At 52.2% G+C, this 67,870-nt stretch overlaps 2 protein-coding genes and 6 long non-coding RNA genes across 8 annotated transcripts; 6 read left to right on the plus strand and 2 right to left on the minus strand.

Moving 5' to 3' along the window:
• Positions 1–7,606: 7,606 nt before the first annotated feature.
• LCMT2 (leucine carboxyl methyltransferase 2) lies at positions 7,607–26,883 on the plus strand. The gene is made up of 14 exons (XM_064647250.1): positions 7,607–7,709; positions 8,053–8,177; positions 9,436–9,517; positions 9,844–10,024; positions 11,204–11,360; positions 11,769–11,958; positions 12,366–12,473; positions 14,528–14,618; positions 16,756–17,013; positions 19,049–19,279; positions 20,863–20,960; positions 22,538–22,725; positions 22,927–23,062; positions 25,048–26,883. The coding sequence occupies exons 1-14, from the start codon at positions 7,671–7,673 to the stop codon at positions 25,222–25,224; spliced, it is 2,061 nt and encodes a 686-aa protein (XP_064503320.1). The 5' UTR covers positions 7,607–7,670; the 3' UTR covers positions 25,225–26,883.
• On the minus strand, positions 21,232–22,543 carry LOC135410506 (uncharacterized). Its single transcript, XR_010428707.1, has 2 exons — positions 22,084–22,543; positions 21,232–21,785 (listed from the first exon to the last, which is right to left on the minus strand). It is a non-coding gene; the product is annotated as an uncharacterized LOC135410506 (long non-coding RNA).
• LOC135410505 (uncharacterized) lies at positions 26,841–27,326 on the minus strand. The gene is made up of 2 exons (XR_010428706.1): positions 27,232–27,326; positions 26,841–27,120 (listed from the first exon to the last, which is right to left on the minus strand). It is a non-coding gene; the product is annotated as an uncharacterized LOC135410505 (long non-coding RNA).
• Positions 27,327–27,446: 120 nt separating this feature from the next.
• Positions 27,447–28,818, plus strand: LOC135410500 (uncharacterized). Its single transcript, XM_064647261.1, has 2 exons — positions 27,447–27,725; positions 27,857–28,818. The coding sequence occupies exons 1-2, from the start codon at positions 27,447–27,449 to the stop codon at positions 28,562–28,564; spliced, it is 987 nt and encodes a 328-aa protein (XP_064503331.1). The 3' UTR covers positions 28,565–28,818.
• A 13,951-nt stretch (positions 28,819–42,769) lies between these two features.
• On the plus strand, positions 42,770–44,224 carry LOC135410507 (uncharacterized). The gene is made up of 3 exons (XR_010428708.1): positions 42,770–43,175; positions 43,276–43,373; positions 43,829–44,224. It is a non-coding gene; the product is annotated as an uncharacterized LOC135410507 (long non-coding RNA).
• Positions 44,225–44,344: 120 nt separating this feature from the next.
• LOC135410509 (uncharacterized) lies at positions 44,345–46,202 on the plus strand. The gene is made up of 4 exons (XR_010428711.1): positions 44,345–44,427; positions 44,898–45,306; positions 45,407–45,504; positions 45,960–46,202. It is a non-coding gene; the product is annotated as an uncharacterized LOC135410509 (long non-coding RNA).
• Positions 46,203–46,218: 16 nt separating this feature from the next.
• Positions 46,219–52,003, plus strand: LOC135410508 (uncharacterized). The gene is made up of 7 exons (XR_010428710.1): positions 46,219–46,359; positions 46,460–46,557; positions 47,028–47,436; positions 47,537–47,634; positions 48,090–48,490; positions 48,591–48,685; positions 51,056–52,003. It is a non-coding gene; the product is annotated as an uncharacterized LOC135410508 (long non-coding RNA).
• Positions 52,004–55,667: 3,664 nt separating this feature from the next.
• LOC135410510 (uncharacterized) lies at positions 55,668–57,599 on the plus strand. Its single transcript, XR_010428712.1, has 3 exons — positions 55,668–55,892; positions 56,420–56,544; positions 56,849–57,599. It is a non-coding gene; the product is annotated as an uncharacterized LOC135410510 (long non-coding RNA).
• Positions 57,600–67,870: the final 10,271 nt, after the last annotated feature.

Here is a 67,870-nt window from a genome sequence, read left to right on the forward strand (position 1 = left end):
CTACCCCAGAGGAAAGGAGCATGATGACAAAGGAAAGCATAAAAATGAAGGCAAGAATATCTTTCACATGTTTGCAACATTCCCTGCTAAGTTATGAGCAGCAGTATCCCAAGCTCTACATTAGTCCTTAGAAAAGGTTGGAGGGACAAGCCCAGAGTGCCATTCCACATTATCCAGTGTCACCTCAAGCAGAGTCCAGAGAGGGGTCAAAGGTGAAAAAAGCCTGTTGTGCTTCCCTTCCATTTCTAATTGATCTTTGTTTTGCTCTGTTGCTTTGAGTCCTCTCCTCCTGGGATGAGCTTCAGTGTGGATCTTACTAAGAATTGGTCTCATCCTCCAACAAGGACTCTTTCCTACGGAGTAAGTGCATGCTCCATTCCTGTGACAGACTGGACCAGGACTGCACTGTTCATGACGCCTGCAGTTGCCAGCAGAGCTGTCTGCTCTGCACTGGTGGCAGATAATTAAAACCTTCCTCCATGCTGCTTTCTCTGCTCAGAATAGAAAGTGCCTCTCTCTCCATTATGAAACTCATTCCCAGCCCAGAACAAAGGCTGGAAGCTTCTGGCAAGTACAGATCTCACCACAAGAAAGCAGGGGCCAGCACAATTTATATTATTTCCTCCGTTGCCATCTATGTGTGGGGGCCCAAAGTGATGACATTGTGGCTCACATGCTACAAGGCCAAATCCATGGACCAGAGACTCCCTGGAGACTGACTAGATGTCTGTGTCAGGTTAGGAGTTCCTGGAAGCAGAAATAATAGCAGGATGAAGCTGAGAGAATTGGACGGTGCAGCACTGGGAGTCGGATCACTGGAGAGAGACTTGCTCTTTGCTGGTCCTGTTCATCCAAGTCTCCTGGGAACAAATCAGTGAACGGGATTCTGGTTTTAAGATCATGTGGACAGGCAATTCTAATTTGGGGAAAGCAGCACCATGTCTGCTGGCAAACATGATAGTACAATACTGGTGATCCTTGAAACATCAGGGAATTGATAAGAAATAGTCCCCTGACAGCAGAACAGAGGCACCATGGAGCTGAGATCCTGACAAAATTTACTCACAGTCCAAATACAGATTTGACTTCATTTTCTGAAAATCCTGTTGTAATAGTAGTCAATTTTACAACCTTTTTACAACTAAAGAGACTCAATCTCTGAATATAGGGGACACCTGAAACCAGAACTCCTTTTGTCTTGTAACCAGGATGGGTTTGAAATGCTGATCCTGGAACACTGACATTGTGCCAGTAGAATACACAGAAGTGATGCCAGTCCTTCTTGCAGTTGGACCAGAGGCTCCTTGGTCACTTTCAGCTGTTGTATTCTATTCTACTCCATTCTATTCTATTCTACTCTATCCTATTCTATTCTATTCTATTCTACTCCATTCTATTCTATTCTATTCTACTCCATTCTATTCTATTCTACTCCATTCTATTCTATTCTACTCTATCCTATTCTATTCTATTCTACTCCATTCTATTCTATTCTATTCTACTCCATTCTATTCTATTCTATTCTACTCCATTCTATTCTATTCTACTCCATTCTATTCTATTCTACTCCATTCTATTCTATTCTATTCTATTCTATTCTATTCTATTCTATTCTATTCTATTCTATTCTATTCTATTCTATTCTATTCTATTCTATTCTATTCTACTCTATTCTATTCTATTCTACTCTATTCTATTCTATTCTAATACTCTTCAAACACTTTTTGGTCTACCTGTTTCATCAAACTGAGAACTCCTACTCTGCTGGTCACCTAATACAATCAATAATTCCTTTAATTTCTGCTTTCCAGGACACAGGCACCAATCTGTACCTGTGAACTGCTCTGTGGGACTCTCCTAGAAACAACCTTGCTGCTGACAATCATCCGTTGGAAAATCAGCAATAGAGTTTAAGTCAAAAGTTGATGAATTACTGTTCCGTATTTATTCAGCTCTTCATGTACCACTGACAAATGCCTCACAGACATCCCTTATCTATCTCTGATGTGCCAAAAAATCCTTTTTTAATTCATGCTTTTCCCCTTGAAAAGCATGGTCTTATTCCCGTGAAATTTGGTCTTATCCCCATTTTACAGACATGGAATTGAGACAGAGAGTTAAGGAGGAAACAATGTAAGAGCCAGATTTTTGAAGGCTTTCCAGTCATCAAAGAAACTGTGAAGCAGCCAGTATGTAACTTGTGCTTTCGGAGTGAAGAACAAGGGTCTTTATCTCTCAAGTACAAACAGAACTCTGAGAGGCTTGAGTCTGCTGATCAAAGCAGCTGCAGGAACAGCACCCCAGACACCAGGCCCCTGAACACAGGCCCAAAGGTTACTTTTGGAACTTTAACTTCCCTCAATGGAAGTTAAAGACTTCTCTCTTACTCATAACTGTTTTTAAAAAATCCGCAGTGGACAGAAACTTGAACTGGAGTTCGACCTGTTCAGAGAGCAAAAGCAAAGTGAGACAGAGTTTCCAGGTCTTTGAACAGCATGAACATATGTGTAACACAGCAGAACGTGCCCTGTCACTTCACCAGGAGCACATTCCGTGTTTATTCACAAATGCACAGAATCACTGAATGTAAATGCAACAGATACATTTGGGAATGTGTCCTTGAAGTGGGGAAAGCAGCAGTTAGCACGGGAGCTCTGTGGAGGGTGAGGAGATGGAGAGTGCTCCCACTGAGCAGAAGGAAGGCAGATGGAGGTTACTATCCCTTGATGGACAGCTTATGAGTGTTCTCCTGCAAGGATGAGACTTCAAGACATTTTTTCAAAAGCCTCTAGTAATTTTTCTGAAAGAGATGATTGTAGCAGTGGCAAAGGTCAAGCCTAAGGTCAAGCTCTTGTCCTTCAACATGGAATGGATAACAGAATATAATGAGTTTCTGAACTATTCACACGTGGGTTTTAAAAGACTATAATATTGCACAGGAATAAAACAGGGAAGCAAACCTCCTAGGATATCAGTGTATCTCCACTGGTGGTATTCCACACAGATATAGAATTACATTTCTCAGAAATGTATATTGGTTGTTTAGATAATGGCACTCATTGCTCCCTCTGACAACACGTGGTCAACCTTTCCTTTTTTCTGTCCAGGGCTAATACTGCAGTGTCGAACAATCTCACATGATATGTCCTTTTCATCCTACACTGGTACTTCCCCCAGATCCTCTAGTCTAAGTTTTCTGCAAAACAAAAACAAAAGAAAAACAAAACTCCACCTTCAGCAGTCTTGGTCCTCACATCTCCTCAGCTGGTTCTTTTCACCTTCCTTGTGGTTCACAAGTCTAAGTCCATTATAACACCAGTGCAAAGTTATCCCTCCAGGCTGGTATTTTAGCCATACCCATATCTCGCTTCCCCCTTCTGTACTGCAGTCTTGACAAGGCAATAAAACAAACCACTTTTGAAAGTCCTTACAACTGTTTCCTGCACTTCCTAACTTCTATCACAAGACCTGGTATGATTGTTTCTTCTCTCCACTTCCCACATCACTGCAGTTAGTATCTAAGGATATCTACTAAACATCCTATCACTCCTTCTGAAGAACAAAAGATTCCACTGAGCATCAAAGAATGAGAAAATCACAGTGTCTTCCTTGACAGTGATGGGGTTTTTTGGAGATGTTTACATTCTTAACAATGACTCGGCAGCTGGTTCTTGTGATTATATTCAGTACTCAAGGCCAGGTTGGACAAGGCTTTAAGCAACCTGATCTAGTGAAAAATGTCCCTGTCCATGGCAGAGGGGTGAACTAGATGATCTTGAAAGGTCTTCTCCAAACCAAACCATTCTGTGATTCTGGGATTGTATTTTGTTTTGTTAATCATGGCCTCTTTGATGAAACAGATGTATTTTATGCAGTATTTATGTTGCACACTCAAGACTTCTGTGTGCATAACGCACAAGTTGTGTTGTTTATCTCTGCATTTTCCTTCACCGCCCTTAGCCTTGCCCTGTCACTGAGGCCTCTCTGTGGTATTACATTACAATAAATTGATCAAGATCTGAGACTCAAACCATATGTTCTCCTGGATGCAATTCTTACCACATCATCCTAGACTGGCAGATGAATCCAGCCCTCCACTCTTGCAGGGACTGGGAGCAATGGGACCATATCAGTAGTGCTAGAACCAAGTCTTTTAGGTAGAAATGTTATTAAGGCACAGCCTCCTGCTTAGCAAAACACAGATCTGTAACCTTCTCATCCTTTCTAGAACTGTTTCCCAGGTGCAAGCTGATACAGAGACCATGCTGATAACCAGCTGGTAACCTTCAGCTTGAATCCAAGCGGTAAAAAAAGCAGAACAGGGAAGGGAAAATGCTTGTAGGGAATCAGAAGCACAGATCATGCGTTGCTGAGTCAGCCAGTAGAAAGACCCAAAATTCTTTGGTTCACCTGGAATTGAAGAGTCGATCCTGTGGATACAGAGTATCCATCTCTGGGAACAACACCTCCCATTTGCTCTCCCCTCTCCTTCGTGGTGCTGGTGCATCCCCTCCCAGGCTGGGCAGCCTGGCTGTGCCTCTCTCTGGATCACTCCCTGTTCCCCATTTGGGGTTCTCTGACGTCAGCTCTGAGGTCAGGCAGGCAGGGCCCCCTCCCAAACACAACAGACTATAGATAGCTGCAGCAGCAAATGCTTTTTATTAAGTATCCCCCCTCCTCAGCCCAGCGCGGGTGGGAGCAGCAAGAGGCCCCCGTGCTGCTCTGCTACATGTTTTCTGTTATTTGGGGTGAGCTGTGCATTCCTCACAAGCTTTGAATGTCATGCAGAGCCCCGGGGGAATCCTTAGAGGAGTGGGAGGAGAGACCAGGCAGGGAAAGCTGCCTGAGCACATGGGGAAGAGGCACCCCCTGACCATGTCAGGCTGTAGAGATGCCCAAAGCAGAGGGACATACCAGGTCTGTGCCAGCACCCCCTCCCACACAGCAACCAGCCCCTCAGATATGGAGTTAAAAGCCTTCTACTTCCCACCAGCCAAACTTCCTCAGCTAGCCCTAGTCTGGCAAAGCAGACCATGAGGTGATAAATCTGTCTGTGTGTGCCCAAAAAGTAAAGAAACAACTTTGGATTAAGACTAACTGTGAATCAAGAGTAGCTGGATATAAATCAGCCATTAAGACATGCAACAAGAAATCTGGAGATTTCTAGCTGTTACAGCAATCAGGCTCCAAAACACCCTTCCAAATTAAAAAGAACATAGAAACAAAAATCCCATCTGCTTCCAAATGAATGCCTGATAAAATTGTGATTACAGGATTTTATATCTGTGACAGCTAAGGATCACACACACACAGACCCAAGAATGGCTGCACACTGCCTTCTCATCCTGTACCATGGAAATCTGACCTGGACTCCCTTCCTGGAGCACACATATGGTGTTTTCTACTAAGGACAGGGAAATAAACTCCAAGCCCGCCCCCTCCCCCCAAACTATTTGTGTCTGTGTTTGTGTGTTAAACCCCAGATGCCCAGTTCATGTTTCAGTGTCAGCTCACAGAGTTTGCACAGAAGATTGTTATGGATATAGTATGGATACAGAAACGGAGGACTGGAAAGCAGTTCCTGGGATGGCTGGAGGCAGTGAGCTCAGTGGCCACGCCCCAATTCGCTGCCATGCATTTTGGTCATAAATACATCTCAGGGAAAAACTTCCATGTGGTTAATGGAATGCCAGCACTGGGCTGAGGACTGAACTTTATGGTCCCAGTTATAAAAATACACACTGACCATTCTCTTTAAAAGTGACATTTTGAGATTGTAACTTATTTAAAGCACAGTACACTAATTTGTGGAGTGCAAGATGTGTAGAGATGCTGAATAGGAGAGCGCGTGCAGCACTCGTGGCATCTCACACAGCTCTGGCTACCACAGCTCCTCTGTAACTCCCCGTACAAATCCTAAAGAGAAATAACACGAAATATTCACCACGGCTGCCACAGACAGTCCCCCGGCCCTGCCCATTTGTCCTCGGCACACGCAGCCTGGGGACCCCAGTCCGGGGTCCCAACAGAGCCGTGTCCCAAATGGCAGTGCCACCAGTGCCACCTCTGCTCTCCATGCAGCCCCGGGGACAGAGCTCGGGCCAAACTATTGAGGGGCCTGCTGCATGGAGCCGTTCCCGGAGCCTGCACCTCTGTACACAGCCCTGCCCATATCCCTGCTCCGATCCCTGCCCGGATCCCTGTCCCGATCCCTGCCCACAGCCCTGCCCACATCCCTCCTCCGATCCCTGCCCATATCCCTGCCCCGATCCCTGCCCGTATCCCTGTCCCGATCCCCGCCCAAAGCCCTGCTCATATCCCTGACCCGATCCCTGCCCACAGCCCTGCTCGTGTCCCTGCCCCGATCCCTGCCCACAGCCCTGCCCATATCCCTTCCCTGATCCCTGCCCATATCCCTGCCCCGATCCCTGCCCATATCCATGCCCATATCCCTGCCCAGATCCCTGCCCATATCCATGCCCGTATCCCCCGATCCCTGCCCACATCCCTGCCCCTGTCCCTGCCCCGATCCCTGCCCATATCCCTGCCCACATGCCTGTCCCAATCCCTGCCCACAGCCCTGCCCGTGTCCCTGCCCCGATCCCTGCCCATATCCCTGTCCCGATCCCTGCCCACACGCCTGCCCCGATCCCTGCCCATATCCCTGTCCCGATCCCTCCCCACAGCCCTGCTCGTGTCCCTGCCCCGATCCCTGCCCATATCCCTGTCCCGATCCCTGCCCACACGCCTGCCCCGATCCCTGCCCATATCCCTGTCCCGATCCCTCCCCACAGCCCTGCTCGTGTCCCTGCCCCGATCCCTGCCCCGATCCCTGCCCATATCCCTGCCCATATCCCTGTCCCGATCCCTGCTCCGATCCCTGCCCATATCCATGCCCATATCCCTGTCCCGATCCCTGCCCATATCCCCCGATCCCTGCCCATATCCCTGTCCCGATCCCTGCTCCGATCCCTGCCCCGATCCCTGCCCATATCCCTGTCCCGATCCCTGCCCCGATCCCTGTCCCGATCCCTGCCCACAGCCCCGCTCGTGTCCCTGCCCTGATCCCTGCCCTGATCCCTGCCCATATCCCTGCCCCGATCCCTGCCCCGATCCCTGCCCATATCCCTGTCCCGATCCCTGCCCACATGCCTGCCCCGATCCCTGCCCATATCCCTTCCCCGATCCCTGCCCATATCCCTGTCCCGATCCCTGCCCACAGCCCCGCTCGTGTCCCTGCCCTGATCCCTGCCCATATCCCTGCCCCGATCCCTGCCCCGATCCCTGTCCCGATCCCTGCCCATATCCCTGTCCCGATCCCTGCCCACAGCCCCGCTCGTGTCCCTGCCCTGATCCCTGCCCATATCCCTGCCCCGATCCCTGCCCATATCCCTGCCCGTATCCCTGTCCCGATCCCTGCCCATATCCCTGTCCCGATCCCTGCCCACAGCCCCGCTCGTGTCCCTGCCCTGATCCCTGCCCATATCCCTGCCCGTATCCCTGTCCCGATCCCTGCCCATATCCCTGCCCATATCCCTGTCCCGATCCCTGCCCACCGCCCCGCTCGTGTCCCTGCCCCGATCCCCGCCCGTTTCCCGGGCGCGGCCTGCGTGACGTCACTGCCTGCGCCAGACGCTGCGCTGCCGCTTCCGATCGGCGGCGCGAGCGGGATGAGCCGTGTGGGGACTGGGGTCGTGAGTGACCGCGGGGTGAGTGAGTGACCCCGGTGCGAGTGTGAGTGACCCCGGGGTGAGTGTGAGTGAGCCCGGTGTGAGTGTGAGTGATCCCGGGGTGAGTGTGAGTGATCCCGGTGTGAGTGATCCCGGTGTGAGTGACCCCGGTGTGAGTGTGAGGGAGTGAGTGACCCCGGTGTCAGTGACCCTCGTGTGAGTGACCTCGGGTGTATGACCCCGGGTATGAGTGACCCTCGGGGGCCCGGGGGCTGGCTCAGAGCGGGGTTTGGGGTGGCGGGCGCTGTCGTGCCCTCCGCTCCGCTCGGAGCCCCCTGGGCGCTGCCCGGCCCCCCATCCCGATGTGCCATTGTCCCGGCAGGTCCAGGGCACCGGCGGCAGCAGTGCCATCAGCAAGTGCTCAGCGGCAGCACGGGGCTACATCCAGGACCGGTTCCTGCGGCTCTTGGCAGGGCGGCAGCGCCGGCGGGCACCGCTTATCCACCGGTGAGGAGGGGACACTGTGCGGGGCTTTTGGCTGCTCTGTCCCCAGTGAAATGTGCCACCAGACTGGTTCCTAACTCCAGTATTTAATGCTGCTGAAAGCTACTTAAGGTTTGAAAACATTCTACTAATGTAAGCACATCAGTAATTTTCCCATTAACTCTCCTGACCGTTACAATCTCAGTAAGGTATTTGGTGGTTCTGGGAAGCAGGATTATCTTTTGAATAAGCAGTGTCTGTCCAGGAGCTCTTCTCCAGAGCTTTGCAAGACACAAGCACGTTTTAATGTGTGTGTGCAAAGGGTTCTAGGCTGATGTGGTCGTGGAGTTTATTCGAAGCAAATAGTTTAAAGCAATTCAAATGACTGTGAATTGCCGAAGGAGTTTCGTTCAGAGCAAAAAAACAAAGAGTGGTGTTCAAGCAGAAGCTTGCAGGCCTATAAAGACAGGTGTGGCTCATCAAGTCAGGAAGCTGAGCCTGTGTTGATTTGTCACACAACATTGGCAAGCCGAGCTGAATTCGTAGAAGGGGTTGTGTGTTGCAGTTATCAACACTGTCATCATGAATATTGGAACATCTTAGACTGTCTGGTGAAATATTTGTCCCTGCCAGGCATGGAGATGAAAGCATGCTTGTTAAAGGGATAATAGGAGCTCAGATATAGCCGGGTGGATATACAATGAAACCAACTGAAAGAGAATGCCAAGGAACAAGAGGCATCAGTCCCTGCCAGACTAGGAAATGGTAAATGCTTCCCAGGAGTTCGACTAACTGAGTTCCATTTATTCAAAAACCAGAGAACAGAAGTCCTCTCCTGAGTTTGTTTCTCTTCCTTTTTCTGTTCCCCTCTCATTGCATTTGTACACACTCATTCATTTTGTTGTTATAGCATGTGATTTGGGACAGGAGCTCAGGTATTGGCCATCTGCATTGCAGGGGAGCATCCTCACTTTCTGGATTCTTACATTTTCACTCAGTGAATATTTACTTATGCAAAACAAAACAGGTCCAGCTGGGATAGCTGCACGTTTTCTGTGGGTTTTCCATAATCTTGATGGTTAATACTCTCACTGAGTGCAGGAGATCTGTATTTATTAGGAAGCTCTAGAGATGACAAAGTCATCTCCCAGTGCAGGTCTGTAAATGAGGGGTTATTGGGTAGAAGCTGAGAGGAAAAATCATCTTTATTTTTCTGCAATGGAAGCTGCCAGTGTTGGAGAACTCAGGTCTCTGGACAGCGATTCTGAATTTCTTTCGGCAGGGGTTATTACGTCCGTGCCCGTGCTGTAGATCACTGTGTCCAGGACTTCCTGCTGAAGACACAAAGCCACCCTAGGACACAGGTGCGTTTTCTCTGTACTGGCAAGTTCCACTAAATGTGTGAAAAGTCCTTCTGGCATCTGGGCACTCCAGTAACTCGTTGGTGCATCTGTTGGGATCCTTTCCCAGGAGGGCACAAGCGAATCTTGACTGGCACTACTGTGGATCTCCATGTGTCACTTTGGCAGAAATACCTGGAAGAGGGCAATATCCGCACAAAATTCTTCTGCCTCTTGCAGGATTTTGCCTGATTTTGTCACTCTGCAGATAATATTGAATATTTTTCACACCTAGATGCCCAGGATGCTGTTAGAGTTGAGCATAACTTTTTCTGACACTTTCTCTGCAGGTCCTGTCTCTGGGTGCTGGCTTTGACTCCTTATACTTCCGTTTGAAGGACGTGGGTCTTCTGCATCACACTGTGGTGTATGAGGTGGATTTTCCAAACGTGATGTGCCAAAAAGCTACTCTGATCAAAAGAATGGAAGAGTTGTCAGCACTGGTGGGAGACACTGCAGGGGAAGGATTAGGTATGGTATTTATGGAAGGTTTTTTAGGTACTAAGTGTTTAGAAGAGACAAACATACCTTCAGCTTTCAAAAAATGAGATGATAGTAGGGGAACTATGAAGCTGGAAATGAAACGCATGTTCCTTTTATGAAAAACATTGAAACAATTAATTTTTAAGCATTTGGAGATAACAAGAAGTTGCCAGGGTGGATTTGTCAGGAGCTGATTGTATCAAACCAAGATCCATTTCTTTCTGTTGCAATTTCTGAAGTCCTGTGTCCAGGTTTGAGCTCATTGGTACAAACTTCAGCATGTCCAGTGGGAGGTGATGAGGGTGATGAAATGATGGAGCAGGTGATGTTGGAGGGGAGCTGAGACAATTGGATTTGTTTAGCCTTAAGGGGAGGAGGTTGCAAGGCAGGTGAATACTACTGCAGTCTTCAGCTACCTGTTGGGAGAGGGTAGAAAAGTTGGAGCCAGACTTTTCTTGGAGGCACAAAGCAAACAGTCAAGGGGCAATGGTTGAAGTTGCTTTGTTAATGACTGGGTTTTGGTTGAAAAGGTCAACAAACCATAGCTTATCATATTCTGGGGAGTACAGAGATATGATAATACTTGCAGATCATAAACTGGAACTTGTGAGGATGATGATCTGTGAGTCGGGGCCTGGTGTTTGCAGAGCTGGCATGTGTGAGTTCAGGACTCAGTGCCACTGTACAGAAGTGAAATCTATTTAGCAAACCAAGCCTAAGAAACTTGAGAAGAGTTTTCTGGTTGTGAGGCAAACCATTTGAATTCTATCAAAACCATGGTGCTTTCTTAGCCTAAACTGAAAGGTGTATAAATGAGAGTCCTTAAGGTTTGATTCTGAATTACAGTGGTTCTACAAAAAAGCTCTTAAAGTAAATATGATGAAGTTTTGTTGTTATAGTAAATGTAATAATTCTATGAGAAATCTGTAGGTGAAGTTTGCATTAGGAATAACAAGAGTTTTAGCTCTGCATTTAATGGATCATTTGGCACTATCCCTTCATGGTTCAGGTAGTAATGGGGATTTTCCTGTACATGTCCCAGGGAAATAGAGTTGATAGACACAGTCTTATGAGTGATTGCCTGTGGGTTTTATTCTCCTGTTTATCCCTTTTGCTTTCATTATTGCAGCAGCACTGTAGTGAGATTGCATCGTTTTTGTCTCCCAGGAGCCATTACCTTTTCTGGAGAGGATTATAAATTACTGGGAGTGGATTTGTCAGAGCTGTCTGAGCTGGGGAGAGCCCTGGAGGAAGCAGGACTGGACAATGAAATCCCCACCCTCTTCATTGCAGAGGTGGTGCTCACCTACATGGAGAACAGCAGGTCAGTTGGGTTCTCCTCCCATATCCATCACCTTGGGCTGGGAGACCTGCTCTCTTAGAACTAAAGCCCTGGGAATTCTGTGGAGTCCCAAATAGCTCCTTATATCATCACTGTGATGGTGTAATTGATGTCCCTGTGATATCCTGAAAGGGAGGGAAGAAAAAAGAAAAATCTCAAATGAGTGATTTTGTTCTCTCAGAGAAGTTTTTTGTTCTTCTCATCCCCTCATTGTCTGTGCAGATGGGGAGGAGATGCTCCTGAGTCCCCAGTACAGCACTCTCATTTGTGTATTGCCATTTATCAGGATGCCTCAGTAGCAGCTTTGTGGTGTGAAGGAAGATGTACTGCACCTGTGTGGTGCAGGGGACCCCTCAGTTATTTAATGTCTTACACACAGCCTCCCCACAGGTCAGATGCCTTGATTCAGTGGGCAGCAGAGCGTTTCCCTCAGGCCTGCTTCCTGCTGTACGAGCAGGTGCACCCCGGGGACCCCTTTGGCCGTGTCATGCAGCAGCATTTCAGCCAGCTGGGCTGTGCACTCCGCTCCCTGGCACAGTACCCCGACTGCGAGGCACAGCAGAGGCGCTTTCTGGGGAGGGTAAGCACCTGCTTCTCTAGGGCATGCACAGAGCATGACTGACCTGAGAAAGACTGGAACTCTGAGTGCTTGGGCAGTGACAGGTTGAAGAAACAGGGCTGAGGCTGAGGCACTGCCTTTCTAGTAGCATGACTAGTCATTTGAAAATGCTTCCAGCCAGCTTGCAGCTTACTTTCTGATACAGGATTAAGGCATGATGAGTTCCTCTGAGACTTTTATTGTAATAAATTAAGTTCTTAAGAGCTTTAGAGATAAGAAATCTATTTTCACCAGATTTTGGGCTGCTGTTACTTCAGCTAGACAGTCTTAACAGCTCATGCAAGTGTTTAATTTGGGGTCTTTATTTTCTTATGGGAAGTGAGTTTCTGTCCTTCCAGAGGTGATTACTTTGAAGGATTTCTCTTTAGGGCTGGACTGAGTGCAGTGTCATGGATATGAATGAGTTTTTCACCTGTTGTATTCCAGAAGACGAACAGCAAAGAGTGCAGGCTCTGGAGCCTTTTGATGAGTATGAGGTAATTCTTCTTTATTCTAAAGATGAGCAACCTGGGTTTGATGCCATAAGGTGTCTGCAGTTTCTCATGGTCACAGTTCTGTACAGGGCTGCTGGGGCACAGGTGTTCATGGAGGCAGAAAGGACCCTGGTCTAGCTTGGCTAACACAGAGGCTGCAGGGAGCTCCAGGTAAAGCTGGGGCAAGGAGCATGGGGAGAAGGCTCTCCTTGATGTTAGAAAAGCTTTATGTTCATTCCTCAGGGAGTGATCTCTCAAGGAGACAGTCTTGCCATAGCAAACCAGCTGGTAGTATGAAAGATGTTTTAGATGCTAAAAGTTTGCGTGGATTCAAGGGGCAATTACTTTGAGGAAAGAGAAATACATTAAGGATTATACATTAAGGATTACTGACTACATAAAACCACACCTGATGTGAGGTTCCTGACTGCAAGTGGTTGGTGGCATTCTTGGGGAAAGTAGATGCACTTGTCCTGCTCTTTTCCATTTCTGTAGACTACTTTATATTTTGTCATTGTCGGATACAGGCTACTGCAGATATTTTTTGGTCTGACTTTGTACAGCCATTCCTGTATTAATGATTGAAATTCAACTATGACTTTATTCTTTGCCATTTTTATGTTAACTGCTGGCAAAGTTTCTGACTATTTGAAATCTAAAAGTGAAGGTAAGTGCAAGATAGTGAGTAACTTTGAGCTAAGTATTCTGTGAATACTGTGAAATGCTTACTAGAAGTTTCCCTTTTGATTTTGTGGTTCCCTGCTTATAATTCTAGAAATCTAATTGCTGCAGTATGAAAATAATTTAACATGCTTGCATTTATTTTGCCAACATGCAGGATCTGCTCTGCTACATGAATGCAAAAGTAATGACTGAAAGAGCTGGCAGATTTGCAAAGTGGTTTAGAAATGTGTACAAGAATTGTTGTAGATCAAGGCCATTGCTCATACAGTGGGAAGGTAAAGACTTGGTACTGTTGTTGGAAACATGCATGAGAATAAATGATGTGATAACAAATGATGTGATAACAGAGCTCTACAATTAGCCTTTGAGAGAAAGATTAAGTAAGATCCAGGTCTTACTGTAAACAAGCTTGGTCAAATTAGGTAAGAAATGTAAACTACAGACTTCGTGCTGAGGGAGACATTTTTGGAAGAATTTGCCTAGGGACTAATAGTGGATCCTTCCATTTTCGGTGTTTACATTAATTTCTGGATACCCCTTTTCAAAAGATGCTTTTTACTTCTAGTAGAGGCTGGGGCAATGATGCTGATAATGGGGTTTATTTTGCCTTTTAAATTCATGTTTATGCTTTGTAGTTGTATAGTTGGCTGAATATATCGCAGCCCATGGGAATGGACAGTCAATTCCTAATGTCCATAAAGGCCAGGGTGGACTCCTGTGTATTCCTGTTGCTTGTGCTTCTGCCTCAGAATGATTCCAAGACCAGACTGAAAATTATGTTTCTGTATTATCATTCAGCACAGAGCATGTTGCATGTCTGAGCATTTGTGATTTCTTTGGAATCACTTGTATTCCATGAACCTTAAGAAACCTTAATCCTTCTGATATAGAGCCCTCACTCTTTCTGTGGTCGGAACTGGGAAGCATAAAGGGAAGCTGATTCCAAAAAGAAAAGCTTCCTCATGCAACTTCTAGTTAAGCTATGGAACTCGTTCCTACAGCATGTAGGAACAACACCCTGCAGCACGTGGGACATGTTAAAAGTTTCTGTGAGTTCAAAGAGCAAGTGGACGCATTTATGGATGAGAAATCCATCAAGGATTGTTCAATAAAAAAACACAGCTTCTTGCTTAGAAGATCACTGAGCTGTAAATTTTTGAAGATTGAAGTGAGGAATGTATTTACACACCTTCTCTTTCTCAGATTCAGCCTTAGACCTCTGATTTTGACCCCTGTTGGAAACAGTGCAAGACTGGGTTGGTATTTGATTTGATCACCCTGGCTGTTCTGAGATCCTTACTGCTTCTTGCTCTAAGATTTTGAGGGGGATTGTTTTATGGTTTTGTTTTTTCTTTCTTTTGGACTTGCTACAGGAATGGCATCTGAAATGTTCTCATTACTTTGTGTTGACTGCATCAAAGGGGATGGAACCTTCCTGGACTCCATTGTTACCCAGTGTGACAGGTACAGTCCAACTCATTTTTTGCAGTATTTTTTTATCTCATGCAGGTTATTCTCTGAGAGGTTTTAGGAGACAGTGAAGCTCTGGAAGGGGCAGATGGGATGCTGCAGTCTGGTAGCTTTCTCCACCCTTTTAAAAATACTGTTCAGGGCCCCAGCCTGACACTGCTGGTTCTGATCAGTTCCATTCTTTCAGTTTATTGAGCTCTTCAGTCTGAACAGCACCTCCTTCTGTTTGTACATAGCCCCCCCCGTACATGCCAGCCCACCCTGCTCTTCCTGCTGGTTTTGGGATCTCCCCTTTGAAGTTATTCCTGCTTGCCTCCATACATGTTTCTCTGAACCATTCTCTCCTTCTGGCTCCCCAAAGGGTGTTCTGTTTTCCTTACTACCCTGTCCAGCAGAGCACTCAGGAGCCTGTCATGAAGCTGTGCTTTGCTTTGTTATCCCATGTGGGTGGAATTGTACCTGTAGTATTTCTGTTTGTGAAATGCTTTTAAATCTGATGTCACTTTTTTTAGATGGGAGAAAAGTGGTACAGCTGGGGAAAAACCAAGACCAAGACTCTGTTTCCGTGATAAGGATTTGGCAGCAGTAGCAGTCCAAAAAATTCCTGCTTTTAGCTGCTTTCTTCCTTTTTCAGCGTGGAAAGCAGAAGGTTATTTTTAACCTGTTTCATATCACTAGTCTTCACAGATGGGTACCACAAGTGGTTCTATCTGCAACAGAAAGTTGAAGTCTCTGTTTTAGGGAGCAAGAAAAGCAGCTGAAAAAGGATAGGGCAGGATGGCATTTCTGAGGCCAGCAAGGCCACTGAATCCAAAGTACTGTGTCTTGATTAGATCTGCAAACATGAAATGTGAAGTTGAAGCTAAATGAATGTGCATGTGGTTACATATACTGTGTGATTGTCACTGGTCCTTGGGAGGCTTTAAATCCTTAAAGGCTCCTAAATGTGTAGTATCTATCCTTCAGTTAAAGTCCCTTTGCTTAATGGACTTTATTGCAGTCAAGACACTTGATTCATTAGAGACAGAAGTAGAGTCTTTGTGCTGCTGTCTCTGTTGTATTCGAATCTGATAGCAAAAGCCTTCAGAGTCTGGTAAATGTTCACAATTAGATATTTTTTACTGTGAATGCAAAAGGTATGTCTCTAACGCCAGTAAATGCCCCCAGTTATCCTCTCGGGTAGATTTGAGTCCCTGTTCAAGAGAGTGCAAGTACTAAATCTTCAAAACACATCATGGTAAATATATTTTCTGATATGAAAAAACTCCTCAGTCTTAAAAAGATCCATCTTTAGAAAGACATTTAAGCCCAAGGAGATTAAATTTCTTACTTCATCAAATGATAAAGTAGGATCTTGTAGTAAACAATGTTCAGTACAGGCAATTTTTCTGAGTATGGCATAAAAAAATGGACTGAGAGCCACTTCTCCTTCACCTCATCATCTCTAATAACAGAAGAATAAAGCTCTTGATTAAATCACAGAAGATGCAAATTCCAAACTGATTAAAAGAAAACAACGTGTACAATGTGTTGGTGAGCCAGAGTCCTGTACTGAGAGTTTGTTTTGTGTTAAGGGGTATAGTATTTAGAGAGAAGGTATTTAGATAACTGGAAATATTCCCTTATAGTAGGACCATTGGAATTAATGTAGATCATTTGTCATGCTTCAGAACTTTATTTCAATGCTTTGTGAAGGTAGGATCAAAATCTAGCAGGAAACTTTGAAATCAGCTTCCTGGCTTTTGTCCTTTTTCTGCTGTTCTTTGCCATTCATGTAGCCAAATATTGTCTTAACCAGACAGGTGCTCCTTTTGAAGGCATTGCAGTGGTTCATATCTTGCTGCAGCAGCTTAGGAACTGCAGGCTCTTGGCCAGTCTTACCTCCACCCCATGAAAGCAGTCTCAGAACTGTAAGGAGCTGAGTGAGCAGTAAGTAGAAGTTAAAGTTGGCACAGTGATAGTTTTAACCATTACAGCCTGATTTCTAGGGCATGTCAGATTGTCTGTGTGCTCTGTCAACTTGCTTCTCAATTTTTGCTTCTCGAAAAGATCACCTTGAAAAGATGGCGTACATTATCTCCCACTTGGTTTGTGTTTGTGCATAAGTTCTTTGGTTCTCTTTGTCTTACAGTTCCTCATCGTGCTGCTCCTGTTGGAATGGCTGGGAGTGTCCCTGCAGCAGTGTGTGCAAGGCTCTCAGGAATTCCTGGCCTGAGACGTTACGGTCACCGCTCTGTTCTTATAAAAGCCGATGTGATTCTCACCACTGGAGGCTTTGGGGAGGAGGATGGACAACACTGTCGCCTGAGAAATTTCCATGTGCTGAGTAAGCATGCAGGCTGCTGGAAAGCTGGCTGTGTGACAAAGAAACAGCCTGATAAAAGATGGGGTGAGTTCCCACGCTGATGGCAAGTGTAAGGGAGATACCTTTGTGCTAAAAGTGAAAGAATGTCTAGAAAAAGGGGTGTCTGAGCACAGTGATGCTGGCAGTCACAGAGATCTGAAGGTTCTGAATTCTAAATGCTGGGTCCTGCTCTTTGATCACCACAACTCCATGCAGTGCTCCAGACTGGGGGCAGAGTGACTGGAAAGCTGGAAAAGGACCTGAAAGTGTTGATTGACGGGGGCTGAACATGAGCCCAGGTGGACAAGAAGGCCGGTGATACGTGACTGGTACCAACCATAGTGTGGGCACAGGCCCAGGGCAGGAATTGTCTCCCTGTGCTGGGCACTGCTGAAGCCCCCAAGTGCTGTGTCCAGTTCTGGAATCTTATGGAAGAGAGACATTGAGGGGCTGGAGCATGTCCAGGGAAGGGAACGGAGCTGGAGTCATAGAATCATAGAATGGTTTGGGATGGAAAGGACCTTAAAGATCATCTAGCTCCCACCATCTGCCACGGGCAGGGACATCTTCCACTATCCCACGTTGATTCAAGCCCCGTCCAACCTGGCCTTGGACACTTCCAGGGATCCAGGGGCAGCCACAGCTTCTCTGGGCAACCTGTGCCAGGGCCTTCCACCCTCACTGGGAAGAATTCCTTCCCAATATCCCATCTAACCCTGCCCTCTGGCAGTGGGAAGCCATTCTCTCTTGTCCTGTCCCTCCAGGCCCTCATCCAAAGTCCCTCTCCAGCTTTCTTGGAGCCCCTCTGGACACTAGGAGGGGCTCTGAGGTCTCCCTGGAGCCTTCTCTTCTTGAGGCTGAACCCCCCATACTCTCCCAGCCTGGCTCCAGAGCAGAGGGGCTCCAGCCCCATAATCAACTTAGTGGCCTCTGGACTTGTTCCAACAGCTCCATGTCTTTATTGTGCTGAGGGCACCAGACCTGGACTGCAGGTAGGGTCTCACAAGAGCAGAATAGAGGGGGAGAATCACCTTCCTCAGCCTGCTGCTCACGCTTCTTTTGATGCAGCCTGGGACATGGTTGGTTTTTCTGGGCTACGAACGCGCACTGCCACGTCATACTGAGCTTTTTGTTCACAAACACCCCCAAATCCTTCTCCCCAGGGCTGCACTCAATATGTTCTCTGCCCAGCCTGTATTTGTACTGGGATTGCCCTGACTCAAGGGCAGGACCTTGCACTTGGCCTTGTTGAACTCCATGACATTGGCACGGTCCCGCCTCTGCAGCCTGTTTAGGTCCCTCGGGATGCCCCATCCCTTCCCTTCAGCCTGTGTCTGCACCACACAGCTCCATGTCATCGGCAAGCATGCTGGGAGTGCCCTTAATTTCATTGGCCCTGTCACCAGCAAAGATGTCAAACAGTACTGGTGCCAGTACTGACCCCTGAGGGACACCACTCACCGCTGGTCTGCACTTGAACACTGAGATGCTGGCTGTGACTCTCTGAGTGAGACTATCCAGCTAATTCCAAAACTACCAAGTAGTCCATCTGTCAAGTCCATGTCTCTCCAGTTTAGAGACCGGCCGTTGTGCTCAAGCAGTGTCAAAGGCTTTGTACAAGTCCAGGTAGATGGTGTCTGTTGCCCTTCCCTCATCCACCACTCCTGTAATCCCAACGTAGCAACAGCTGAGGGAGCTGGGGGGACTCAACCTGGAGAAAAGGAGGCTCAGGGGAGACCTTCTCACTCTCTGCAACTCCCTGACAGGAGGGGGGAGCTGGGGGGTGATCAGGCTCTGCTCGCAGGGAACAAGGGACAGGACAAGAGGAAACAGCCTCAAGCTGTGCCAGGGGAAGCTCAGGTTGCATATGGAGAAAAATGTCTCCAAGGAAAGGGTTGTCCATGCCTGGCACAGGCTGCCCAGGGCAGTGGTGGAGTCCGCATCCCTGGAAGGATTTAAAAGCTGTGTGGATGTGGCACTTGGGGTCATAGTTTAGTTGTGACCTTGACATTGCTGGGGGAATGGTTGGACTATGATCTTTTCCAGCCTAAGTGAACCGTGGCATTTTGTGTCTCTGCAGGCGAGCGGTTGTACCATACTGTGTCCTGTCTCTCAGACAGTCTGGCCCTGGTGGTAGGAGGACGAATGTCCCCAGCAAATGCAGGTTTGGGAATGTTATGGCTAAAGTTCCCCGAAACCTATAATGCTTCAGACCCAGATGACATTGCAGTGGAGCTTGTAAATCTGCAGCCTGCTGCTGAACCAGCAACTTTGCGGTGGAGACACAGCACAACTGAAGTGACATTCAAAGGTAAAAAGCCTGGAAATGGCCATAGATATGCAGGACCTTGTACTCAGTCTTGTTGAACTTCATATTGACCCACTTCTCAAGCCTGCCAGTAGGAAAGAAATGAAAGAGGCTCTGAGATCTTGGCACTTGAAATGCAGTAATTTTATATTTCGTATGCCACATAACCCCCAGTGGTAAGTGGAATTGAAACCTGGGGATGTAATCTGTTCTGGAAGACTGATTCTTTGAGATCATTTATGGCTGAAGTTATTCATTCTTGATCACACCAGAGGGAAGTTTTGCTATCTCCAAAGGATATTTTTTTGGAGCAGAATTCCTACCTCTTTATCCAGAAGTGCCTCAGAAGTGTTACTTTTCTACTAGGAATTGACAAAGTAGTTGTGAATGGCTCTAGAATCAGGTCCTGCAGTAGCAACCTGAAGGTTGGCCTAGTAAAAGATCCTGACTGTAAGGGGCAAAAACTTAAGCATTCAGGAGGTGAAAGCTGTCCTTTCCTAAGCTGTCCCATTCCTGCCAGTGGACAGGGAGCTCTCCAAGGAGAGCAGAAGGGAACTGTTAAGCAATTGGTAGTCTAGTCTGGAGCATACTTTCCATTTGTGGAGCAATGTTTAGTTAAAAGTGTAATGTAGTTTAGAGCTCAGCCTTCCAGTCAGAATTTTGTATCAAAGAAGCAAATGTGAAATGGGTAAGTAAAATTTTATAAATATTACATTGTTTTTTGTCTTTGTCAGACTGTATTGTTTCATCTTATTTTTGCCTTGATGTTGCTTTGTAGCTGAAGGAAGTGACCAACCCTGGTGGTGTCGACACAGTCCATTCTCAAGGAGTGAAAGGACAAGGCACAGTGCAGTGAATGCACATCCTTGACATCTATCCAAAGATGTTTGCACCCTTTTTAACCTCCTTTTTGAGGCTTCTCCACATTAACAAATACACATTCGTGTTATTATCAGTTTTCCTGAGATGAATAGATGTCCTTGAGCTGCTGTGATTTAGATACTTAGTGTTTTCTAGTTTTATTAGTTCTACAGGAGTCATTTTTCCATTGCCTAGAGTTCCATTCCCTAAGTCTATTAGGTATATTGGAAAGCATGTTTTCCCCTCTTCATTTTGAGACTAGAGTGTGTGATTTCCATTCCTTAAACATTCCAGACCGTAACCATTCAGCAAGTACGTAATGTAAGGGGATGATGTGATCTTCTGAATGACCACAAACATGAAGAGTGCAGGTTCTTAGAGTGTTTAGGATGGTCATGTGCAGGGCTAAGGGTGGGACTTGATGATCCTTATGGGTTCCTTCCAACTCAGCATATTCTGTGACCCTGTGATTCCATGTGTCTTATAAAAGATCGAGGTACAAGAGTAGTTCCAGTATCTGTGAAACAATTTCTTGTATTTATTGATGAAGTCTGGAGTTGTTTATCAGGTTGCAGGATGTCTTCTAGAAATAGTATATAGAGCTTCTGCCTGACTGCCTTAATTTCTGTCTTCAGTCAGCTTCCCTTCTATGTAGACAGAAGTTTTTGCTTTGGTGACATACCAAGTTCTAACTTCCCTTTTCACCTGGTTGTCTGTTCCTGTAGGTGAACAGTACCTGTTTGTGTACGGGGGCCGCTCTGCTCTGGAGCCTGTGCTTGGGGATTGGTATTTCCTGCACACTCGAGAACTCTCCAACACTGTGGTAAGAATGTACTCCATGGTGATCCAAGTTAGAGCTGACTTCTAAACATCCTGCTCTTTACTGGAATACAATCTTCACAGACAGTCCTTGATGACCCTGATAGTACAATGTGAGGGGTTTTATGTTTAAGTGGATTTCTTTGTATGCCAGTTTGTGCCCATGGCCTTTTGTCCCGTTGCTGGATGCTACTGAGAACATTCTGTCTCTCTTCTTTGACCTCTCGCATGGTGGACTTATCTAGCTGTATGCTGGACGTTTTTGCAGGAGAATACTGTTAGAGACAGCAGAAAAGGCTTTGCTAAAATCAAAACCACTCCCACAGCTGCTGTCTTCCCTCAGTCAACTAGATTGCTGAACGTGTCATAAAAGGAAATTGAGTTAGAGGACTTGCCCTCTCATGAACCTACTGGTGACTGGCCACCAGCCTGCTATAACCCCATTTACTCCGAGTGTTTGAGCCCAGCCTTTTACGTAGCACAATCCTAGGGTGGGAGATGCATAACTGTAGGAGCTCACGAGCCAAACATGAGTAAGCAATATCAGGGTGTTGTGGGAGGCCTAAACTCTGTCTTCAAATATGTAACCAGGACTGTTATCTGTAAGCCACGTGAATTGCTCCTTTTATTTTCTTCAATGTTCCCAGCAGAATTCTTGTCAAATACCCAAAGCTGATTGCTGAAAAAGAGATGGACAGGGTGGTACAGCTGTATGGAGGTGTACAAGAGTAATCACATACCTCACAAGGGAAGGTTTTGAAGGACTTGTAGCTGTTGAGTCTGGAGAAGATTCAAGATAGAAATAAATCTTCAAATATGTAAAATATCGCTGCAGAGAAGACAAAAAAATTGCTCTCCATTTTTACTTTGAGTAGTGCAGGGAATCAACTGGACACTAAGATAAGCTATTGATTGTGGAGTTAGGCTAGCCAAGTGCTGCAACAGACTGCCTAAAGAGGCAATAAATTCTTGTCACTGCAGACTTTCAGAAGCTATTATATAAACATCTATGCAAATGATAATAGATATAGTTTCATTTATTTTAGGGAAAGGGATGGACAAGGTGGCCTCCGAATTTTTCTCCACCGCTTGCTTGCTATGATATTTCTTTAAACACCTGATCTTACATTTTTTCCTTTAGTACTTGCACTGAAGGGGTTTTTTTCTGCGTTTTAGTCCTGCAGTTCAGCCTGCTATCCTGCTCTGTGCTTTGAGCCACTGATCACCTGCTTTGCTGGTCACTGCCATAGTCCATGTGGACTATGGAAATGGAAACAAACTCAGGGTTCTCAGGTGTATCTCTTGAGCAGAAAGCAGCATGCAAGAATGGAAATAAAGTTACCTGTAATAAATGTGCAGAAATAAACCCTCTAAAGACGGATTATATTAAATATACTGAGGCCCAGAGAAATATTTGAGATAGTGTAATTGGAAGCACTTGTATTTAGCAGTCTAGAGGAACGTGTGGATAAGGTTGGGTGTCAGAAAACTCAACCACAGAGGAAAAAGTCATTTAAAAGCCTGGGCATTAAGAAGACACTTAGCTTGGCAAACTGCAGCCTTGGACTTGTGTTTTTCTAGATTGCTGTTGAGGGTCCAGTCCCAGAAAGCCGCCACTCTCACAGTGCCTGCAGCTGGGAAGGAGGAGTGCTCATCGCAGGAGGTCTGGGAGCAGCTGAGCAGCCCTTGGGGTCAGTTTTCCTTCTGAGGAAGCTTGAACATGGCTTTCAGTGGCAGGCAGTAGAGACATACCCTCCTCTCATCCCAAGGTGAGCAGAATGTGTTCATAACATCATAGAAAGGTTTTGTTTGGAAGGCACCTTTTAAAGGCCATCTAGTCCAACCTCCCTGCAATGAGCTGGGACATCTTCAACTAGACCAGGGTGCTTAGAGCATTCATCAGTGAATCTTCAGCCTGTCTCTACCAACCTCCCTTACTAATGGGGTTCAATCTCATTTGGAACTCGCAGGTATTCACATACTGCACATGTGCACGAAGGAAAGCTTCTGCTCGTTGGCGGGGTGTGGTTTCACACACCCTCCGTGCCAGGCATCACTGTCATTGACTTAAGGACTGGCCTCTGCTTGGACTATGTGATTAATGTGGTAAGTACTGACATTTTTCTTGCAATGTTGTATGAAGGAGGATGATAACTTTAGAGCTGTTCCTTGAAACTGAGTAGAGAAAGCAAAGTCAGCAAAGCTGGGAGTGGAATAAACATTCCCTGTTCGAGGTAGAATCTGATTTTGAAGCGCTTTTACCAGTACAAAGAACATAACAGTATTAAGAGAGAGACAGACACTGCATGGCAGAAGACTGGAGGACATAAAGCTGCTCTGTTCTAGACAGGGGCAGTAGAACTGAAATGGGCACAAATCTAGTCCCTTTGGGATAGCTGTGGAGGAAGGGAACAGATCGAACCAGAGCCTCAGTGAGTCTTTATGGAGGTCTGCACTATAATTGCATTGAGAACTTCTTGGGGGAAACTGCAGTGTGTTATAGCTGCTCTGTGGAATACAAGAAAAAACAGCATGGAAATACTGGAAACTCCACTGAAACATAAGAAAAGTTTACTGTAAGGCTCATTGAACACTGAACAGAGAGGCTGTGCTGTCTCCATTATTGGAGATATTCAAAACCTGACTGGGCAGGGTACTGAGCAACCTGCTGTAGTGGAGCCTGCTTTGAAAAGGGGTGGTTGGACTGGATGATGCTCACAGGTCCCTTCCAACTTTAACTGTTGTGTGACTTTCTTCTCCGAATCACTGAAGAACAGCCATACAGGTGGTGTCACATAGCAGGATTTTGGCACACTCCCAGCAAAACTTGGTCTGCATGTGTGAGTAGCCCTCATCTCAGATAATACTGTCTGGAGTAAAAGAAAGACGTGGATCTGTTGGAGTGAGTCCAGAGCAGGGCCACAAAGATGATCAGAGAGCTGGAGCATGTTTCCTGTGAGGATATGCTGATAGAGTTGGGGCGGGTCAGCCTGGAGGAAGAGGGCTCTGGGGAGACCTTAGAGGCCCTTCCAGTGCCCAAAGGGGACTTATGAGAAAGATGGGGACAGACTTTTTAGCTGGGCCTGTAGTGATAGGACAAGAGGTGATAGTTTTCATCTAAAGGACAGTAGCTTTAAACTAGGTATAAGGAAGAAGTTTTTTACAAAGAGTGTGGTGAAGCCCTGGCCCAGGTTGCCCAGAGAAGCTGTGGCTGCCACATCCCTGGAAGTGTCCAAGGCCATGGTGGACAGGGCTTGGAGCAACCTGGGCTAGTGGGAGGTGTCCCTGACCATGGCAGGGGGGTGGAAAGAGATGGCCTTTAAAGGTCCCTTCCATCCCAAATCATTCTGTAATTCTATAAGAAAACTTCTGTTGCTTGACAAGTTATTTCTTTTACATAAAGAAACAACTGTCTTTAGATAGCTGTACATATGGAACCTGTCCTTGGTGAAACTGGAATTTGTGACAGGTCACAGTGGACAGTATGTGTGCATCTGACTGACCTTATGGCATGTTCTTGGAGGCATGAAGCATGAAGCATGCTTAGATGCAGCTTAGTTCTTAGTTACTGTCTGTAGCAGAAGTTGTAAGGGGCCTCATATCCTTTAGATAAAATAGGCTGCCCTTGGACAGCAGTGAGGGTGGGTAGGGTGGTAATAAAGTTGTATCTAAAAGAATATAACTTTTTTGTTTACGTTGAATAAGTGGATGCAGGTGGATTGGTAGCTGCCTTTGCTTATGAGCTGTTTGCTTTGGCTTTGGTGAAACTCTTCAGGCTTTTGAACCTACCAGTTACATAGTAAGCTTTGGAACTCCTTGCCACAGGCCAGGAATGCTAAAGGTTTCCATTGAATCAAAAAGTGACTGGTGTCACCCTTTTCGGAAAGCCTTAGGGTTCAAGGATTACCAAGACATTCTCTCCCATCAAAAGCACTGAACTGCAAACTGGGGGGTGGGTGGGTGTACTGGAGGATTATACCTCATGGGTTCCTTGTTCCTACATTCTCAATCTCTCTTTTTGCCCACATTCATGGGTGATACAGTGAACCGTGTGAAGTCTTGTATATTGAAAATCTTCTTTCCTTTTTCAGGAGCATCTGGAGTGGCCATTAATGCTACACAATCATAGCAGTGTCTTTCTGCCAAATGAGAAGGAGTTGTTGGTTATTGGTGGTGGTGGTAACTGCTTCTCCTTTGGGACACACCTGAACCCAGAGCCTGTCTCACTGAGCCTCAGCAGCATCCTGACTGGGACCAAGCAGGGCTGAACTGTGCTGCTGCACTGTGGGGAGACATCTATTCACTCAGAGGTCCAAGATTTCCACAAGGGCTTTGTATCCAGAATGCATTTGGGAAGGTGGGATCAGGAGGGACAGTTTACAGAAAGGGGCTCACAGCTCACTGGCCTTTGCTTTTGTACAGCTCTTCCTATTACTATAAATAAAGTGCCTGAGAAGCAGCTGCAGCAGAGGGGCTTAGAGGTGAAGTGAGGGTCAGACTTGGTTCAAAATCTGAACGAAGTCTAACCTGAATTCATAGAACCATAGAATGGTTTGGGTTGCAGGGCAGATCATCCAGTTCCACACCCCTTACATGGGCAGGGACACTTTCCACTATCCCATGTTGCTCCAAGCCCTGTCCACCCTGGCCTTGGACACTTCCAGGGATGGGGCAGTGACAGTTTCTCTGGGCAACCTGCACCAGGGCCTCACCACCCTCACAGGGAAGAAATCCTTCCCAATATCCCATCTAACCCTGCCCTCTGGCAGTGGGAAGCCATTCCCTCTTGTCCTTTCCCTCCAGGTCCTTGGAAATAGTCTCTCTCCATCTTTCTTGTAGGCTCCCTTCAGGTACTGGAAGGCTGCAGTTAGGTCACCCCAAACCCTTCTCCAGGCTGAACAATCCCAGTTCTCTCAGCCTTTCCTCATAGCTGAGGTGCTTCAGCTACATCTGGACTTGGTCCAACAAGGTGATGTCCTTCCTGTGCTGATTCCTCAAGGCTGGAGGCAGCTCTGCAGGTGAGGTCTCACCTGAGGGGACAGAGGGGCAGAATCCCTCCCTGCCCTGCTGCCCACGCTGTGGGATTAGCCGAGCACACAAGAGTTTCTGGACTGGGCCATGTCCAGCCTCTCCCCCACCAGCATCCCCAGATCCTTCTCCCAGGACTGCTCTCAATGTGTTTATCCCCCAACCTGGATTAATATTTGGGGTTGCCCTGACCCAGGTGCAGCACCAGCACTTGGCCTTATTGGACTTAATGAGACTCCCATGGGCCCACTTCTGGAGCTTGTTCAGGTCCATCTGGATGGCATCCAGTCCTTCAGGATGTGGAGCTGCTGGAGCAAGTCCAGAGGAGGCCATGGAGATGCTCCAAGTGCTGGAGCCTCTCTGCTCTGGAGTCAGGCTGGGAGAGCTGGGAGTGTTCACCTGGAGAAGGCTCTGGGGAGACCTCAGAGCCCCTTCCAAGGCCTAAAGGGGCTCCAGGAGAGCTGGAGAGGGACTGGGGACAAGGGGTGGAGGGACAGGACAAGGAGGGAATGGCTTCCCACTGCCAGAGGGCAGGGATAGATGGGATATAGGGAAGGAGTCCTTCCCTGTGAGGGTGGGGAGGCCCTGGCACAGGTGTCCCAGAGAAACTGTCACTGCCCCATCCCTGGAAGTGTCCAAAGCCAGGTTGGACAGGGCTTGGAGCAACATGGGCTAGTGGGAGGTTCCCTGCCTGTAGTAGTGAAGTGGTATTTGCTGATCTTCAAGGTCCCTTGCAACCCAATCCTGTGATTCCATGATGATTCTCTGACTGACTGCACATCATTTGTTGGGTGCAGAGAAATTGTTCACATTTGCTTTGGTTTTCTTCTCACCTTGTTTGTTTTCTCTCTTCCAATATTTTCAGAATTTTTTTCTAGTTACTAAATTGTCTCACCTTATGAGTTTCTTTCTCCCTTTCTTTTTTCCTTACTGAATTGGCAGGTGGGGTTAAAGCACAAAACCCTTCTTCAGCTCCATTGCCCTTCTCCAGACATACTCCAGCACCTCAGTGTCTTTATTGTCGTGTGGGGCCCAAAACTGACCCCAAGATTTGAGGTCCGACCTCACCGTGCCTGGCCCAGGGGGATGATCACTGCCCTCGTGTCATGGAGGCTCCTGACATTGAAATAAACCACCTCTTCAAAAGAGATTTATTTGATGAACCAGTTAAAACCCAGCAGTTACAGATCCAACAACAGCTGAAAACAGATTCGTGATGTCAAATGGAATTGTTTGACCCGACTGACCTTAGGAATCCCAAGGGTTTGAGCGGGACAACCTGGAATGCAGGGTCACTGCCTGAGGCAGGAGGGCTCTCCCTGGGGCTCCTGGGAACTCCCAGTGTCACAAAGGGGGCCCTGCCTGACCTGGGATGTCACAAAGGGGGCTCTTCCTGCCCCATGATGTCATAAAAGGGGCCATGCCTGTCCTGTGATGTCACAAAGGGGGCTCTGCCTGCCCCATGATGTCACCAAGGGCTATAACGGGCCATGGGACACGGGGCACTGCAGGTGGGCACCACCTCAGCCTCTGCCACCCCAGCAGTGTTGGGATCCCACCACTGGGACCCCAGCAGGTCACTGGGGAAGCTCGTCCCCAGCCTGTGCTGGTGACCTGGAGTGGCAGGGATGGTGCCATGAGGTCCCTGGACGTGTTCACCATGGGGGAGCTGGTTGCAGTCCTGATCCTGGTGCTGCAGCTCATCCTGGTCGCTGTCGTGCTGCGGGACAAGCGTCTCTGGGTAGGTGCCTCTGCACTGCTCTGTGGGCTGGCTTGGTTTGGGGTGGGCTGGGGTGGCACGTGGAGCATCGTGGGGGGCTGTGGGGTGGGCCCAGGAGCTGCTCCTGTCTCAGCCATCCGTGGTTCCTGCAGAGGATCCTGCAGAACTGGAGGTGTCCAAGGGCAGCGAGAGCCCAGCCGGAGGAGCAGAGCAGCGTGGACAGGGCGCAGGAATGGGTGGACACGTCCCCTGGCAGCTCCCAACGAAGTTCCATGAGCTACAGGAAGCATTTCCCAAGGTTCATCCAAAGCTCCCAGGACTCCCCGGCGCTCATTGAGGAGCAGCACAGCGAGCTGAAGGCACAGCTGGCCCAGCAGCAATACAGAGGAGGGGACTGCAGGGTGCTCCAGACCGAGGTGCCACTGGAGCTGCCGGGTCTGCTGGGGGGCAGAGAGTCTCCCCAGTGCCTTGCAGTGGAGCTGCCAGGGCCGGACATGAATGAGGGGACAGAAGAAGCCAAACATAAGAACACAGGACAGTGCAGCAGGGACTACACGACACTGCAACGCAGAAGATCCGTGCTGATGGCCAGGCTGCTCCCTAGACTAGTGGTGATTGTAAATCCCACAGTGTTGGAAAGCAGCAGCAGCAGCAGCAGCAGCAGCTCCATGGAGGTGCAATTCAGCAGCACCACCACTGGATGGTTCCCGGGGAAGCTCCGTGCCTGGCTCCAGAGATACCTGGAAGCCTCGCAGACACGCTTTGTTCAGCGCCGCCGGGGCTTCTGCATCCGTCTGAGGTCCCAGCGGTGGTGGCGGCGCTGGACCCAGAGGAGAAAAGGGCGTAGTAATCATGAGTAGTCAGGGAGGGGTGGAGGAATGGGGTGCTTCAGGATCCACCTGGACAGCCCAATCCCTGTCCCTCTCCAGATCCCCCTGTAGAGCCCTCCTGTCCTGTAGTAGACACACACTCTCACCCAACCTGTCCTCTGCAAACTGACTGAGGGTCCCCTCCTCTTCCCCACCCACCAGTGCTGTAGCACCATCATAGAAAATCACCAGTTTTGTCAAACATGATTTTGCCTTTATAAAGCCACGTTGGCTGTTTCCAGTCATCTCTTTGTTTTCCATATGCCTTATCATAGTTTTCAAGAGAATCTGCTCCATGATCTTGCTTGGTGCACAGGTAACACTGACTGGTCTGTAGTTCCCTGGGTCTTCTGCTTTCCCCTTTTTAAAAATGGGAGTTATATTTCCCTTTTTCAAGTCATCAGGGGCTTCATGTAACTGCCACAATTTTTCAGAAATGATGGATAGTGGCTTAGCAACTGTGTCTGCCAATTCCCTCAGGACCTATGGATGGATTTTGTTTGGTCCCATGGACTTGTTTACATTCAGGTTCCTTAGACGGTCTCAAACCTTATCCTCTCCTACAGGGGGCTCAGGGTCTTCATTCTCTCTACCCCTGCATTTGCCTTTCCTGACTTGGGTGGCGTGGCTGCAGCACTTGGTGTTGAAGACTGAGGCATAGAAGTTGTTGAGAACCTCAGCCTTCTCTTTGTCCAGGGTAGCCAGGTCTCTTGTTTCCTTCTGGTGAGGACCCATATTATCCCTCGTCTTGCTTGCAACATATCTATAGAATCCCTTCCTGTTATCCTTAATATCCTTGGCCAGACTCAATTCTAGTGGGCCTTGGCTTCCCTAACCTTGTCCCTAGCTTCTCTTACAGTTTCCCTGTAGTCCTCATTTCCACTTCCTGAAAGCTGCTTCTTTTGCTCTGAGTTTGCTCAGCAACTCCTTATCCATCCATGGAAGCCTCATGGCATTTCTGCCCCATTTCCTCACTGTTGGGATGCATTGCTCCCAAGCTTGGAGGAGGTGATCCCTGAAATTCAGCTGACTTCACGGCTGAGGAGGGGTGGGCCCTGCTGGGCAGCTCCTGGGATCACCTGGGCCCACGTTCCACAGGAGCTGCTGGGGGGGAGCAGTGGAGCATTAGGGTCTCTCAAGGAGGGGTGGTGAGAGCCTCTTGCAGCCCTGGGGAAGCCCCCAGATGCTCCTGAACATGGAGCATTGCCCAGGGAAGGGGCCGGGGGATGAGCCCTGTGCTGAGGGGCAGCACAGGAGGGGGAGCAGCACCCGAGCAGGGGGGGGGCACAGTGGGGGCGCAGGGAAGATTGTTCTCATCCTGCCTTTTGATTTCATCTTCCCGATCCCTCCCCAGTGCATTCCAGTGACCCCAGAAAATGAGGGGTTTGAGGGGAAAATGGGTTTAAATTGAGGTGAAAACCTCCTCCACAATTGTCTGTTTAAACTGAGGGGGACCCCACCTACAGCTGTGATTTGAAGTGTTTCAGTTGAAGAAAAACCTGCCTTTTCCATGATTTTAGAGGTTTTAATTGACACGGAATCCCTTATTCCCTTATTTTTTGGTTTAAATGGAAGGGGAAAACCTTTATGAGGCCATTTTGATCATCTGAAGGTTTAAATTGAGGGAGAATCCCTCTAGTCCCTCATTTTTGAGAGTTAAAATTGAGATGAACCTCTTTATGTGCCATTTTAAGAGTTCCATTACAAGGGACCTTCTTGGGGAAAAAAGGATTTAAAAAAGCCACAAAAATAGTGCTTCTTGAGGGGAAAAAGAGCGGTGGGAAGGGGAAGCATTTTAAAAATTAAAAAAAAAAAAGAAAAAAAAAGGAAACTGAAAATAAAATAAAAATAAAAACCAAACGAGAAAGAAAAGAAAATTAAAAATAAAGAGAATAAAAAAATAATGAAATTAAGAATGTAAAATACAAAAGAAAATTAAAGAAAAAAAAAGCGAGCAAACTAAAAAGGAAATAAAATGAAAAGTGAAATGAAACAGAAAACCAACCCTTCTTGGGCACCCCGTTTACTCCCCGCCCCGCCCTGCGACGCGTAAATTGGGGGTCACCCCTAAAATGTGAGAAGGGGACCCCAAAACATGGGTGGGGGAACCCCAGGGAGCCGAAAAAGCAGCGGAGAGGGAGCCGCGAAATGTGAGGGACGGGCCCCGGCAAAGCGGGCGAGGCGCGCGCAGCGAGAGAGCGGAGCCTGGTGGTCAGGCGGCGGGGGGGGCAACCACGGTGGCGACGGCGGCGCATGCGCAGTCGTTGGCAAGACGCCGGCGATCACGTGGAAACTAAGGGCAGCCAAGAGAGGGGACGGCGACGCATGCGCAGTGGTTCTCCTGCCGGTGCAGCGCTCCCTGCTCAACTTAAGGGCCGGTTCCGGCGGCACGGCGGGACTTGCGGTCTCCCGTCTCTCCCGGGGTGTGTGTGGGGGGAACAACATGAAGATTTTTGGGGTGAAAGCGCAGAAATTAGTGAGGGACGCTAATTTGGGTAAACTCGGTCACCGGCAGTAGAGAGCGACCGGACTATTTTCGACGGCGCACCACCAAAGATGGCGCCCTCCGAACCGGAAGTGCTCGAAGCCGCCCAAAAAGAAAGATGGCGGCGCCACGACCGAAAGTCCTCCAAGTCCGTACACAAATATGGCGGCATCGGCCAAGAAGTCCGCCAAGACCACAGTAAAGATGGCGCCGCCAGGACCGGAACTTAGCCCAGGCCACACTCAAGATGGCGGCGAGAGGCCCCTTGCCTCAGAGAGGCGTCTATCCTGCTGCCTGACCTCTGCCCCGACCCAGACCCCCGCCCCGCACCCGCAGCGCCGTCTCGCCGCCCCGCTTCCCGCTGTGGGAACAGGATGGGGCGCTCGGCGGCGCCGGGCGCGGGCGGCAGGTTCGCGAGCGGCGGCAGGCACCGGCACCGGCAGACCCCTCTCGGCGCCGCGGCGCGCGGCGCAGACGCGAGGACCCCAGGCAGACGGTCACCCCGTTCCGCTCCGCTACCGCTCCCGCCCCGCTCTGTCCCGCCGTGCCCCGGAGATGCTGTCGGGGCTGCGCCGCCACCTCCCCCCCCGGAAGCGACCCACGGCACCAGATCTGACGTCGGGCTCTGCAGGAGATCGTCCCCGGGGTAAGCGGCGGGGGCGCGGCGGGGACGCGGCCGCTCTTCTCCCGCGGCCATCGGGGGACTGCAGGCAGGGGAAGCGACAGGCAAGTTTCTCACCTCTGCGGAGAAACTTGCACCTGCGTGCCGCCGCGGGGAGAAGGGGCGGAGAGAGCGGCAGGCGACAGGGACGGGTTCGGATGTGCCCTGGCATTGCAGTTCCCCGGGGAGGGTCTGTGCTGCCTCAGGGACCCTGTCTGTGCTGCCAGGAGAGAGAAATCCTTTGGGAAGCTGGGATGGAAACAGCAACTCTGTGAATTGCCCAGCTTTTCCTAGGGAAGGGCAGGTTTTAGGGAAGAAAGGCCCGTCCTCGCGAAAGGCGCCGCGGGTCTCGCAAGGGGGGGGCCGCGCGGCTGCAGTGCCGTTCCCGGCCGTGTCCGCCAGGCGGCGACTGCGAGGCGGCGCCCGGCGGTCGGGGCGGGCTGGGAAGCGGAGAGCTGGAGTGTTTTGGCACTGCCGGGCTTCTCCGAGCTTCACTCCGGAGTGGGAGCTTTTTGTGGGACTGCACAGCGAAGCTGCCTGTGGGAATGACCCGGCTGTTGCTCGGTGTACTCCTAACGACAGTGTCTTTTACTCCGTGTTCCCAGGCTGCCTCTTTTCCTTCGGTCGCCGTGGGCACTGTGCCGGACGCCTCTGGCAGGACTAACTACCGTGGCTTTTACGTCCAGCGTGCTGTGCTGTGAACCTGCAGGTAAGAAAAGCTGGGAGTGCAGTCCCTCTGCTTGGATTGCTGTGTCTCTTTGGGAGTTGTTTCGGAGGGGAATGAGAGAGCGATTTGGTTTGAAGGGGACCTTCAAAGGCCACCCTGTCTTCCGTGGGCAGGGGCACCTTCCACTCTCATCCCCGGTTGGATGCTGCAGGTCCCATCCAGCCTGGCCTGGAACACTTGCAGGGATCCAGGGGCAGGCTCAGCTTCCCTGTGCAGTGCTTTCTAGTAGCTCTCCACTGGCATGGTGAAAAATGTTGTCAGCAGGTTGTGTGCGACGATGGTAAGCAGGACCCAGGTGAAAATTGCATTCTCTGAGGTGCAGAGGGAAATAATTCTCCTTTGAAGTCAAATGTATTGCGTTTTGCACGAGTCTCGTCTGCCTTATGTTTGAATTGCTTTCTGTTCTGGGCAGTTGTTTTAAATTAAACTTTTATTTTGTGTCTCCCCCCTCAGCATCCTGTCCGAGACAAAGCTACCTTTCTTTCCTCGTGGGAATGGACCGGCTGGGCTTTGGCAATCTGTCCCCTCGAAAGACAAAGTGACCTCTTCCAACAGGGGAAGACTGAAGCAAGGGGTGCCAGGAAGAACTGGAGTCTCTGGAGAATAAAAGCTGGAAGCGTGCCCCCGAAAGTCCCCAGCCCCGGGTGGTCAGTGGTCTGACTTGCACGGAGCAGTGGCCTTGGCCAGGAGCGGTCCTGCCGGCCTGTACTTTTAATTTCCTGCCCAGGCTGTAATTTTAATTTCCACTGGGTGCTGGCAAAGCCCCCCTGGGGGTGAGCCCCAGTGCCTGGCAGGAGCGGAGCGGGCTTGCGGGGAGGTGTTCACCCGGTCAGCGTCAGGAACCATCCTAACTGAGGCCTCGGTGAGTGCTTTTTGTGTGACTGGACAGTGAAGCTGTGTGAATGACCTGGCTATTGCTCAGTGTACTCCTAATTAAAGTGCCTTTTACTCCGTGTTCCCAGACTGCCTCTTTCCCTTCGGTCGCCGTGGACACTGTGCCGGACACCTCTGGCAGGACTAACCCCGTGGCTTTTATGTCCAGCGTGCTGTATGCCTGCAGGTAAGAAAAGCTGGGAGTGCAGTCCCTCTGCTTTGGTTGCTGTGTCTTTTGGGAGTTATTTTGGAGGGGGAATTTGGTTTGAAGGGGACCTTCAAAGGCCACCCTGCCTTCCGTGGGCAGGGGCACCTTCCACTCTCATCCCCGGTTGGATGCTGCAGGTCCCATCCAGCCTGGCCTGGAACACTTGCAGGGATCCAGGGGCAGCCTCGGCTTCCCTGTGCAGTGTGCTCTAATAGCTCTCCCCTGGCATGGTGAAAAATGTTGTCAGCGTGTTTTGTTCGAGGATGGGAAGCAGGACCTGGGGGAAAATGCCATTCTGTTAGGTGCAGAGGGAAGTAATTCTCCTTTGAAGTCAAATGGGTTTTGCACGAGCCTCGTCTGCCTTATGTTTGAATTGCTTTCTGTTCTCGGCAGTTGTTTTAAATTAAACTTTTATTTTGTGTCTCCCCCCTCAGCATCCTGTCCGAGACAAAGCTACCTTTCTTTCCTCGTGGGAATGGACCGGCCGGGCTTTGGCAGTCTGTCCCCTCGAAAGACTAAAGTGACCTCTTGCAGCAGGGGAAGACTGAAGCAAGGGGTGCCAGGAAGAACTGGAGTCTCTGGAGAATAAAAGCTGGAAGCGTGCCCCCGAAAGTCCCCAGCCCCGGGTGGTCAGTGGTCTGACTTGCACGGAGCGGTGGCCTTGGCCAGGAGCGGTCCTGCCGTCCTGTAATTTGAATTTCCTGCCCAGGCTGTAATTTTAATTTCCATTGGGTGCTGGCAAAGCCCCCCTGGGGGTGAGCCCCAGTGCCTGGCAGGAGCGGAGCGGGCTTGCGGGGCCCTCCTGGCAGGCGTTGTGTCTAAGGGAAGGGTAGGGGGGCCTTTGTCTGTCCCAGAGGAGCTTCAGTGTTCTTTGTTGCTCTCTGGAGGACTAAGAACTAAAAAAAATAAAAGCAAACGAGAAAGAAAAGAAAAGAAAATGAAATGAAAAATAAATAGAATAAAAAATTAAGGCAATAAAGAAGGAAAATGAAAGAAAAAAAATCAAAGCGAGCAAAGTAAAAAGGCCCTAATAAAATGCCAAGTGAAATGAAAGGGAAAACCAGGGCTTCTTGGGCACCCCGGGGTTTACTCCCCGCCCCGCCCCGCCCCGCCCCGCCCCGCCCCGCCGTCCGCCCCGCCCCGCCGTCCGCCCCGTGACTTGGGGGTCCCCCCTAAAGTATGAGAAGGGGACCCGAAAAGGTGGTCGGGGGAAGGGCGGGGAGCCGAAAAGGCAGCGGAGGGGGTGCCGCGAAATGTGAGGGAGGGGCCGGGGCAAAGCGGGCGAGGCGCGCGCAGCGAGAGCGAGCGAAGGCGGGCGGTGTGGGGGGGGCAGGCAAGGTGGCGACGGCGGCGCATGCGCAGTCGTAAGCGAGACGCCGGCGATCACGTGGTAAGTGAGGGCAGGCGGGCGAGGGCAAGCGGCGACGCATGCGCAGTGGCTCCTGTGCCGCTGCAGCGCTCCCCGCTCGACTTGAGGGCCGGCTCCGGCGGCACGGCGGGAGCTGCGGTCTCCCGTCTCTCCCGAGGTGTGCGCGGGGGGAATAACGTGAAGATTTTTGGGGCGAAAGCGCAGAAATTAGCGAGGGTCGTTGTTCGGGTAAAGCGGGGCACCGGAAGTAGAGAGCGACCGGGTTGTTTTGGAGGGCGCACCACCCGGACCGGAAGTGCTGCGAAGCCGTACACAAAGATGGCGGCGCCATGACCGGAAGTCCTCCAAGGCCGTACACAAAGATGGCGGCCCCGGCCCGGAAGTCGCCCGGAGGCCACACTCAAGATGGCGCCGCCAGGACCGGAACTTAGCCCGGCCACACTCAAGATGGCGGCAAGAGGCCCCCTCGCCTCAGAGAGGCGTTTTTCCTGGTGCCTGACCTCCGCTCCGCCCCGGACCCCCGCCCCGCGCCCGCAGCGCCGTCTCGCCGCGCCGCTTCCCGCTGTGGGGACGGGGCGGGGCGCTCGGCGGCGCCGGGCGCGGGCGGCGGGTTCGCGGGCGGCGGCAGGCACCGGCGCCGGCAGCCCCCTCTCGGCGACGCGGCGCGCCGCGCAGGCGCAGGACCCCAGGTGGTCGCCGCCCTCCCGCCCGCCCGCCCCGCTCCGCTCCGCTCCGCTCCCGCCGTGTCCCGGAGATGCTGTCGGGGCTGCGCCGCCGCTTCCCCCCCCCCGGAAGCGACCCACGGCGGCGGATCCGACGTCGGGCTCTGCAGGAGATCGTCGCCGGGGTAAGCGGGGGCCCGGCGGGGGGGCGGCGGCCGCTCTTCTGCCTCTCCCGCGGCCAGCGGGGCCTGCAGGCAGGGGAAGCGACAGGCAGGTTTCTCGCCTCTGCGGAGACACTCGCACCTGCGTGCCGCCGCCAGGAGAAGGGGCGGCGAGAGAGGCAGGCGGCAGGGCCGGGCTCGGATGTGCCCTGGCATCGCACCCCCCCCGCGGGGAGGGTCTGTGCCGCCTCAGGGACAGAGGAAGCGGATCTTGCAGGACCCCTTTGTTCGCTCGTTGAGCTCGCAAGAGACACAAGGGGCATGAAATCCCAAGGCAGCTGCGCCTGCCGGAGGGGTTGCAGGGAGAAGCAGCTGGGGGGGGGGGGGGGTTTGCTCTCTGCCCCTTTGCCACCTTCCCCTCGCTTCCCTGGGACTGCAGGGAATCCCAGCTCCCCTTGGCTTCTCCGGGGGCCTCGCGGCAGGGTTTCGAAGTGTGGCCCTGAGATTTTCTGGCCTTGGAACTGATGGCTGTTTCGGGGCACGTCTCCCCGGGCAGTGTGTCTTTTAACGCTTGCCGGGGCAGGAGAATTACGGCGGAAGAAAGCAAAGAAAGCCCAGAGCCTGGAGTAGGCAGGCCCGGGCCTCTGGCGAGCCCAGGCCTTGCTGCTCGGTGCCGATTGTGCCCGGGGCTTGTTCCTCACCGTTGGGGTCCAAATGAGAGGGGAGCAAGAGGCAGAACAGCCCGCTGCTGCTGCTGCTGCTGCTGCTGCTGCTGGGGCTGAACTGTCTGCAGTGCCCGGGGGCCGGGCAGGACTTGGCCCCGATGCCTGCATTGCTCTGCAGCGGCCAGGGAGGGGTCCCAAAAGTCATCCCCCCGCCTGCTGTGCTGCACAGCAGGGGCTGGCTAGGCCGGTTCCCGGCCGGGGGAGCCCGGGGGAGGCCGTGCTGGGGCTGAGGGGCTGCTGCTCTCTGGGCCTCTCGGGGTTTGCCTTGGAATCCCAAAGCCTGGGCCTGCGCGGGGGGGAGGAGGCAAAGGTGACTGTAAATTGGTCTGTTGGGGAGTGTTTTGGGGCCGAGTTCATGCTCTTGGCTTGTTGTGTGTCAATTCCCAGCCTCGGTCAGGGCTTCGCGGGGAGCGTTGCTGCTGCTGCTGCCGCTGCCGCCGCCGCCGGGAGAGAGAAGTCCTTTGGGAAGCCGGGATAAAAACAGCAACTCTGTGAATTGCCCAGCTTTTCCTAGGGAAGGGCAGGTTTTAGGGAAGAAAGGCCCGTCCTCGCGAAAGGCGCCGCGGGTCTCGCAAGGGGGGGGCCGCGCGGCTGCAGTGCCGTTCCCGGCCGTGTCCGCCAGGCGGCGACTGCGAGGCGGCGCCCGGCGGTCGGGGCGGGCTGGGAAGCGGAGAGCTGGAGTGTTTTGGCACTGCCGGGCTTCTCCGAGCTTCACTCCGGAGTGGGAGCTTTTTGTGGGACTGCACAGCGAAGCTGCCTGTGGGAATGACCCGGCTGTTGCTCGGTGTACTCCTAACGACAGTGTCTTTTACTCCGTGTTCCCAGGCTGCCTCTTTTCCTTCGGTCGCCGTGGGCACTGTGCCGGACGCCTCTGGCAGGACTAACTACCGTGGCTTTTACGTCCAGCGTGCTGTGCTGTGAACCTGCAGGTAAGAAAAGCTGGGAGTGCAGTCCGTCTGCTTTGGTTGCTGTGTCTCTTGGGAGTTATTTTGGAGGGGAAATTTGGTTTGAAGGGGACCTTCAAAGGCCACCCTGCCTTCCGTGGGCAGGGGCACCTTCCACTCTCATCCCCGGTTGGATGCTGCAGGTCCCATCCAGCCTGGCCTGGAACACTTGCAGGGATCCAGGGGCAGCCTCGGCTTCCCTGTGCGGTGTGCTCTAATAGCTCTCCACTGGCATGGTGAAAAATGTTGTCAGCGTGTTTTGTTCGAGGATGGGAAGCAGGACCTGGGGGAAAATGCCATTTTATTAGGTGCAGAGGGAAATAATTCTCCTTTGAAGTCAAATGGGTTTTGCACGAGCCTCGTCTGCCTTATGTTTGAATTGCTTTCTGTTCTCGGCAGTTGTTTTAAATTAAACTTCTATTTTGTGTCTCCCCCCTCAGCATCCTGTCCGAGACAAAGCTACCTTTCTTTCCTCGTGGGAATGGACCGGCCGGGCTTTGGCAGTCTGTCCCCTCGAAAGACTAAAGTGACCTCTTGCAGCAGGGGAAGACTGAAGCAAGGGATGCCAGGAAGAACTGGAGTCTCTGGAGAATAAAAGCTGGAAGCGTGCCCCCGAAAGTCCCCAGCCCCGGGTGGTCAGTGGTCTGACTTGCACGGACCGGTGGCCTTGGCCAGGAGTGGTCCTGCGGGAAGCACCTTTGCCCAGGCTGTAATTTTAATTTCCACTGGGTGCTGGCAAAGCCCCCCTGGGGGTGAGCCCCAGTGCCTGGCAGGAGCGGAGCGGGCTTGCGGGGAGGTGTTCACCCGGTCAGCGTCAGGAACCATCCTAACTGAGGCCTCGGTGAGTGCTTTTTGTGTGACTGGAGAGTGAAGCTGTGTGAATGACCTGGCTATTGCTCAGTGTACTCCTAATTAAAGTGCCTTTTACTCCGTGTTCCCAGACTGCCTCTTTCCCTTCGGTCGCCGTGGACACTGTGCCGGACACCTCTGGCAGGACTAACCCCGTGGCTTTTATGTCCAGCGTGCTGTATGCCTGCAGGTAAGAAAAGCTGGGAGTGCAGTCCCTCTGCTTTGGTTGCTGTGTCTCTTTGGGAGTTATTTTGGAGGGGGAATTTGGTTTGAAGGGGACCTTCAAAGGCCACCCTGCCTTCCGTGGGCAGGGGCACCTTCCACTCTCATCCCCGGTTGGATGCTGCAGGTCCCATCCAGCCTGGCCTGGAACACTTGCAGGGATCCAGGGGCAGCCTCGGCTTCCCTGTGCAGTGTGCTCTAATAGCTCTCCCCTGGCATGGTGAAAAATGTTGTCAGCGTGTTTTGTTCGAGGATGGGAAGCAGGACCTGGGGGAAAATGCCATTCTGTTAGGTGCAGAGGGAAGTAATTCTCCTTTGAAGTCAAATGGGTTTTGCACGAGCCTCGTCTGCCTTATGTTTGAATTGCTTTCTGTTCTCGGCAGTTGTTTTAAATTAAACTTTTATTTTGTGTCTCCCCCCTCAGCATCCTGTCCGAGACAAAGCTACCTTTCTTTCCTCGTGGGAATGGACCGGCCGGGCTTTGGCAATCTGTCCCCTCGAAAGACTAAAGTGACCTCTTCCAACAGGGGAAGACTGAAGCAAGGGGTGTCAGGAAGAACTGGAGTCTCTGGAGAATAAAAGCTGGAAGCGTGCCCCCGAAAGTCCCCAGCCCCGGGTGGTCAGTGGTCTGACTTGCACGGAGCGGTGGCCTTGGCCAGGAGCGGTCCTGCCGTCCTGTAATTTGAATTTCCTGCCCAGGCTGTAATTTTAATTTCCATTGGGTGCTGGCAAAGCCCCCCTGGGGGTGAGCCCCAGTGCCTGGCAGGAGCGGAGCGGGCTTGCGGGGCCCTCCTGGCAGGCGTTGTGTCTAAGGGAAGGGTAGGGGGGCCTTTGTCTGTCCCAGAGGAGCTTCAGTGTTCTTTGTTGCTCTCTGGAGGACTAAGAACTAAAAAAAATAAAAGCAAACGAGAAAGAAAAGAAAAGAAAATGAAATGAAAAATAAATAGAATAAAAAATTAAGGCAATAAAGAAGGAAAATGAAAGAAAAAAAATCAAAGCGAGCAAAGTAAAAAGGCCCTAATAAAATGCCAAGTGAAATGAAAGGGAAAACCAGGGCTTCTTGGGCACCCCGGGGTTTACTCCCCGCCCCGCCCCGCCCCGCCCCGCCCCGCCCCGCCCCGCCCCGCCCCGCCGTCCGCCCCGTGACTTGGGGGTCCCCCCTAAAGTATGAGAAGGGGACCCGAAAAGGTGGTCGGGGGAAGGGCGGGGAGCCGAAAAGGCAGCGGAGGGGGTGCCGCGAAATGTGAGGGAGGGGCCGGGGCAAAGCGGGCGAGGCGCGCGCAGCGAGAGCGAGCGAAGGCGGGCGGTGTGGGGGGGGCAGGCAAGGTGGCGACGGCGGCGCATGCGCAGTCGTAAGCGAGACGCCGGCGATCACGTGGTAAGTGAGGGCAGGCGGGCGAGGGCAAGCGGCGACGCATGCGCAGTGGCTCCTGTGCCGCTGCAGCGCTCCCCGCTCGACTTGAGGGCCGGCTCCGGCGGCACGGCGGGAGCTGCGGTCTCCCGTCTCTCCCGAGGTGTGCGCGGGGGGAATAACGTGAAGATTTTTGGGGCGAAAGCGCAGAAATTAGCGAGGGTCGTTGTTCGGGTAAAGCGGGGCACCGGAAGTAGAGAGCGACCGGGTTGTTTTGGAGGGCGCACCACCCGGACCGGAAGTGCTGCGAAGCCGTACACAAAGATGGCGGCGCCATGACCGGAAGTCCTCCAAGGCCGTACACAAAGATGGCGGCCCCGGCCCGGAAGTCGCCCGGAGGCCACACTCAAGATGGCGCCGCCAGGACCGGAACTTAGCCCGGCCACACTCAAGATGGCGGCAAGAGGCCCCCTCGCCTCAGAGAGGCGTTTTTCCTGGTGCCTGACCTCCGCTCCGCCCCGGACCCCCGCCCCGCGCCCGCAGCGCCGTCTCGCCGCGCCGCTTCCCGCTGTGGGGACGGGGCGGGGCGCTCGGCGGCGCCGGGCGCGGGCGGCGGGTTCGCGGGCGGCGGCAGGCACCGGCGCCGGCAGCCCCCTCTCGGCGACGCGGCGCGCCGCGCAGGCGCAGGACCCCAGGTGGTCGCCGCCCTCCCGCCCGCCCGCCCCGCTCCGCTCCGCTCCGCTCCCGCCGTGTCCCGGAGATGCTGTCGGGGCTGCGCCGCCGCTTCCCCCCCCCCGGAAGCGACCCACGGCGGCGGATCCGACGTCGGGCTCTGCAGGAGATCGTCGCCGGGGTAAGCGGGGGCCCGGCGGGGGGGCGGCGGCCGCTCTTCTGCCTCTCCCGCGGCCAGCGGGGCCTGCAGGCAGGGGAAGCGACAGGCAGGTTTCTCGCCTCTGCGGAGACACTCGCACCTGCGTGCCGCCGCCAGGAGAAGGGGCGGCGAGAGAGGCAGGCGGCAGGGCCGGGCTCGGATGTGCCCTGGCATCGCACCCCCCCCGCGGGGAGGGTCTGTGCCGCCTCAGGGACAGAGGAAGCGGATCTTGCAGGACCCCTTTGTTCGCTCGTTGAGCTCGCAAGAGACACAAGGGGCATGAAATCCCAAGGCAGCTGCGCCTGCCGGAGGGGTTGCAGGGAGAAGCAGCTGGGGGGGGGGGGGGGGGTTTGCTCTCTGCCCCTTTGCCACCTTCCCCTCGCTTCCCTGGGACTGCAGGGAATCCCAGCTCCCCTTGGCTTCTCCGGGGGCCTCGCGGCAGGGTTTCGAAGTGTGGCCCTGAGATTTTCTGGCCTTGGAACTGATGGCTGTTTCGGGGCACGTCTCCCCGGGCAGTGTGTCTTTTAACGCTTGCCGGGGCAGGAGAATTACGGCGGAAGAAAGCAAAGAAAGCCCAGAGCCTGGAGTAGGCAGGCCCGGGCCTCTGGCGAGCCCAGGCCTTGCTGCTCGGTGCCGATTGTGCCCGGGGCTTGTTCCTCACCGTTGGGGTCCAAATGAGAGGGGAGCAAGAGGCAGAACAGCCCGCTGCTGCTGCTGCTGCTGCTGCTGCTGCTGGGGCTGAACTGTCTGCAGTGCCCGGGGGCCGGGCAGGACTTGGCCCCGATGCCTGCATTGCTCTGCAGCGGCCAGGGAGGGGTCCCAAAAGTCATCCCCCCGCCTGCTGTGCTGCACAGCAGGGGCTGGCTAGGCCGGTTCCCGGCCGGGGGAGCCCGGGGGAGGCCGTGCTGGGGCTGAGGGGCTGCTGCTCTCTGGGCCTCTCGGGGTTTGCCTTGGAATCCCAAAGCCTGGGCCTGCGCGGGGGGGAGGAGGCAAAGGTGACTGTAAATTGGTCTGTTGGGGAGTGTTTTGGGGCCGAGTTCATGCTCTTGGCTTGTTGTGTGTCAATTCCCAGCCTCGGTCAGGGCTTCGCGGGGAGCGTTGCTGCTGCTGCTGCCGCTGCCGCCGCCGCCGGGAGAGAGAAGTCCTTTGGGAAGCCGGGATAAAAACAGCAACTCTGTGAATTGCCCAGCTTTTCCTAGGGAAGGGCAGGTTTTAGGGAAGAAAGGCCCGTCCTCGCGAAAGGCGCCGCGGGTCTCGCAAGGGGGGGGCCGCGCGGCTGCAGTGCCGTTCCCGGCCGTGTCCGCCAGGCGGCGACTGCGAGGCGGCGCCCGGCGGTCGGGGCGGGCTGGGAAGCGGAGAGCTGGAGTGTTTTGGCACTGCCGGGCTTCTCCGAGCTTCAGTCCGGAGTGGGAGCTTTTTGTGGGACTGCACAGCGAAGCTGCCTGTGGGAATGACCCGGCTGTTGCTCGGTGTACTCCTAACGACAGTGTCTTTTACTCCGTGTTCCCAGGCTGCCTCTTTTCCTTCGGTCGCCGTGGGCACTGTGCCGGACGCCTCTGGCAGGACTAACTACCGTGGCTTTTACGTCCAGCGTGCTGTGCTGTGAACCTGCAGGTAAGAAAAGCTGGGAGTGCAGTCCGTCTGCTTTGGTTGCTGTTTCTCTTTGGGAGTTGTTTCGGAGGGGAATGAGAGAGCGATTTGGTTTGAAGGGGACCTTCAAAGGCCACCCTGTCTTCCGTGGGCAGGGGCACCTTCCACTCTCATCCCCGGTTGGATGCTGCAGGTCCCATCCAGCCTGGCCTGGAACACTTGCAGGGATCCAGGGGCAGGCTCAGCTTCCCTGTGCGGTGTGCTCTAGTAGCTCTCCACTGGCATGGTGAAAAATGTTGTCAGTGTGTTTTGTTCGAGGATGGGAAGCAGGACCGGGGTGAAAATTGCGTTCTCTGAGGTGCAGAGGGAAATAATTCTCCTTTGAAGTCAAATGTACTGGATTTTGCACGAGTCTCGTCTGCCTTATGTTTGAATTGCTTTCTATTCTCGGCAGTTGTCTTAAATTAAACTTTTATTTTGTGTCTCCCCCCTCAGCATCCTGTCCGAGACAAAGCTACCTTTCTTTCCTTGTGGGAATGGACCGGCCGGGCTTTGGCAATCTGTCCCCTCGAAAGACAAAGTGACCTCTTCCAACAGGGGAAGACTGAAGCAAGGGGTGCCAGGAAGAACTGGAGTCTCTGGAGAATAAAAGCTGGAAGCGTGCCCCCGAAAGTCCCCAGCCCCGGGTGGTCAGTGGTCTGACTTGCACGGACCGGTGGCCCTGGCCAGGAGCGGTCCTGCCGGCCTGTACTTTTAATTTCCTGCCCAGGCTGTAATTTTAATTTCCACTGGGTGCTGGCAAAGCCCCCCTGGGGGTGAGCCCCAGTGCCTGGCAGGAGCAGAGCGGGCTTGCGGGGATGTATTCACCCGGTCAGCGTCAGGAACCATCCTAACTGAGGCCTCGGTGAGTGCTTTTTGTGTGACTGGACAGTGAAGCTGTGTGAATGACCTGGCTATTGCTCAGTGTACTCCTAATTAAAGTGCCTTTTACTCCGTGTTCCCAGGCTGCCTCTTTCCCTTCGGTCGCCGTGGACACTGTGCCGGACACCTCTGGCAGGACTAACCCTGTGGCTTTTATGTCCAACATGCTGTATGCCTGCAGGTAAGAAAAGCTGGGAGTGCAGTCCCTCTGCTTTGGTTGCTGTGTCTCTTGGGAGTTATTTTGGAGGGGAAATTTGGTTTGAAGGGGACCTTCAAAGGCCACCCTGCCTTCCGTGGGCAGGGGCACCTTCCACTCTCATCCCCGGTTGGATGCTGCAGGTCCCATCCAGCCTGGCCTGGAACACTTGCAGGGATCCAGGGGCAGCCTCGGCTTCCCTGTGCAGTGTGCTCTAATAGCTCTCCCCTGGCATGGTGAAAAATGTTGTCAGCGTGTTTTGTTCGAGGATGGGAAGCAGGACCTGGGGGAAAATGCCATTTTATTAGGTGCAGAGGGAAATAATTCTCCTTTGAAGTCAGATGGGTTTTGCACGAGCCTCGTCTGCCTTATGTTTGAATTGCTTTCTGTTCTCGGCAGTTGTTTTAAATTAAACTTCTATTTTGTGTCTCCCCCCTCAGCATCCTGTCCGAGACAAAGCTACCTTTCTTTCCTCGTGGGAATGGACCGGCCGGGCTTTGGCAGTCTGTCCCCTCGAAAGACTAAAGTGACCTCTTGCAGCAGGGGAAGACTGAAGCAAGGGGTGCCAGGAAGAACTGGAGTCTCTGGAGAATAAAAGCTGGAAGAGTGCCCCCGAAAGTCCCCAGCCCCGGGTGGTCAGTGGTCTGACTTGCACGGACCGGTGGCCTTGGCCAGGAGTGGTCCTGCGGGAAGCACCTTTGCCCAGGCTGTAATTTTAATTTCCACTGGGTGCTGGCAAAGCCCCCCTGGGGGTGAGCCCCAGTGCCTGGCAGGAGCGGAGCGGGCTTGCGGGGAGGTGTTCACCCGGTCAGCGTCAGGAACCATCCTAACTGAGGCCTCGGTGAGTGCTTTTTGTGTGACTGGACAGTGAAGCTGTGTGAATGACCTGGCTATTGCTCAGTGTACTCCTAATTAAAGTGCCTTTTACTCCGTGTTCCCAGGCTGCTTCTTTCCCTTTGGTCGCCGTGGACACTGTGCCGGACACCTCTGGCAGGACTAACCCTGTGGCTTTTATGTCCAGCGTGCTGTATGCCTGCAGGTAAGAAAAGCTGGGAGTGCAGTCCCTCTGCTTTGGTTGCTGTGTCTTTTGGGAGTTATTTTGGAGGGGAATGAGAGAGCGATTTGGTTTGAAGGGGACCTTCAAAGGCCACCCTGTCTTCCGTGGGCAGGGGCACCTTCCACTCTCATCCCCGGTTGGATGCTGCAGGTCCCATCCAGCCTGGCCTGGAACACTTGCAGGGATCCAGGGGCAGGCTCAGCTTCCCTGTGCGGTGTGCTCTAGTAGCTCTCCACTGGCATGGTGAAAAATGTTGTCAGTGTGTTTTGTTCGAGGATGGGAAGCAGGACCGGGGTGAAAATTGCGTTCTCTGAGGTGCAGAGGGAAATAATTCTCCTTTGAAGTCAAATGTACTGGATTTTGCACGAGTCTCGTCTGCCTTATGTTTGAATTGCTTTCTATTCTCGGCAGTTGTCTTAAATTAAACTTTTATTTTGTGTCTCCCCCCTCAGCATCCTGTCCGAGACAAAGCTACCTTTCTTTCCTTGTGGGAATGGACCGGCCGGGCTTTGGCAATCTGTCCCCTCGAAAGACAAAGTGACCTCTTCCAACAGGGGAAGACTGAAGCAAGGGGTGCCAGGAAGAACTGGAGTCTCTGGAGAATAAAAGCTGGAAGCGTGCCCCCGAAAGTCCCCAGCCCCGGGTGGTCAGTGGTCTGACTTGCACGGACCGGTGGCCCTGGCCAGGAGCGGTCCTGCCGGCCTGTACTTTTAATTTCCTGCCCAGGCTGTAATTTTAATTTCCACTGGGTGCTGGCAAAGCCCCCCTGGGGGTGAGCCCCAGTGCCTGGCAGGAGCAGAGCGGGCTTGCGGGGATGTATTCACCCGGTCAGCGTCAGGAACCATCCTAACTGAGGCCTCGGTGAGTGCTTTTTGTGTGACTGGACAGTGAAGCTGTGTGAATGACCTGGCTATTGCTCAGTGTACTCCTAATTAAAGTGCCTTTTACTCCGTGTTCCCAGGCTGCCTCTTTCCCTTCGGTCGCCGTGGACACTGTGCCGGACACCTCTGGCAGGACTAACCCTGTGGCTTTTATGTCCAACATGCTGTATGCCTGCAGGTAAGAAAAGCTGGGAGTGCAGTCCCTCTGCTTTGGTTGCTGTGTCTCTTGGGAGTTATTTTGGAGGGGAAATTTGGTTTGAAGGGGACCTTCAAAGGCCACCCTGCCTTCCGTGGGCAGGGGCACCTTCCACTCTCATCCCCGGTTGGATGCTGCAGGTCCCATCCAGCCTGGCCTGGAACACTTGCAGGGATCCAGGGGCAGCCTCGGCTTCCCTGTGCGGTGTGCTCTAATAGCTCTCCACTGGCATGGTGAAAAATGTTGTCAGCGTGTTTTGTTCGAGGATGGGAAGCAGGACCTGGGGGAAAATGCCATTTTATTAGGTGCAGAGGGAAATAATTCTCCTTTGAAGTCAAATGGGTTTTGCACGAGCCTCGTCTGCCTTATGTTTGAATTGCTTTCTGTTCTCGGCAGTTGTTTTAAATTAAACTTCTATTTTGTGTCTCCCCCCTCAGCATCCTGTCCGAGACAAAGCTACCTTTCTTTCCTCGTGGGAATGGACCGGCCGGGCTTTGGCAGTCTGTCCCCTCGAAAGACAAAGTGACCTCTTGCAGCAGGGGAAGACTGAAGCAAGGGGTGCCAGGAAGAACTGGAGTCTCTGGAGAATAAAAGCTGGAAGAGTGCCCCCGAAAGTCCCCAGCCCCGGGTGGTCAGTGGTCTGACTTGCACGGACCGGTGGCCTTGGCCAGGAGTGGTCCTGCCGGAAGCACCTTTGCCCAGGCTGTAATTTTAATTTCCACTGGGTGCTGGCAAAGCCCCCCTGGGGGTGAGCCCCAGTGCCTGGCAGGAGCGGAGCGGGCTTGCGGGGAGGTGTTCACCCGGTCAGCGTCAGGAACCATCCTAACTGAGGCCTCGGTGAGTGCTTTTTGTGTGACTGGACAGTGAAGCTGTGTGAATGACCTGGCTATTGCTCAGTGTACTCCTAATTAAAGTGCCTTTTACTCCGTGTTCCCAGGCTGCCTCTTTCCCTTCGGTCGCCGTGGACACTGTGCCGGACACCTCTGGCAGGACTAACCCTGTGGCTTTTATGTCCAGCGTGCTGTATGCCTGCAGGTAAGAAAAGCTGGGAGTGCAGTCCCTCTGCTTTGGTTGCTGTGTCTTTTGGGAGTTATTTTGGAGGGGAATGAGAGAGCGATTTGGTTTGAAGGGGACCTTCAAAGGCCACCCTGTCTTCCGTGGGCAGGGGCACCTTCCACTCTCATCCCCGGTTGGATGCTGCAGGTCCCATCCAGCCTGGCCTGGAACACTTGCAGGGATCCAGGGGCAGGCTCAGCTTCCCTGTGCGGTGTGCTCTAATAGCTCTCCACTGGCATGGTGAAAAATGTTGTCAGCGTGTTTTGTTCGAGGATGGGAAGCAGGACCGGGGTGAAAATTGCGTTCTCTGAGGTGCAGAGGGAAATAATTCTCCTTTGAAGTCAAATGTACTGGATTTTGCACGAGTCTCGTCTGCCTTATGTTTGAATTGCTTTCTATTCTCGGCAGTTGTCTTAAATTAAACTTTTATTTTGTGTCTCCCCCCTCAGCATCCTGTCCGAGACAAAGCTACCTTTCTTTCCTTGTGGGAATGGACCGGCCGGGCTTTGGCAATCTGTCCCCTCGAAAGACAAAGTGACCTCTTCCAACAGGGGAAGACTGAAGCAAGGGGTGCCAGGAAGAACTGGAGTCTCTGGAGAATAAAAGCTGGAAGCGTGCCCCCGAAAGTCCCCAGCCCCGGGTGGTCAGTGGTCTGACTTGCACGGACCGGTGGCCTTGGCCAGGAGCGGTCCTGCCGGCCTGTACTTTTAATTTCCTGCCCAGGCTGTAATTTTAATTTCCACTGGGTGCTGGCAAAGCCCCCCTGGGGGTGAGCCCCAGTGCCTGGCAGGAGCGGAGCGGGCTTGCGGGGATGTATTCACCCGGTCAGCGTCAGGAACCGTCCTAACTGAGGCCTCGGTGAGTGCTTTTTGTGTGACTGGACAGTGAAGCTGTGTGAATGACCTGGCTATTGCTCAGTGTACTCCTAATTAAAGTGCCTTTTACTCCGTGTTCCCAGGCTGCCTCTTTCCCTTCGGTCGCCGTGGACACTGTGCCGGACACCTCTGGCAGGACTAACCCTGTGGCTTTTATGTCCAGCGTGCTGTATGCCTGCAGGTAAGAAAAGCTGGGAGTGCAGTCCGTCTGCTTTGGTTGCTGTGTCTCTTGGGAGTTATTTTGGAGGGGAAATTTGGTTTGAAGGGGACCTTCAAAGGCCACCCTGCCTTCCGTGGGCAGGGGCACCTTCCACTCTCATCCCCGGTTGGATGCTGCAGGTCCCATCCAGCCTGGCCTGGAACACTTGCAGGGATCCAGGGGCAGCCTCGGCTTCCCTGTGCGGTGTGCTCTAATAGCTCTCCACTGGCATGGTGAAAAATGTTGTCAGCGTGTTTTGTTCGAGGATGGGAAGCAGGACCTGGGGGAAAATGCCATTTTATTAGGTGCAGAGGGAAATAATTCTCCTTTGAAGTCAAATGGGTTTTGCACGAGCCTCGTCTGCCTTATGTTTGAATTGCTTTCTGTTCTTGGCAGTTGTCTTAAATTAAACTTTTATTTTGTGTCTCCCCCCTCAGCATCCTGTCCGAGACAAAGCTACCTTTCTTTCCTCGTGGGAATGGACCGGCCGGGCTTTGGCAGTCTGTCCCCTCGAAAGACTAAAGTGACCTCTTGCAGCAGGGGAAGACTGAAGCAAGGGGTGCCAGGAAGAACTGGAGTCTCTGGAGAATAAAAGCTGGAAGCGTGCCCCCGAAAGTCCCCAGCCCCGGGTGGTCAGTGGTCTGACTTGCACGGACCGGTGGCCTTGGCCAGGAGTGGTCCTGCGGGAAGCACCTTTGCCCAGGCTGTAATTTTAATTTCCACTGGGTGCTGGCAAAGCCCCCCTGGGGGTGAGCCCCAGTGCCTGGCAGGAGCGGAGCGGGCTTGCGGGGAGGTGTTCACCCGGTCAGCGTCAGGAACCATCCTAACTGAGGCCTCGGTGAGTGCTTTTTGTGTGACTGGACAGTGAAGCTGTGTGAATGACCTGGCTATTGCTCAGTGTACTCCTAATTAAAGTGCCTTTTACTCTGTGTTCCCAGGCTGCCTCTTTCCCTTCGGTCGCCGTGTGTGTGCCGGACACCTCTGGCAGGACTAACCCTGTGGCTTTTATGTCCAACGTGCTGTATGCCTGCAGGTAAGAAAAGCTGGGAGTGCAGTCCCTCTGCTTTGGTTGCTGTGTCTCTTTGGGAGTTATTTTGGAGGGGAATGAGAGAGCGATTTGGTTTGAAGGGGACCTTCAAAGGCCACCCTGTCTTCCGTGGGCAGGGGCACCTTCCACTCTCATCCCCGTTTGGATGCTGCAGATCCCATCCCTTCCACTGAGGGCAAAGGGCCAGGTGAGCGTGGGATCCCTGAGCTGTGGGGTTGGGCTGTGCTGGGTGGGGCAGGTGGGTCCCCGTTGGTGAGCCCGAGCCTTGGCTTGGGGTTTCAGTAGCCCGGGGGGCCGAGCTGGGGGGTGTTTGCAGTTCTGCCAGGGCTGGAGCTGACACAGCGCTGGGGGAGAGCCTGGAGCTGGGCTGGGCCGGGGGACAGACGCAGGGGAGCTGGGGGAGGGTTTGGGACTCCCTGGGGGGAAAGGAGGGATGGATGGGCTGGATGGAGCCACGGGCCTGTGCTCCTGGGAACACACTTGTCCAGGGCGCTGGGATCCGGGTCAAACTCCAGTTTCCCTCGTGTCCAGGGATGCAGGGTCTGAGGGATTGGATTTCCCTGGGGGTTGCAGGAGACCAGGAGTGAGAGGAAACATGGTGCCAGAGCAGGCTGTGTTTCCCTGTGAGGACAGAGAGCCTGTGGGCTGAGGTGAGATTGCTGTGAGTGTTGGGATGAGCATTCCAGAGAATGGGGAGCTTGGAATTCCAGGTGCTGATGGAACCATCGCCTTAGGTGTGTTTAGTTTGTGTCTGTGGGAGCTGGGATTAGGGCTGGAGAGCTGTTGCTGGGAACGAAGGGTGGAGAAAACCTGCTCCACGGATGTGTAAGGAAGGATGGAGTAGCAGGGAAGGGGAGTATTTCTAGACAGTATCAATATTCTCCATGTGGGATGGAGCAGCGATGGGGGTGGTTCGGTTTGGCCTGGGCCGGTCAGGATCCACCATAAACAACCCACCAGACCCTGAACCCTCACTGGACATGTCCAGCCCCTCAACAGAAACCCAAGTCCTTCATTAACTGTTACAGAGGAAAAATGATTGGTAATTGCTTCTGATCTGTGGAGAATCTCCTTTGGAATGATCAAGCAGAGAGCGTACCAAGGCAAGCAGAGCATTTTGTTTGGCTCTTTTTTTTTTTCTGGTTTGTCATTTTCTGTTTGGCTTCAGTGTATTTTGTGTGCTCCTGTTCAGGAGGCAGTGTATTTTTACCTTGAAATTCGGGGTGATTTTGTTTGTTTGTTTAGGGTTTTTTTCTTTCCCAGTTGAATCAGGCCTAGTCCGATGTTGTCCTACAGGACTGCTTTGGTGCTGGGTCAGAGAGAGAGAAGGGGAATGACCTTTCATTCTCTTCCAAGCAGAAGTGGGAGGTTGTCTTGCCCCTCCCCAAAGCACTGCAGGCACATGGGAGTAGCTCCTTGCTGGCCCACCCAGTTCTCTGAGAAACACCCATGGGGGAGAGGTTTAAGTCTTAATGACAATGCTTTGGTCTCTTGGTGGCAAAGAGTGGGTCCTACAGTCCCAGCCTGATGAGGGAGAACAGGAACCTCTGTTCTTTGTGCAAACCTTCTGTTGCTCCTTGTGCAGTCTTTTCTTTCCGTTGTATGTGTTACTGTCCAGAATCTCTCTAAGGAAAGCTGTTAGAAATTTAGAGGTAGGACTGGGATTTGGGTCTGTTCCCTACAAACTGCTGCAAAGCCTGAAGGACCGGGCTGATGACTGTTCTTAACAAAGGGGGTTTATTAATATTCTGTCAGATTTCCCTCAGCTCTGGGCAGGACAGGCAAGGGTTCGGGTCGGGAATTGTGCAAGCAAGACCTGTTATTTCTCCTGTGCGTGTGTCAGTTTGGCAGAGCTGGGACAAGGAGGACTCGTGCGGGCACCTCCAGAGACAGCGGGAACGGGAGCGTGCTGCAGAGAAGGAAAGTTCCAGGGGGTGGGTGCTGAGAAATTTGTCCTTCCCTTGCCCTGTGCTCTGCACTTAGCAATGGGTCAAGTGCAGAAGTTTCCTGGGGACCCTGGAAAATGAGGCCGGGTCTGCTAAGAAAAGGGGGGCCAAAGGAGCAGGACCTGGGTCTGCGAGCGTGGGAGAAACAAGGGCCGGGTCATCCTCTGCCTCCAGGAGGGAGGGCAGCAGGAAAGGCCACGGACTAAAGCACTGAAGTGCCGTTCCCCAGGGAGCCCCTGCCCAGCACTGAACTTGCTTCTGCACTTGCTGTCCCTTTCCCAGCGGAGCCGAAGCGTCGGGTGCGGGTGCGGGGGGGATGGAGCTGCCAAGGACAAACTGGGAGGGTGTTTGCGAAGGAAGGGGGGAGAAGGAGCTCTTGACGTGCTTTTTTTAATTCTTCATCCCACAGAATTGCCACGAGAGGAAATACCTCAGAGGGGCTTCCCTCCAGATAAGCCCTGAATATGCCAGGAGGTTTCAGCCGGGAGAAAGGAGCTGTGGAAGAAAAGCAGCCTAAAAATAGCCAGCGGGGATCATTAGGTTTTCCAGCCAAGAAAAACAAGGACGGAGATGAGGGAATTGGGTTCCAATTCCTAATGATTTGGTGGGTGTAGGAATGATTTCTGTGTGTTTTCCAGTCCCTTTTGATTCCTGGGAAGATTTTAAAATGATGGCTTTAGCAATCAACTAAATTGGAGATGTTGTTTTTGAGAGGAAATGATGCCAAATAAATGCAGAGAGAGAGCGTGGAATCATCCGGGGATCCTGGAGTGGTTTGGGTTGGAAAGGATCTCAGGGATCATCTCCTTCCATCCCCTGCCACAGGCAGGGACACCTTCTAATAGACATCCAGCCTGGCCTTGGCCACTTGCAGGGATGGGGCAGCCACAGCTTCTCTGTGCCAGGCCACCTCCCCACCCTCCCAGGGAAGAATGTCTCCCTTATGTGCAATCTTTCCCTTTCTTCTCTGCAGGAAGTGGGCTGGGACAAGGGAATTGGCTCCCACGAGGCCGAGGATCAGAGCAGGCTCTGCACAGGGGACGACTTCCACTTCCGAACGAACGGGGAAGGGCACCTTCGTCCCCACCCCCGGCATGGGGACGGAGTAACATCTGCCTGCAGCTGGCTGGAGTTCCCGTTGGCTCTGGGCTTTCTGCCCACGGGCCGGGGATCATGGCCAGAGTCCTTCAAACCTGGGGAACAGTGGCCTTCACAGCATCCCTGCAGCCCGTCCAGGGCAGGCTGCTGCCCATCGGCCCCTGATCACAGGTGGATGTAGAAGTGATGGTGTTTAGGGAATGTTGATTGTATTTCCCTGACTTTAGCAACGTGGTCATTAAAAAGAGAAAAATAACAAGTCTATGGAAATGCCCTGCACGTGGGAGCTTGCAGCGCTCGGGATTAAACTTGGCTCTCTAATGTTAAAACTGTGGGCGAGGGGCGGTGGCCGAGCAGGGCCAGCGGCGGTGCCGGACGGGGCCGGCCCGGGGGTCCCATCCCCGCGGGGTCGCAGCCGCGGGACCCGCCCCCGCCCCGCGCGGCCCCTCCCGGCGCGCCCCGCCCGGCGTTGGGGGCTGCGGCCGCTCCCGGCGCTGCCGAGGCTGCCGGGGAGGGACCGGCCTGTGCCGGGGGCACGGGGTTCGTTCCTTGGGTTCGAGAGCGGCAGCGGGAGCGGCGCTGCGGGGCGGGACGGGCGGGAGGGGCCGGGTGAGGGCGGGGAAGCCGCGGCGGGGCCCGGGGGCTGCAGCTCTATGGCTTCCCGACTGGCTTTGCAGACATTTGCCACCTTCGGAGGAGGCACAAATCCCCGCGGAGCTGAGCAAGGGGTGCGGGGAGCGCAGGGAGCTGGGGCGGGGCTGTGACCAGGGCAGGGTGTGCGCAGTGCCCCAAACCCGCACCCAAAACCAGCCCGGAACAGCCCCAGAGCCCAGAGCGAAGCGCCGCGGGATCGCGCCGGCCCCGCCCCTCGACCCGCCCAGGCCCCGCCCCCCGGCTCGCGCCGGCCCCGCCGCTCGGCCCCGCCCTGCCCGCCCCCAAGAACGCCGCCGTCCCCGCTGCCCGCCTCGCTCCCCTTGTCCCGGGAGAGCTCCCGGCCGGACCGTGACCGCGGAGCTCCCACCGCCCTTCCCCGGCCCCAGCAGCGCCCGCCGGGGCTGCGGCGGCGGCGGGAGCCGCGCTGAGGGAACGGGGGCGGGGCCGGGCTGAGCGGGCGGGGCGGGGCCGCAGGGCCAGGCGGGCTGGGATTGGGCGGAGGCGCTCGAGTGCTGATTGGGCAGCGCTGCCTGCCCGCGCTATAAAGGGCTGGCGGGGCAGGTGCGGGCGGTTGTGTGTGAGGGCTGAGGGCGCGGCCCCGCTGCTGCCCAGGCTGCGGAGGGGAGAGCGCCTTGGCCAATGGGTTATGGACCGGGGCAGCCGGGGGGCGTTTAGGGGCGCCTTGTGCTGGGCAGCGGGGACCAGGTAAGCTCCTTACCTGCCGGGTGACCCCGGGGGGAGCCGTGGCCGGGCTGCGGGGCTGGTGCTCTCTGGGTGTCTCGGGTTTTGCTTTGGGATCCCAAACCCTTTCCCCGTGCAGGGTTATGAGGCAAAGACTGCTTTAATTTGGTTTTTTTGTGCTGCGTTAATGCTTTTTACTCGTTCTGTGTCCATTTGCAGCCTCGCTCGTGGTTTCCCCTGGGGCGGAGGCGAGTTGTGCTTCCTGCGGGGAGAGAGAAGGGCCTTGGGAAGCTGCTCCATGAGCCACAGCTGTGCCGAGTCTGGGAGTCTGTCCAGGTAAGAGCAGGGCTTGTACTGCCAGGGAGGAGCTGGGTTTGCTGTTGGAAGGTAGAATGTGCCCGTGCCTTTAAATGCAAGGACAGGCAGAAGCTGGGAGGGACCCTGAGCAGGTTTGGTGGCACGACAGCAGTTTGAAAAGACCTTGAGTGTGGGGGAAGTGTCCAGGGAAAATGATTCCTTTTTTGCAGGGAGGCAGTTTGCAAGGACAGGGGGGTTGCTGTGCTCTCTAGCAAAAATACTGCCCTTGAGATGTCCAGGGTGAGGAAATGTTGGCCCCGTGTGGGCTGGAGCAAAGGTGTGTGGGTGCCTGTGTGTGACAGCCGTGGGTGTGCAGGAAGGGGGTTCTGGTGCCACTGGAGCTGCCAGGGAGCCAAACAGGGCACAGTTGTCTGAAAAAGGCAAAAAGTCTCAGCTTCTGTTGACACCTGTACCAAAGGAGATGCAAATTTTCCCTTTCTCATCTGCAGACTTCACAAAGCTCCCAGGAAAGGAAGCTTTAGATTCCTCCCCAGCTTTATGCTAAAGGTTTCCTTCCTCCTGTCTCAGCACCCTTTCTGCTGTTGGGAGAGCACAAGGCAGATGGAGAAGATCCCCAGGCATCTGCAGGCACAAGGGACTCGTACAACTGAGATTTTCCTACAGCCCTTGTGAAAGGGACTTCCAGGATACTCTTGGGAATGTGCCAGCTCTCCTGCTGGAGCTTTTCTATGGAATATTTTAACACAAAGGGTAAAACTAAAGTCAGGTCTGTTCTGGAGCCTGTTACACTTGTGCAAAACTCCTTTCTTCTGTTTATTTTCTGTTCTGAAAAGCACAGTCCGGGGTTCCTGGGCACTTCCTATTGAGTGATACCATGAAAATAATTTTGTACTGAAAGGGGAAAGGAGCTGTTATGGGGGTCAGGTGTCCATGATAAAAGCTTTATGCTTTTCAGTCAGATAAGCCTTAAAATATCTCACAGTGTGTAGGAATGCCTGGCTTCTTAAAGTCACCAGCTGAGTCTTAGAGGCCTCTTTGAAGAGCTGAGTTCAGGCAGGCAAATTGCCCCCCCCCCAGGAGGGACTCTGTGCCTGCTCTCCCGTGGCTCCAAGGGATCTCTGGCCCTTCACGCCGGCACCGAGATTTTCTCGGGAAGGGCCTCAGATCCCCGGACCAGTCTGGGACACAGGCAAGATCCCCCTGCCTTTAGAAATGAGGCCTTCTTGTGGCTTCCTCCCCGTACCCGTTGGTGGGTTCCAAAGAAGGCCTCTGGAAATGCCTTTTGGGCTGTCCATTGAAGCCTTGGGACCAAATTGGGCCCCTGGAGGGACAGTGCTGTTGGTGCCCCCCTGGTTGGGGCACCCCGAGGACTCCAGCGCGCACCGAAAGGATTATTCGGGGAGATCCTCGGGGTGCCCGACCCTGGGGAGCTCAAAGCAAGGTCCCTGCCATGGATTCAGGCATTGCTGAGAGTATCCCAGGGGTCCCTGTCCCTGCTAGACATGGAGCTCTCTAATGGGCTGTAATTGGGTTCTAAAAGTGGTGCTCCAAGTGCCAAAGCAGTGTGGGATTGGGATTAAGAAATGAGCAGTGAGGGTCCAATTGGCTGTTTTCTCTGGAATGTGACTGTGAGAGCTGCAGGAGTGCAAGGTGTGTGTTCCAGTCCCCAGCATTTGGGTTGCACCTGTCCTGGTCAGACACAGGTCCAACTTGCTCAGTCCTTAACCCAAGAGAGGGAGAATTAAGGACTGGCACTGTTAAGGTGTTTGGTGTGACAGGGGTTAAACTGGGAAAACATTGGGTAATTCTTGAGTTTGTCTGTTTGCCAAACTCACCCAAACCTGTGCTAGGAAGAGAGGGACTGGAAAAGTTGAGGCAGAAATGGAATTGAAAACTGGGGCTATTGACACTGTAATTGCTGAAACTAAATGTGTCCAAGCAGCAGCTCTTGTTGTGCAGGGAGTAACTCCTGTCAGCAGCAAGGTCCCAACTGAAGTGGCAGCTGCAGTTGTTCCTGTGGTGTGGGCCAGTGGAACTGCAGGAGAGTGGAAGAGGGCAGAACCTGTAGGTATTACCCCTGATGTGGGATCTCTCCTGGTAAGGCCAAGCCAGTATCCTTTAAAATCAGAATGCCAGCTTGGATTGGTTGCAGGAACAGCTGAATTTGCTCCTCCTGGTTTGCTTGTAGGACGTGAATGCCAGAACCTGCCAAGAAAACCAATGGCCAAGATGATTGATTAGTGCAGGACCTGAGAGAACCCCTGTAAGTGACAACCTGGAGCAGTTTCCAGTATTAGATTGCAAAGATGGCCTTTGCTGCATCTCCTTGAGCAAGGAAAGCCAAGAAACCTTTGCTTTTGCAGGAGAAAATGGGGCAAGCGGGCAGGAAGAAGAGAAGCCCCGTGACTCCTCCCTGAGCCCCAGCCAGCCCCTGAACTGCCTTCCTGGGAATGGTGGGATGGGCTGGACTCTGGATTGCTCCCTCTGGATGTGTGGTAAGACTGTTAGGGCAACTTTTAAGAAGAGCCTGTAAGCATTTGCTGCCTTGGCTAGATGGTGCAAGGGCAGCCTTTAAGCAGCTGAAGCATTCCCTGAGGAGAGCTCTGGGTCTGCCAGATGTGTCAGAACTGTTGGAAGCATCTTTGGTGGGGAGGGCAAAGAAAGGCCAAGGTGTGCAGTGACCCCCCTGAGAAGGGACTTTGAGTTAATGGCATCCCTGATGGTGAACTTTGTGGGCTGTTCCCCCTGTGGGGCAGGTGACAGTCCCAGCTACAGGGATGGGAAAAATGGTTAAAAGGGAGCCCCAAAAGCTGGAAATCCTCCTGGAGGCTCTTGGCAAACAGTTTCCTGAGTTCCCCCTGACAGAAGGACAGTGACAGCTTTTGAGTGCTGGTAGATCCTTTGAATAGATAGCCTTGAGTGTGTCCTTGTTGCACCAGTGGGCCTTGTCCAACTCCTCATCTTCCAGGGGATATACATATTAAAGTTGAAAATGCTCTTCCTAATCCTTTGTTGTCTTGAGGCTCTCCCCTCAGGAACTGCAGGAACTCCTGGTGCCGCCTGGGCCGATGGATTGGACGCCCCAGCCCCTCCGTTCCTGCCCAGCCACTGGGGCTGTGTCGAGTGGTGGCACTGCCAGCCCTGCAGGTGAAGTGGGAAGGGCCTTTGCAGGTCTTGTGGGTCACACTGATAGGAGGTGATGTTGCAGAACAAGGACCTTGAGTTAAGAAAGCTCCTTTTGATTGGTGAGCAGGACAAAGTGGATCCTTCAGAGTTCCCATCCGTGTTTGTGTCTCAGCCTGTGTTAGGATTCAGGACTGTCAGGTGTTGTCACTGAGGAGTCAAACTGTGCTTTAAATAAGGAGACCCTGGCCTGATGGCCCAGTGTCAAGAAAAAAGGGGGAATGATATGTGAGTGTTGAGATGTAACAAGAACTGATCCTTTTTGCAGTGGGATGGAGCCTGGAAAGTGCACAGAGCTGAGCCAAGGGATTGAAAGGGACCAAGCCAGGGAGGTGAAGAAAGAAGGAAGAAGGGAAGTGAGGCAGCAGGCAAGCAGCACCAAGTTCCTGTGTAAGCAGGTGAGTTGTGTTGAGGTTCCTAAGGCAGGCACTGAGGACTTGGAGGGCTCCAGACAGAGCAGACCTGGGAAGGCCCTCGGTGAAGCCCCTCAGAGACCTTCTAAGGGTAGGTGTGTATGGTGATCAGTGTTGGGATTGTCCTGAATGTGGAACAGGAATGCAGGGAAGGAAAATGAACCCTCCTGTAATGCTGCCATATCAGCTGCAGTGGAGACACCTGTGTGTGCCCTTTGGGATCTGATTGCCAGGACCCCCATGGGGCTGGGATCATGGCAGGGTGTTGTAAGCAAGGAATGCCTGGCTTCTTAAAGTCACCAGCTGAGTCTTAGAGGCTTCTTTGAAGAGCTGAGTCCAGGCAGCAAAATTGCCCCCCCCAGGAGGGACTCTGTGCCTGCTCTCCCGTGGCTCCAAGGGATCTCTGGCCCTTCACGCCGGCACCGAGATTTTCTCGGGAAGGGCCTCAGATCCCCGGACCAGTCTGGGACACAGGCAAGATCCCCCTGCCTTTAGAAATGAGGCCTTCTTGTGGCTTCCTCCCCGTACCCGTTGGTGGGTTCCAAAGAAGGCCTCTGGAAATGCCTTTTGGGCTGTCCATTGAAGCCTTGGGACCAAATTGGGCCCCTGGAGGGACAGTGCTGTTGGTGCCCCCTGGTTGGGGCACCCCGAGGACTCCAGCGTGCACCGAAAGGATTATTCGGGGAGATCCTCAGGGTGCCCGGCCCTGGGGAGCTCAAAGCAAGGTCCCTGCCATGGATTCAGGCATTGCTGAGAGTATCCCAGGGGTCCCTGTCCCTGCTAGACATGGAGCTCTCTAATGGGCTGTAATTGGGTTCTAAAAGTGGTGCTCCAAGTGCCAAAGCAGTGTGGGATTGGGATTAAGAAATGAGCAGTGAGGGTCCAATTGGCTGTTTTCTCTGGAATGTGACTGTGAGAGCTGCAGGAGTGCCAGGTGTGTGTTCCAGTCCCCACCATTTGGTTTGCACCTGTCCTGGTCAGACACAGGTCTAACTTGCTCAGTCCTTAACCCAAGAGAGGGAGAATTAAGGACTGGCACTGTTAAGGTGATTGGTGTGACAGGGGTTAAACTGGGAAAACATTGGGTAATTCTTGAGTTTGTCTGTTTGCCAAACTCACCCAAACCTGTGATAGGAAGAGATGGACTGGAGTCTCTGCTCCCCTGGGCAGTTGTCCTGCATGATCTGGGAGCCTCTGGGATTAGACTGGACTGTGCAGAGAGGGAGCAGTTTGTCCTGTGGAGTTGGGATGGGTTAGTTCAGGATGCCTTGGGAGGCAGGGCTGGAGAGGCTCCTCTGTTGGCTGTGGTGGTGGAAGGTTGTAGCAGCAGGGCTGGAGCCCTTCGACCTCCTGCTCCCCCGTGAGCCCCGCCGGGCCCGTGCCCTTGGCAATGGAGGGCCCCCCATTGCTGAGCCAGCGGTTCCGGGGCCAGGAGGGATGGGGTCAGGATGGGGCTCCACCCAGGGCCAGGGCTGCCAGTGTTCAACCATGGAGAGAACTGAGAGCAGAGTGAGATTGAGGCCAAGCTCCAGCACAGGGATGGGTGAGAAAAGACCCTGGTCCTCAGGTGGAGCTTTGAATTCCCTGGAAAAATGGATCCTGTCAGATGGTTCAGGCCCTTGTGGGTGCTGGAGCAGAGGCCTCTGTGATTTATGGTCACCCTGAAAGGTTCCAAGGACAGCAAGTTCTGACTGCAGGATGAGGTGGGAAACAAAGTGAAGTGGTCCAGAGACAAGCTGAGCTTAAAATTGGTCCTGTGCCAGAGCAGCCTCGTGCAGTGCTTGTTGCTGTCCCTGAGTGTCCCATTGCAGTGGATATTTCCAAGGGTGCCTTGTGCTGGGGAACACTGGGGGCAGTTCCCTTTCCCTGGGCAGGGCAGGCAGGGCGCGTTTCCCCCCTCAAGGGTGGCTCCACAGTCCCCCCCTGTGCCCTGGGAGCGTGGCAGAACACCTGGAGCCACTGTCCTTGTCAGAGAGGGCAAAGGGATGGTTGGATGGGTGAGGGAATGGGTCAGGGAGTACAAGCACCATTAGAATGAGTAGTGCAGCACATGGAAAGGAAGGGGGGAGTTAATCCAGACAAAATCCAAGCACCTGCCCAACCTGTGATATTTTTAGGAACTCAGTGGTGCTGTGGTGCCCAGGATTAGGCAGGAGACTTCAGGCTTGGTCACCCCCAGAGCAAGTCTCCAGGGGCAGGCAGTGGGGAGGCAGCTCTGCTGTTGAGGATGGGGTTATTTTCTCTGCTTTATTTTGTCTCCAGAGATATTCTGCCCATTAATCCAAACTGACTCTGTCTCCTAACTCTCTGAAGAGGTTTTCTGCTTTTTGTGGGAGGGTGAGGTTTGGATTCTAACTATAGAAGAGCCAACAAAATAAAGGCTTTGTGGCAAACAAATGGTGTCTCCCAAACTCTTTGTACTTCAAATAGATGCCTTTATTCTTATTTTTTCTTATTGGTATTCTCAGGGTGTTTAATACCCTGTCTACAGTTATTTATTTTGGCTTCTCTTTTTTATTTGTTACAAAGTTGATGTGACTGACTTCTTTTTGCAATCCAGCAGTGCTCTCAAGGGTATTTCCCCCCCACTCCTGGGCTTGTGCAGGGTTGTTGAGTCCGTGTGTGCCGCTGTCAGCTTTGCTTCTCTGTTTGCTTGGTTGGCTCCTGTTAGGAGAAGGTTTGTTTCCTCCACTGTAATAATTCAGGGAAATCCTGAGGTATGATTTAAGAAAGAAAGTCATGAACTATTGCAATAAATGTGAATCCAAGAGTGCCTAAAAGCTGTTACTGAATTCCATTTCCAGGGACTGTCCTGGTGGGGATAATCCAGAACTGCAGCTTTGATGTTTAAAAAGGAGCCTGTGGTACTTCTTGTTTCCTGTGCTGGGCTTTCATTTAACAGTGCCCAGGGAGGGGAGCAGCAACAGCTTCACTTGGAAGTGGACTCTGGTTTTTGAGAACATCCTAAGCTCAGTGTGGTTTTGGTATCACTAAGTACTTATTTTATTTGCCATTTGTCTTAAATTGTATACACCTTTGAAGTGCCAGCTGTGTTTTGAAGACATTCTTACAGTTGTTTCAAGTGAAATTTGGAATGTTACAAATTTAGAAAGAGATGATTTTTATGTGAATAAACTACTAAAACAAAGGGGGGAGTGAGGAAAGCCAAGTTCAGGAGATAACCTTACGAACTGGTTTGGGAAGTTGCTTACCTAAATAGCCCAAATTGGTTTGAGCTGCAGCACAAACGGGGGGGAGAAGGAGAGGTTTTGTATTTTGACAGTTCTTGAAGTTTTTTGCAGGGACTACTGCCAGGTTCTCTTTGAAGTCCAAACCCCATTAGCATGGGGAAATGTTTGTTTGGCTTTAGAAATAGGAGTGTATATTTCCCTTTGAACTAGAGGAATGTTTCTATGTCTTTGAATTTTAAATTGCACATGAAGCAGAAATATGTTTGTGTTTTACAGGTGATATTGTCATGAAAATAGAAATGCATCATCGGATCTTACTCCTCTGAGGGCAAACCACCAGACTGATCATTTCTTAGTCCCTCAAACCCAGTGCCATGAGCTCAGAGGGGTGTTTGGGTGCAAATGTGCTGAGTGGTGGTGGCCCCCGTGAGATGTGAGCAGCTGGAAATGTGTGTGTGTGTGCAGAGCTGGGCTGGAGCCCTTGGGATTTGGCTCCCAGATCCCCCCCAGCCTTCAGGAAAACCAGAGGCCACCGAACCCTGAGTGAAGGGAGTCCCATCTGCAGAAGGGTTTTTAGGTTGGGGAAAAGCTCTCCAGAACAAAGCCTGGGTTCCAAACACCTTCAGCAAAAGTCAAGGAGCACAGACCCTGAAGTCATCAAGTTATGGAGTTTGGTTCAAACCATTTGCTTCTCAGTCAGTTTTAATGAAGTGTTAAAAGGAGAACTTAAATAAGGTTAATTTCTGATGGAGAATAGTGGGAAGAAGTGAAGTGGTTTAAGTTCATTAAACATGTTTTATATCAGTCCATGGTTATTTAATTGAGCATTGTTTGGAATTTTTCTTTTTGCATTTGTTCCTTGTGTGCTTTTCTCTATCTAAGGGATGGTTGGAGGTCTTTCTGATTGGTTGGATGTTTTTAATGTCAGTGCTAGACTGGGGTGGACAGTCATTGTAACATGATTTAGAGTTTGATGCATTTTATTCTGTGTGCTCTGTTTGATGTCTCGTGTTCAGCGAGTGACTGGGCAGAGTTTGTCCCAAGCCTTTGTTTTTCAAGTGAAAACCCAAAAGGGGAAGCAGCAAGGAGACAGAGTTTGGGGTAAGACTGTACCAGCCCCCCCAAAACTCCTTTGAGACCTCCGGAAAGGAGGACATGGACTCCTATTTAGGAGAAGAGTTTTAGACATGCAGCACTGGAGAGAGAGGAAGGGTGAGCTGAGAAGGGTGAGCTCTGAGCTGAGAAGCTCAGAGCGTCCTGGAGCTGGACCGGGCCGGCCAGATGGAATGGGGGGGGTTGACCTTGGCCCCCCTCGCTGCTGCTGACAAGCCTGGCAGCCTGAGGCAGAGCACAGGAGCTCTGGTAGAACTCTTGAGGCAAAGGCTTGCAACTGAATGCTGCTCAAGATGTTCTGACTCAGGGGTGAATCCCCTGAGGAAAGGACTTTCACAAAGATGCCCCTGCATTTCGTGATATGCCTGTGGTGATGCGAGTCTTGTCCCTGCTGGCAGTCCACAGGTGAGGCCTTCTCTTGGACCGAAGGAGAGCCGAGGGGCTTGGAGACCCCCTTGTGTGTATTGAACAGAGATCCAGCTACAACAACCCAGTTACTGCTGCAGGGAGGACAGAAGAGGAGCTGCTGCTTAAGGACTGGAAGGGATCTGTCCTTCTTTCCCTCCTGGACTTTTATTTGGAGGAGAGAAGAGATCTGGTCCATTGTAAATACTATATGCCATGGTAGAGATAGTTGTGATTGTGTGTATAATGTGATATGGTATTTATTTGTACAGTCATTGTAATATATTCCCTTTCCCCCACTTGGAGTCTGGTGTGTTTTGTCTGGAAAAAACCCATCTCACATCAGGTTGAGATGTGGGAGGGGGCTTAGACTAGGGGATTGGATTTTGGGACTATCTCAAACCTTGACATTAGGTGAGTTCTGGGTCATTTTTTGGGGAGATTTGGGTCAGTTTCTGGTCATTTTTTGGGGAGATTTGTTTGAGTTTCTGGTCATTTTTTCGGTAGATTTTTTGTCATTTTCTGATCATTTTTTGAGGAGATTTGAGTCAGTTTTTGAGTCATTTTTTGGGTGATTTGGATGAGTTTCTGGTCATTTTTTTGGGGCAGATTTGGGTCAATTTTGAGTCAATTTTTGAGATGATTTGTTTAAGTCTTGGTGTCAGTTTTTTGGGGTTTTGGGGTCAATTTCTGGTCATTTTTGGGGAGTGATTTTGTGTCATTTTGGATCAGTTTTGGTGGATTTTTTGGCATTTTTTGGGTCAAATTTTGGGCCAATTTGGGATTTAAACCACTGCTGCCACCTGCTGCTGACCCCGCAGTACTGCAGTCGGCCCCAGAGGAGGCGCCTGGCTCCGCCCCCTCGAGCTCGTCCCTCCCCCTCGCCTGTGGCTCCACGTGCCCTCCCCTCCCCTGCAGGGCAGCTCCAGGTGTGGCCAGTGAGGATGAGCAGGGGGAGGCCCCGCTGGGGGAGCAGCTGGGAGCACTTCATGTGGGGAGCTTTTGCAGGGGAGCGGCCCATTGCAGGGAGTCTCTGAAGCAGTGATGGTGAGAGCACCTTGCAGCAGCTGCAGGAAGCCCCTGCGTGTGTCTGGAGATGGATCATCGCTCAAGGAAGGTGCCAAGAGATGAGCCCTGTGCCAAGAGGCAGTGCAGGAGAGGGGAGTAGTGCATGTGACCAGGTGGGGGAGTGTGGCGGTGCAGGGAAGATGCAGCTCGGACGGGAGGAAGAGCTCAGAGGTGTCTTTTACTGAGATGAATATGCAAAACAGGGAGTGAGGTGGAATATAAGCATTGGAGGTGCTTGGGCAGGGGAGCCAGGACGCAGGGGAGGGGGTCACTTTGCTGAGAACCCAGAGTTCCAGTAGGCTCTCTGAGGAGCAGTCAAAAGGAGTTTCTGCTTTGGGGCTGGTCTCCAAAGGAAGGCACCTGAAACTGCTGCTTCTGATATATCCTTAAGTATGAGAGGCTGTAGGAAGCTCACTGCTGTACCAAGCCAGTAATTTCCACAGATATTTTGCTATTAAAAACAGTTTTATTTCCTCTCTGCTCAAAACCTGATGGTATTTGTTAAACTCACTTGCTAAGTTGTGCATTGCTTGATGAACCCTTGCCTCTTTCCCTTTCCCTAGAGAGATAATTGGTCCTGCCTTGGAAGCAAGAGAATGCCCTGCTGGCTGAGGCTTTTGCTGGTTTTTTTCCCCAGCTCACCTTTCACTGAGTCACTTGGACTGGGACAAGCCCCCTTTGAGCCTTAGCTAGTGCCTTGTGTGGTTATTGTCAGCGGGGGAGAAGGGGAAGGGCACAACTTTCCATAGTATTGGTCCATGTCCTCCTCTGTACAAAAGCACCTGTTTAGGAAGTGTGATATAGCCTTGAACTGCTCTACCCAACATGTAGACTCAGAAATCAGTGGAACAGGTTCCTTACCATGCATCATTAGCATGCTGCAATGCTGAGCTGATTGAGGCCAGGGTTCTGCAGTGTTCTCAGGAAGAGTGGTCAGGAATGTTCAGTCAGGAGAGCAGGGGTTTGCGGGGCAGATACAAGTTGCATCCATGCGCTTTGAAGCTTGTCTCGTGTTCATTTGTTTCTGTGAATGATTATTAATGAGAAGTAATGTAATTTAACCATTAATTCTGCAACTTAGGGGCTATAATTTTTTCTCTTGACTTTTCATAAAGAATTGTGAACACCTTTAGCCAAAAATTTCTTGCAAAAACAAAGAAACAAAACCACCCAGAGAACAATTGCAGGCATCAGTGAAAAAAAGAGAAAAAAACCCCAAAACTAAAAAGCTGGAACTGACAGCTGAGACTTCCAAAGTCATAGAGATCAAACAGGAAACATCTAGACTCTCCCAAAATTGAATACGGACAAAGATACCTCCCAGACAAAAGCTACCACACCAGAAAGCTCTTGCTGCTTAAGGAGTGCCCAGGCTGGCCCACCACCTGCACCTGAAATTAAAAGGGCCGGTGCTTTCTTTGCTGTGGAAAAGGAGTGTTGTTCATTTTTAGGAATCCTGTGCTGGAACTGGCAGTCCGACTCCCAAAATTGCATCCGGATGAAGATTCCTCCAAGACAAAAGGTGCCAGGACAGAGAGATGTTGCTGCCCATGGAGTGCCTAGGCTAGCCCACCAACTGCACCTGAGACCCTGAGGGTAAGCACTTTCTTGCCTGGGAGAAAGGGCTGTTGTTCGCTTGCAGAAGTCCTGCAGTGAAATTGCCAGTCCAAGACCCAGAATTGAATACAGACGAGGATTCCTCCCAGACCAAAGCTGCCAGCACAGAGAGCTCTTGCTGCCCACCGAGTGCCCAGGCTGGCCCACCAACTGCACCTGAAACCAAGAAGGTAAGGGCTTTCTTTCCTGGGGAAAAGGGTTGATGTTACCTTGCAGGAATCCTAGAGCTGAAATGGGCAGTCCAACTCCCAAAATTGAATATGAACAAGGACATCAAACGTAGCACACCAGAAAGCTCTTGCTGCTTTAGGAGTGCCCGGGCTGGCCCATCAAGTGCTCCTGAAACTACAACAGTCAGTGTGTCCTTTGCTGTGGAAGAGGGTGTGGATCATTTTCAGGAATGCTGCCCTGAAACTGCAGGTCCGACTCCCAAAAATCCATATGGACCAAGATTCCTCCCAGACAAAAGGTGCCACCACAGAAAGCTCTTGCTGCTGAAAGAATGGCCAGGCTGGCCCACCAAATGCACCTGAGACCCAAAGAGTAAGCGCTTTGTTTACTAGGAGAAAGGGCTGTTGTTCACTTGCAGGAATTGTGCCCTGAAATTGCCAGTCCCAGTCTCAAAATTCCATACGGACAAAGATTCCTCCCAGACAAACGGTGCCACCACACAAAGCTCTTGCTGCTGAAAGAGTGCCCAGGCTGGCCCACCAACTGCACCTGAAACCAAGAAGGTAAGGGCTTTCCTTCCAGGGGAAAAGAGTTGATGCGTGAATCCTCGAGCCGAAATGGGCAGTCCTGCTCCCAAAATTGCATACGGATGAGGATTCCTCCCAGACAAAAGGTACCACACCAGAAAGCTCTTGCTGCTTAAGGAGTGCCCAGGCTGGCCCACCACCTGCTCCTGAAACTACCACAGTCAGTGTGTCCTTTGCTGTGGAAAAGGGTGTGGATCATTTTCAGGAATGCTGCCCTGAAACTGCAGGTCCGACTCCCAAAAATCCATATGGACCAAGATTCCTCCCAGACAAAAGGTGCCAGGGCAGAGAGCTCTTGCTGCCCGTGGAGTGCCAAGGCTGCCCCTCCAACTGCACAGGAGACCCTGAGGGTAAGCACTTTATTTCTTGGGAGAAAGGGCTGTTGTTCGCTTGCAGGAGTCTTGTCCTGAAATTGCCAGTCCCGGTCCCAAAATTGAATACGGACAAAGATACCTCCCAGAGAAACGGTGCCACCACACAAAGCTCTTGCTGCTGAAAGAGTGGCCAGGCTGGCCCACCAACTGCACCTGAAACCAAGAAGGTAAGGGCTTTCCTTCCAGGGGAAAAGGGTTGATGTTACCTTGCAGGAATCTTAGAGCCAAAATGGGCAGTCCAGCTCCCAAAATTGAATACGGATGAAGATTCCTCCCAGACAAACAGTGCCACCACACAAAGCTCTTGCTGCCCACCAAGTGCCCAGGCTGGCCCACCACCTGCACCTGAAATTAAAAGGGTCAGTGCTTGCTTTCCTGTGGAAAAGGGCTGTTGTTTGTTTTTAGGAATCCTGCGCTGAAACTGCTAGTCCGACTCCCCGTATTCCATATGGACAAAGATTCCTCCCAGACAAGAGGTGCTAGGACAGAAAGCCTTTGCTGCCCACGGAGTGCCCTGCCTGGCCCACAAACTGCACCTGAAAGCCAAAGGTTCTATGCTTTCTTGCATGGGGATAAGGGCTGTTGTTTGCTTTTTTCAGCCCTGAGCTCAAACTGCCAGTTTGACTCCGAAAATTGAATACGGACGAGGATGCTTCCCAGACCAAAGGTACCACAGCAGAAAGCTCTTGCTGCTTAAGGAGTGCCCAGGCTGGCCCACCACCTGCACCTGAAATTAAAAGGGTCAGTGCTTGCTTTGCTGTGGAAAAGGGCTGTTGTTTATTTTTAGGAATCCTGCGCTGAAACTGCCAGTCCAACTCCCAATATTCCATACAGACCAAGATTTCTGCAAGACAAAAGGTTCCAGGACAGAGAGCTGTTGCTGCCCACGGAGTGCCCAGACTGGCCCACCAAATGCACCTAACGGCCAAAGGTTCCAGGCTTTCTTTCCTGGGAATAAGGGCTGTTGATCGTGTTTTTTAATCCTGTGCTGAAACTGTCAGTCTTACTCCCAAAATTGCATAAGGATGAAGATTCCTCCCAGACAAAAGGTGCCAGGACAGAAACCTCTTGCTGCCCGTGGAATGGCCAGGCTGGCCCACCAACTGCACCTGAAAGCCAAAGGTTCCAGGCTTTCTTTTCTGGGGGTAAGGGCTGTTGTTGTCTATTTTCAGCCCTGTGCTGAAACTGCCAGTCTGACTCCCAAAACTGAATGCGGACGAAGAGTCCTTCCAGAAAAAAGGTACCTCCACAGCAAGCTCTTGCTGCCCATGGAGTGCCCAGGCTGGCCCACCAACTGCAACTAACAGCCAAAGATTGCAGGCTTTCTTACCTGGGGGAAAATGCTGTTGTTTGTTTTTCAGAGCTTTGCACCGAAATTGCCAGTCCCAAAACTGAATACAGATGAAGATTCCTCCCAGACAAAAGGTTCCAGGACAGTGAGCTCTTGTTGCCCATGGAGTTTCATATCAGCTACACCTGAGGCCCTGAGGGTAAGGGCTTTCTTTCCTGGGGAAACAGGCTCTTGTTCACTTACAGGTGTCCTGAACTGAGAAAGATGGTTTGACTGCCCAAAATGAACTCAGACGAGGATTCCTCCCAAACAAATGGTGACAGGACAGAAAGATCTTCCTGCACAGGGAGTGCCACAGCACCTGCATGTGCAGCCCTGAGATGAAGGGCTTTATTACCTGGGGGAAAGGGCTACTGTTTGATTTCCAGAGACTTGTGGTGATAATGATGGTGCAACTCTCAAAAGTGAACACAGGTGAACATAACTTGAGACAAAAGATGCCAGGACAGACATCTCTGGCTTCCCATGGAATGCCCTGGGTGTCTCATGTAGTACACCTGAGAGTCTGAGGCTACATGTTGCTTTTCATGGGGAAATGGTCTGTAATTTGCTTGCAGGAGCCCAGTGCCAAGATAGCTGGACCGACTCACCAAAATTCAAAAGGGATGAAGATTTCTCCCAGGCAAAAGGTGCCACCACACAAACATCTTGTTGCCCATGGAGTGCCCAGGCTGGTCCATCAACTGCACCTGAATCCCAAAGTTTACAGGCTTTCTCTCCTACAGGAAAGGGCTGGTTTTTGCTTTTCAGAGCCCTCCCCTGAAAGTGGAAGTCTGACTCCCTCTACTGAATGCCAGCAAAGATTCCTCCCAGACAAAAGGTGCCACCACAGAAAGCTGTTGCCACCCATGGAGTGTCACACCACCTGCACCTGAGACCGTGAGGGTAAGGGATTTCCTTCCTGGGGATTCTTTCCCTGGTTCTTTCCTGGTTTTCCTGCTCTGAAAATTCTAGTCTGAGTCCTGAAATTGAACATGAATGAGTATTCCTCTTGGACCAA

Source organism: Pseudopipra pipra, chromosome 2 (assembly GCF_036250125.1).
Source record: "Pseudopipra pipra isolate bDixPip1 chromosome 2, bDixPip1.hap1, whole genome shotgun sequence".
NCBI classification, from domain to species: Eukaryota; Metazoa; Chordata; class Aves; order Passeriformes; family Pipridae; genus Pseudopipra; species Pseudopipra pipra.

Excerpts from the sequence above, each read along its gene's own strand:
- LCMT2 (XM_064647250.1), top strand. The coding sequence starts at position 7,671 with ATGAGCCGTGTGGGGACTGGGGTCGTGAGTGACCGCGGG. Across the intron at positions 12,474-14,527 it reads AGCCTTTTGATGAGTATGAG|GAATGGCATCTGAAATGTTC; the intron begins GTAATTCTTCTT and ends GACTTGCTACAG. Across the intron at positions 14,619-16,755 it reads ATTGTTACCCAGTGTGACAG|TTCCTCATCGTGCTGCTCCT; the intron begins GTACAGTCCAAC and ends TTTGTCTTACAG.
- LOC135410500 (XM_064647261.1), top strand. The coding sequence starts at position 27,447 with ATGATGTCACCAAGGGCTATAACGGGCCATGGGACACGGGGCACTGCA. Across the intron at positions 27,726-27,856 it reads TGCGGGACAAGCGTCTCTGG|AGGATCCTGCAGAACTGGAG; the intron begins GTAGGTGCCTCT and ends TGGTTCCTGCAG.